Source organism: Rattus rattus, chromosome 2 (genome assembly GCF_011064425.1).
Source record: "Rattus rattus isolate New Zealand chromosome 2, Rrattus_CSIRO_v1, whole genome shotgun sequence".
NCBI classification, from domain to species: Eukaryota; Metazoa; Chordata; class Mammalia; order Rodentia; family Muridae; genus Rattus; species Rattus rattus.
The window spans coordinates 73,991,909-74,058,396 of record NC_046155.1 but is presented as its reverse complement, the minus strand read 5'-3'; the positions used below and the strand labels follow the sequence as shown (position 1 = coordinate 74,058,396).

General features: G+C 48.5%; 6 protein-coding genes across 16 annotated transcripts in view; 3 read left to right on the top strand and 3 right to left on the bottom strand.

The window, feature by feature from the left end:
• Stx4 (syntaxin 4) overlaps window positions 1-1,692 on the top strand; it is a 7,510-nt gene extending 5,818 nt beyond the window's left edge. Inside the window, exons 9-11 of one of the 4 annotated variants that reach the window (XM_032892530.1) lie at window positions 901-1,011; window positions 1,082-1,180; window positions 1,264-1,500. In XM_032892530.1, the coding sequence (XP_032748421.1) occupies window positions 901-1,011; window positions 1,082-1,165 (195 nt within the window). In that variant the 3' untranslated portion in view covers window positions 1,166-1,180; window positions 1,264-1,500. Of the gene's footprint in view, window positions 1-900 lie in introns of all 4 variants that reach the window. The other 3 variants (XM_032892529.1, XM_032892531.1, XM_032892528.1) reach the window with 3 other exon arrangements.
• A 17,213-nt stretch (window positions 1,693-18,905) lies between these two features.
• On the bottom strand, window positions 18,906-28,245 carry Znf668 (zinc finger protein 668). 4 transcript variants are annotated; one of them, XM_032892522.1, is made up of 4 exons: window positions 28,158-28,206; window positions 21,963-22,044; window positions 20,643-21,311; window positions 18,906-20,278 (listed from the first exon to the last, which is right to left on the bottom strand). In XM_032892522.1, exons 2-4 carry the CDS (start codon window positions 21,971-21,973, stop codon window positions 19,066-19,068), a joined length of 1,893 nt encoding a protein of 630 aa, XP_032748413.1. In that variant the 5' UTR covers window positions 21,974-22,044; window positions 28,158-28,206; the 3' UTR covers window positions 18,906-19,065. The 4 variants fall into 4 exon arrangements, with proteins under 4 accessions (XP_032748413.1, XP_032748416.1, XP_032748414.1 ...); XM_032892525.1 differs by lacking the exon at window positions 21,963-22,044 and having other exon boundaries at window positions 28,158-28,245; XM_032892523.1 differs by lacking the exons at window positions 21,963-22,044; window positions 28,158-28,206 and adding an exon at window positions 26,639-27,843.
• Window positions 28,246-28,249: 4 nt separating this feature from the next.
• On the top strand, window positions 28,250-38,210 carry Znf646 (zinc finger protein 646). 3 transcript variants are annotated; one of them, XM_032892520.1, is made up of 3 exons: window positions 28,250-28,471; window positions 30,688-36,026; window positions 37,657-38,210. In XM_032892520.1, the coding sequence occupies exons 2-3, from the start codon at window positions 30,770-30,772 to the stop codon at window positions 37,755-37,757; spliced, it is 5,358 nt and encodes a 1,785-aa protein (XP_032748411.1). In that variant the 5' UTR covers window positions 28,250-28,471; window positions 30,688-30,769; the 3' UTR covers window positions 37,758-38,210. The 3 variants fall into 3 exon arrangements, with proteins under 3 accessions (XP_032748411.1, XP_032748412.1, XP_032748410.1); XM_032892521.1 differs by having other exon boundaries at window positions 28,250-29,229; XM_032892519.1 differs by having other exon boundaries at window positions 28,250-29,318.
• An 8-nt stretch (window positions 38,211-38,218) lies between these two features.
• Prss53 (serine protease 53) lies at window positions 38,219-44,448 on the bottom strand. 2 transcript variants are annotated; one of them, XR_004386836.1, is made up of 11 exons: window positions 44,141-44,448; window positions 43,213-43,615; window positions 42,084-42,104; window positions 41,805-41,967; window positions 41,232-41,497; window positions 40,964-41,118; window positions 40,599-40,818; window positions 39,693-39,843; window positions 39,371-39,612; window positions 38,735-39,284; window positions 38,219-38,493 (listed from the first exon to the last, which is right to left on the bottom strand). XR_004386836.1 is itself a non-coding variant. In XM_032892526.1 (11 exons), exons 1-11 carry the CDS (start codon window positions 43,268-43,270, stop codon window positions 38,474-38,476), a joined length of 1,659 nt encoding a protein of 552 aa, XP_032748417.1. In that variant the 5' UTR covers window positions 43,271-43,276; the 3' UTR covers window positions 38,219-38,473. The 2 variants fall into 2 exon arrangements, 1 of the variants encoding a protein (XP_032748417.1); XM_032892526.1 differs by lacking the exon at window positions 44,141-44,448 and having other exon boundaries at window positions 38,735-38,951; window positions 39,139-39,284; window positions 43,213-43,276.
• A 985-nt stretch (window positions 44,449-45,433) lies between these two features.
• On the bottom strand, window positions 45,434-47,864 carry Vkorc1 (vitamin K epoxide reductase complex subunit 1). 2 transcript variants are annotated; one of them, XM_032892517.1, is made up of 3 exons: window positions 47,634-47,864; window positions 46,718-46,827; window positions 45,434-45,870 (listed from the first exon to the last, which is right to left on the bottom strand). In XM_032892517.1, the coding sequence occupies exons 1-3, from the start codon at window positions 47,804-47,806 to the stop codon at window positions 45,668-45,670; spliced, it is 486 nt and encodes a 161-aa protein (XP_032748408.1). In that variant the 5' UTR covers window positions 47,807-47,864; the 3' UTR covers window positions 45,434-45,667. The 2 variants fall into 2 exon arrangements, with proteins under 2 accessions (XP_032748408.1, XP_032748409.1); XM_032892518.1 differs by lacking the exon at window positions 46,718-46,827.
• Window positions 47,865-57,684: 9,820 nt separating this feature from the next.
• Bckdk (branched chain keto acid dehydrogenase kinase) lies at window positions 57,685-62,845 on the top strand. The gene is made up of 11 exons (XM_032892514.1): window positions 57,685-57,769; window positions 58,351-58,720; window positions 58,827-58,895; window positions 58,972-59,082; window positions 59,315-59,362; window positions 59,439-59,558; window positions 59,639-59,737; window positions 59,886-59,959; window positions 61,550-61,768; window positions 62,158-62,316; window positions 62,400-62,845. The coding sequence occupies exons 2-11, from the start codon at window positions 58,526-58,528 to the stop codon at window positions 62,542-62,544; spliced, it is 1,239 nt and encodes a 412-aa protein (XP_032748405.1). The 5' UTR covers window positions 57,685-57,769; window positions 58,351-58,525; the 3' UTR covers window positions 62,545-62,845.
• Window positions 62,846-66,488: the final 3,643 nt, after the last annotated feature.

Below are 66,488 nucleotides of genomic sequence, written 5' to 3'. Positions count from 1 at the left end.
CTTGGCCTGGAGCTGAGACGTTCTCCTGGGCTTTTATGCTCTTCCAAGCTTGGGCATGCTTCTAGGTGACCTCCACTTCCATCCTTAGCCAAGTTCTACTCACAGCTACCCTGATGGCATCCCACTGAGCTACCAGTGTGTACCTCACCTAGGCATGGCCTTAATCATGGCTTCTCTTTCTATGACGGAAGCCCCCTAATGCTGTTAGAGCTCTTGTGGAAGCTGCCCCTAAAGGGCCAACCCCTTGATCTCCTAGGTTAGAACGGCCCTGTCCTGACCTTCTGCGGTGAGCTGCACAGTTGTTGACCATTCTCCTCTGCATTCTCAGCTGGCAGTCATGGGATATCACTGTCATCCAGTGGCAGCACCAGGACCTAAGCTGGTAGTACCAGAAGCAGGCAGGGACAGGGATGGAGACTGGCCTGGAAAAATAGATGAATTCAGACAAAAGTTTACTAGCTATGGGAAAGGCACTAGTCCTATGAGCCCATGGCTGCAGGCCTCTGCTGCAAATGGAGGTTATGTAGGACAATGAAACAGAGAAAGGACAGCCTGACGGGGTGGGGGCCAGAAGCCTTACTCTCAACAGCTCTGGTCTGCCTTAGCTTTGTTAGTGTAGCTTTTTATCTGCCGATAATGTCTTGATTAGCCAGGCGGTAGTGGTGCATGCCTTTGATCCCAGCACACGATGCAGAGGCAGGTGAATCTCTTGAGTTCTAGGCTAACCTGGCCTACTAGTTCCAGGATGGCCAGAGCTACAAAGAGAAACCCTATCTTTAAGCCTCCCCTCCCCTAAAAGAAAGAGTGTCTTTGTTATTATGGACGAGGATGGACAAGTATCTGTTCTCACCTCCGTGGCTGGTTACCCAACCCCCCTGAACTATGTCATTCTCTGAGCAGGGAGAGATGATCAATCGTATCGAAAAGAACATTCTGAGCTCAGCAGACTATGTGGAACGTGGGCAAGAACACGTCAAGATAGCGTTAGAGAATCAGAAGAAGGCGAGGAAGGTAAGCCTGGCCTCTGACCCCAGCCTTGGGCACTCCAGGGTGACTTTCCATGACCCTACCTCTCCCACAGAAAAAGGTCATGATTGCCATCTGTGTTTCTGTCACTGTTCTCATCTTGGCTGTCATCATTGGCATCACCATAACCGTTGGATAATGTCACATGTTCTTGGTGAGATATGGCGGGCCTGCCCCATCCCTGGCAACAGCCTTCCCACCTCCTGTCAGACCCATTTCTTTCTCCTTCCCTTGCAGGCACTGGGAGAAACAGAGGCCCAGCATTTGTGGAGGCAGGGCAGGCCTCCAGCTGGACCCACCCTCACACTGGCCCTTGTGCAGAAGGGCATATGGCTCTTCTGGGTTGGCAGCTGCTCGTTCATGGAGTCCTTCCCTTCAGGCCACAATGCCTGGGAGAAAGTTTCCAATGTCCTGTTTGTCTGGGACATATGGTTTTATAAAAAATTAAAAAAACAAAAAAACAAAAGACCAGAAGCTTGGAGCCAGCTGTGCTTGTGTGTTCCAGGAAAGGCTGGCCCAGGCCTCCAAGTCTGCATTCTCCTTTCCCGTGGCCATTGCCGACACTGGCCCAGGCTAGCAGGCTCAGACCAGACTTCTCTAGAAGAGCATCCAAGGGTGGGTGAGGTAGGCAGGGAGAGGCAGCACTCATAGCTGGGACTACATATCTCTAAAGTGAGAGGCTGCCTAGCTCAGGGCTGGGACATGGGTAAGGTATATACGTGAGAGATACTGGGGCATTTCTGAGACCAAGAGGAAGAGACATCTTGAGAAACACTTACACAGACAGGAAGAGAAGTTCCTAGTGGGGACAATGTTTGTGTGGAATGTCAAAATGTAATGGAAACAGGCAGCATAAGAAATTGCCTAGCAGAGGAACCAGCCGGCCAGGTCCCATGAGCAGAGATGAGCACAGCCATTTGTAGGAGGAGTCCTTAAGAGACTCATCACCTCACAGTAGCTACCTGGTTTATGGGGATTAGCCCGTGGAAGCAGGCAGAGGAGTCTAGAACCTGGTTTCTTACAAGGCACATGAGTTACAGGCCCTGATTCTGTTTCAGGACCAGCCCGGTCTACATAGCATATTCCAGGCCATTCAGGGCTACATAGAAAGACTGTCTTGAGGGTGAGGGAGGGAGAAATAATTGTGTAGCCTGGCATGGTGGCACACCTTTAATACTAGCACTTGGGAGGCAGTGGGTGGATCTTTGTGAGTTCAAGGCCAGCCTGTTGTATATAGTGAGTTCCAGGACAACAGGACTACATTGAGAAACTGTGTGTGTGTGTGTGTGTGTGTGTGTGTGTGTGTGTACACGTGTACGTAGAAGCATACATGCATGCAGAGGTCAACTTTGGGGCATAGGGTTCTCTTCTACTCTGGGTTCCAGAGTCAAACTCAAGCTGAGAGGTTTGTGTGGCAAATGCTTATACCTGCTGAACCATCTTGCTCTCCTTTGATTCTGAATTTTGAAGGGCTTCTAGTCCAGGTACCTAGTTACTGGGAAAGGATATAGCTTTTTCCTGAAGCCACATGGTTCAGAAGTAAGCTGCCCCTGGCCCAGTCTTCGTTAGTCAGTCTTTGGCTTTAGTTTCCAAGGCTCTCTATCCTGCTTTCAGTCCCATGAGACTCCACGGTCCTGAAAGGGCTAGATGTGTGCACTTCAGACTATTTTAGGAGGGACTCCTGCCTGCCTTCATCTGGCCTGGGGAGACTGCATGCCTCTTGCTGTCTATGTGCTGGATATATGTTGATCTCAACTGGGAAACAGCTGGTCTGACAGCCTAGGACTTTTCCCTCCTTCAGTATAAAGTGGCTCATTTTAGGAAGTGGTATGTGCTGGGTACCACATGCAGTCCCCTGACACCCAAAAGTAGTAGAATCACCGTGTGTAAGAGACACAGTAACGGCGGGTGTGGGGCTCGCCTTTAATCCCAGGCGTCTGGAAGCAGCAGGTAGATCTCTGTAAGTTCAGGGCAGCCTAGTCTACAGAGTTAATTCTAGGACAGCCAGGACTTCACAGAAAAATCCTGGAGAGAGACAGACAGACAGACAGACAGACAAGGTAAAAGTTCCACAGAGGTGAATGGCTTTGGGCTTGTGGGGAATGGCAGTGGAAGTGAGTCAGAAGAGGCTCATCCCCTGGAGTGGGCAGATGCTGACTAATGACCGAGCTGGATGGGCAGCTGAGAACCAGGGGCATCTTGGCTGAACACCAAATGTAGTTTTTGCTCTGGGGACTTTGGGATTCCCTTTTTTCCATCTTTTTTCTCTCCAAGACCTCCATTTCCAGCAGACCCCTGGCCTGTCAGCCACCATTGTCCATATTCTTACACTGCCCTCAAGGTAAAACACAACCAAGGCACCAACTGACCTGATACAGATGTTGGACATTGACATCTGTACAGCTGATGTCTGTCTTTAAAGTTTATTAATAATTTTATTTATTTGTGTACACGTATGGGGGTCAGAGAATGACTCAAAGACTATAGTTCTCTCCTTCCATGGGATGGGACCCCATTAAGCTCAAGTCACTAGGCTTGGAAACAAGCATTGTTGTCCACTGAGCCATTATTTATAGTCACATATGATGGCATACACCTGTCATCGCAAAACTCAGGAGGCTAAATCAGAAGGATCACTATGACTTTTAGGCCAGTGTGAGTTACATAACAAAACCGGAGGGCAAGCCAGGGCTCTCCTTCAAGGCTATGTCAATTAACAAGAATGGGGGGGAGGTGACATATGGCAAAGCAGTCCTAGAGGCTGGAGGATTAGTTTAAGGTCATCCTTGGCTTGAGGCTAGCCTGAGAAACATGAAACATGATCTCAGGGGGTGTGTAGGGAGATACAGCTGAGAAGCGCTTTAAGCAAAAACTTCAGTGAATGGGCAGATAACTTTCTACTAACCTGAAGGGAAGATCAGTGCCTTAGAAGTCACATGAGGGCTGGAGAGATGGCTCAGTGGCTAAGAGCACTGACTGCTCTTCCAGAGGTCCTGAGTTCAAATTCCCGCACCCACATGGTGGCTCACAACCATCTGTAATAAGATCTGATGCCCTCTTCTGGTGTGTCTGAAGACAGCTACAGTGTACTCATATGTAATAAATAAATAAATCTTAAGAAAAAAAAGTCACATGAGGCAAATATGGTAGAGAACTCGTGTCATCCCTGGAGGCTTCTGGTAGAGACAGTAAAGTCCCCAAGAGCCTAAGGGCCAGCTAGCCTGGTAAACAAGAGACCTTCTCTCAAAGAAGGTAGAAAGAGGGCTGGAGAGATGGCTCAGCGGTTAAGAGCACCGACTGCTCTTCCAGAGGTCATGAGTTCACCATGGTGGCTCACAACCATCTGTAAAGAGATCCGATGCCCTCTTCTGGTGTATCTGAAGACAAAGACAGCTACAGTGTAATATATAATAAATAACTCTAAAAAAAAAAAAAAAAAAAAAAAAAAAAAAAAAGAAGGTAGAAAGAACTATCCTCTAACCTGTGTTCACTCGCACATATATGAACATGCACACGTGCACATATACACATTGTAACATTTAAACTATGAACAGTCATCTTTGTGATAAAGCCATATCAAGTGTACAATTCTTGCCTTTTATAAAAAACCTTCATAGTATCTCCTAACAAAGTTGAGGGGATGTGGAAAAAAGGATTAACAGTCTGTTCTCCCAAGACGTCAGTAGACAGGCTGCCCGAAATCACAGCTAGAGAGGAAGCATTTCTGTAATGAGTTATGGGTGTCACAGTTGTCCCACGAACCTAACAGAACCGAATAGGTAAATAGCTACCATTTTCTGGGTATGGTGCCATGCTTGAAATCTTAGCACTCAGGAAACTGAGGCAGAGGATTACCATGAGTTCACAGTGACTTCCAGAGTAAACCCTAAAAGTCCAAGTTAGTATAAAGTTGTCCAATGAAATCAAGAGATCCAAGGATGGGTTTTGTTGCTGTTTTTGTTTTTTATATTGTTCCTTCCCTTGGACACCACCCTTATCTAGAAAACTACCCTCAAGGTGGCCCTCTGCCATGTACATCCCCACCCTTGTAAGGGAACAGTTTGTCCTTCCTCGAAGTGGTAGCCCAAGTCATAGAGGTGATTTTTGTTCTAATCTTCTTAGAATATAAGTCACATCACCAGAAATAGCTACAAATGTTTCTGAGAAAGAACATCTTTATTGCTCAGGTAAGAGTTTCCTGGTTTTGTTGTTTTGGCTTTTCGAGGCAGGTCTCACTCCGTAACCCAGGGTTACTTTGAACTCTTGGCATCCCTTATCCCTTAGCCTCCCGTGGGAGCTGGGATTACAGTTGTAACTGCTTCTTGGCTTGAGACTGGCTGAATACCAGACTGGCCTTGAACTCCCAGTGCTCCTGAGTCAGCCTCTTGAGTTCACGGATTACCCAAAGTTACTACCATGGCCAGCTTGGGCTGATGATGTTTTTTGGCCTGTGGTGTAAACTCAGGGGAGAATTAATATTGGCGAACCAGTGGCAATTGTGGTTGCAGCCAATACAGATACTCCCCCTAACTCCCCTCCCCGCCTCTAAGTTGTATGTCATTCTGTGTGTGTGTGTGTGTGTGTGTGTGTGTGTGTGTGTGTGTGTGTGTGTCTGAGAGAGAGAGAGAGAGAGAGAGAGAGAGAGAGAGAGAGAGAGAGAGAGAGAGAGGAGAGACAGACAGACAGACAGAGTCTCACTATGTATAAAGCATAAAGCTCAGGCTAGTTTAGTTTTAGATTTTAAATTTTATTTTATGTCCATGAGTGCTTTACCTGCACGAATGGATGTAGACCATGTTGATGGGAGATCAGAAGTTGTGGATCCCTGAAATGAGTTACTGTGAGTCACCATGTGGGTGCTAGGAACCAAACCTAGGTCTTCTGCAAGTGCTCTTAACTGCCAGGCCTTCTCTCTAGCACTAGCCCAGGTTGACCTGAAACTTATGCTAGTTCTCTTGGTGTGGCCTCCTTGGTGCTGGAATTGCAAGCATGTATTTCATGCCCACCTGGTCTTCTGTACTGATAAGGTAGATTCTCACACTAAGAGGCTTACAGCCCACAGTTATCCTCTCACAATTCTGGAGATGACAAAACCAAAGCCACTGTCCCTCAGCAAGGCCAAGGTGTGCAAACCTGCTTCCCACTGGTGGCCCAGATACAGAAACTGTTCTCTTCTAGGTCTAATAGCTGCTATGTTCCTTGGCTGGTGGCCCACGCTCTACCCAAGCGCACAGCAGTCTGCACTGCTTTCTAGCAGTTACTTCTGTGTCCCTCCAGTAACCACCTTTGCAGGACCAGGCACTGGCGGTGCACACCTTTAGTCCCAGCACTTGGAGGCAGAGGCAGGCAGATCTCTGAATTCAAGGCCAGTCTGGTCTACAGAGTGAGTTCCAGAACAGCCAGGCCTACACAAGGAAACCCTGTCTCAAGCAAACAAACAAACAAACAAACAAAACTAAATCCTTTGTGATTGCCCAGGACCCACTCAGACATCAAGCTACATCTGCAGCCTGTCTTTAGCTGCACAGCTCCACAGATGACAGTTGTGCTGTAGGGCAGACTCTCCTCTACCGAGTCTAAATTGTCATGTCTTCCAAGGCTTTCGCCATATAAATAATGCTAGTGATTAAGGTATGAGCCTGGCCAGGTCTGCCATACTTCTCTTTTTCCCCCTTTTTTTCCGGAGCTGAGGACCGAACCCAGGGCCTTGCACTTTCTAGGCAAGCGCTCTACCACTGAGCTAAATCCCCAACCCCTCTGCCATACTTCTTATTCCACGGTTCACTCAACTTAGTAATTTATCCACAGAATGTTTATTGAGCAAGATTCATGTTCCAGACATCATTGTAGGTGTCTGGGGAGGAGAGATAGAAATAAAGGTGAGGACTCTGCTTTTACACACAGTATGTGTTAGTGGGGAAGCCAAGTGAATACACTGTGAAGATATTCTAAAAGGCAATAGGCATTATTAGGAAAAAGAGGATGGCAGAAAGTGCTTGCTTTTCGGGGGTGAGGGAGGCTAAGTCAGAAAGACTGAGAGTTCTGTTTCAGCCTGGGCTGCATATCAAGACTGCCTCAAGAAGAAAAAGGTCTGAGCTGTGATGCACAAGTCCCAGCTTGTGGGAGGCAGAGGTAGGCAGATCTCTCTGAGTCTGAGGCTAGCCTGATCTACATAGGTTCCAGGCTAGCCTGGATTACATATGATACCCTTGTTCAACTATTTAAAAAAAGGCAAATAAAGGGCTGGAGAGATGGCTCAGTGGTTAAGAGCACTGACTGCTCTTCCAGAGGTTCTGAGTTCAATTCCCAGCAACCACATGGTGGCTCACAACCATCTGTAAAGAGATCCGATTCCCTCTTCTGGTGTATCTGAAGACAGCTACAGTGTACTTATATATAATAAGTGAATAAATCTTTAAAAAAAAAAAAGGCAAATAAGGGGGTAGGGGATTTAGCTCAGTGGTAGAGCGCTTGCCTAGCAAGCGCAAGGCCCTGGGTTCGGTCCCCAGCTCTGAAAAAAAAAGAAAAAAGAAAAAGAAAGAAAAAAAAGAAAAAGGCAAATAAGCGGAATGGCGTCGGTGCCCTCCTTTCAGTCTCAGGCGGCAGAGGCAGGCCGCCGATCTTGGAGTTTGAGGTCTAGAGAGTGAGTTCCGGGACAGCCAGGGCTGCATAGAGAAACCCTGTCCAAAACCAAAGCCAAAACAAAATAAAAAGTAATACAATAAAACTGGCAGAATACTGGAGACGGCTGTCCAAGTGGAGTATCACAGGAACCATTTTCGAAACAACAACTAACACCATTTCTGGGAACTGAGACCTGGAAGACAACCAAAGCTACGAAGGGTTATTTCCAGTAAGGAAATTTCTCAAGGTGGATTGTTTTGGTTTTGTTTTGTTTTTAGATTTATTTATTTTATGTATATGAGTACACCATCTCTGTCTTCAGACACACCAGAAGAGGGCATCAGATCCCATTACAGATGGTTGTGAGCCACCATGTGGTTGCTGGGAATTGAACTCAGGACCTCTGGAAGAGCAGACAGTGCTCTTAACCGCTGAGCCATCTCCACAACCCCGAGGTTTTTGTTTGTTTGTTTTTTAATTTGTGTTTTAAGATAGTGTCTCACTTAGTAGCTCCAGCTAACCTAGAACTCACTGTGTAGACCAGGCTGGCCTGGAACTCACTGTGTAGACCAGGCTGGCCTGGAACTCACTGTGTAGACCAGGCTGGCCTGGAACTCAGGGATCCATGCTCACCTCTGCCTCCCCAGTGCTGGAATTAGTTAAGCGCCACCATGCCTAGCTCCTAGGTGGATGACTTTTATACATTTTAACTATTTTATACACTTTTTCCCCCCGGAGCTGAGGACCGAACCCAGGGCCTTGCGCTTGCTAGGCAAGCGCTCTACCACTGAGCTAAATCCCCAACCCTTTTAAACTATTTTAAATGTTTGTTTAATGTATATGTATGTGCGTTGAAACCAAGAAGGCCAGAGGATCCCCTGGACCTGGAGTTGCAGGCAGTTGCAAACCACCTGATGTGGGTGCTGGGACCCAAAACCAGATCCTCTTCAAGAACAGCGATCCCTCTTCAATAGTGAGTCATCTGTCCAGCCCTCCACACTGGTGTGTACACTGCTTTGAGGGTCCGTCCTGTGAACATTCATCTGTCAGGAGCCTGTAGTTGTTAGGCTGTGCTTGGCCCAGCCCAGCGTAGGTGGGACACAGTGCTGGAAATTACCCCAGGTCCTTAAGCCTGTGGAAAGCATGCCTCTGCTGAGTACACCTCAGCCCTTTAGTTTTGATGACTGGTAAGATTTGGGACTTTAGGATATGGGCCTTTTTGGACTCTGACACGGTTAGAATCTTGGGAAATGTCCTTTTGCATGTGGGACAGACATGAATCTTTGAGGGCCAGAAGGAGAGATAGTTAAGCAAAATAACTTCCCTGAATATTCCATGCCCTAATATCTATGAATACATTCCTTTACATGGTGAAAGGTGCTGGCTGGGTTTGTTTTCTTTTGTTTCAGTAGTGGGGATTGAACTCAGGGGCTTGTAAATGCCAGGCAAACACTGTGTCACTGAGGGGACTGTGTCACCACTGCATCACCAGAGACTGACTGACTGGTCTCACTGTGTGCTCCACACTGGTGCTCGGCGTGTGGGCTTCCTTCCTCCACATCCTTAGGTGACATGATTACTGCAGGTGTCTATCGTCACGTGTAGCTGGCAAAAGGAACTGTGCAGGTATCACTAGGACTGCTAATGAAGAGTAAGGGTTACATCGGATCACGCAGATGAGCCCCGTGAGTCACACAAGCAGCAGAAGACTGGGGCAGGATGAAGACTCAGGCTGGGATGGTCACTCATGGTTGTAATCCTAGCACTCAGCAGACTGGGGCAGAAGAATTTCTAGTTTTAAATCAACCTGGCTATGTGGCAAGACCCTGGCTCAAAGACAAAAACAAAAATACCAACCAACCAAGCAAACCCAAAGAGGGCCTAGGAAGATGGGTCAGCGGTAATGTTTGCTGCAGAAGCAGGAGGACCTGGTTTAATCTTGGCACGTATTTCAAAGGTGGGCACAGTAGCCTGTGAGGATAAAGGAGTATCTCTGTGGCTAGCTGGCCAACCAGTATGACCAATTATTTTTAAAGATTTATTTATTTATTATATTTATATGAGCTGTCTTCAGACACACCAGAAGAGGGCATCAGATCCCATTACAGATGGTTGTGGGCCACCATGTGGTTGCTGGGATTTGAACTCAGGACCTCTGGAAGAGCAGTCAGTGCTCTTAACTGCTGAGCCATCTCTCCAGCCCCAGTCTGACCAATTTTATGAGCTCCAGGATTAGTGAGAGTCTGTCTTTAAAAACAGGGTGGTAGTTCTGAGCATGGTGGTAGTGGACACCTTTAATCCCAGTACTTGGGACACAGGCAGATCTCTGTAAATTTGAGGCTCTCCTGGTCTACCTAGTGAACTCCTATTCAGCCAGGGCTGTATAGTGAGACTCTGTTCCTGACTCTCTTGCCTACCTGTGGATCCCATCCCCCTAACTGAGCCGCCTAGTCTGGCCTTAGTGGGAGAGGATACACCTAGAGCTGCAGAGCCCTGATGTGCCAAGGTCGGGGGCACACTCCCTGAGAAGGGGTTGGGGGAGGGACTGTGTGCGTTGGAGATCATCAAGGGGGCTGTGATCAGGATGCAAAGTGAATAAATAAATTAATGGAAAAAATCCACCCAGAAACAATAACAAAACAAAACAAAGTCCAAAAAGCAATAAGAAAGAAACTCAACTGAGGAAAACACCTGATACTGCCTTCTGGCTTGCACAACGTGTACACATGTGCACATGCACCTGATCAGGCTGTTGTGGCTGGAGTTGGCTTGGTGGGAGTAGGTAAAAAAGAAGGCTGACTCCAGGGCAGAGAGGCTTCTGGTACCAATGGGCTCTGTTGGCAGTCCAGACTGACTGGGTTGGCCCTGAAACTCCTGCCTCAGTCTTCTAAATGCTGAAGGCAGGCAGGGTGTGCACACACCCCATCCTTCTTGTTTCTTCCCTTCTCCCCTCTTTTTCCCTCCTCTCCCCCCTTTCCCCCTTTCCCTTTCCCCTCCTTCCTTTCCCCCTCCTTCCCTTTCCTTTCCTCCCTTCTTCCCTTTCCTCCTCCTTCCCTTTCCCCCCTTTTTCCTTTTCTCCCCTTTGTTTCCTGGCAGCTGAGCCCAGGATGAGCCAGTTTATGGTGTGGGGAGTTGAGGACCATGTTATGGGGTGGGGAGTTTAGGACCATGTTATGGGGTGGGGATTTGAGGACCATGTTATGGGGTGGGGAGTTGAGGACCATGTTATGGGGTGGGGAGTTGAGGACCATGTTATGGGGTGGGGAGTTGAGGACCATGTCCCACCGAAGGAAAGATGACACCCGCTATTGTCGTAGCACCAGCGCCTGTGAACCTACATTCACCAGCTAGAGGAGGCATGGCAGGAAACTAGGAGTTAAGGAAAATTAGAGACTACTAGTGAGGACAGACCCATGTTACATGCAGGCCCATGCCTTCAATCCCAGCACTGAGGAGGCAGAGGCATTTGAGATCAGCCTGGTCTACATAGTGGGTTCCAGGACAACTAGTGCTACATAGAGAGACACTATTTCAAAAAATTAAAACAATACTAAAAAGATTTATAGACACTACTCTGAAAATAAGCCTGGACAAAGACATCCCAGAGAAGTGCCAGCCCAATGTTCCTATGAAGGGGCTGGGAAGATAGCTGAGCTGTGGAGTGCTGTGGAGCATGCCCACCCCTGGGCTGGGTCCAGTGGACATAGTAAGGCGCATTGTAAGCACAGCATTCGGGAAGTGCAAACAGGAGGATGGGAAGTTGAAAGTCGCCCTTGGCTACATAGCTAGTTTGAGGCCTGCCTAGGACACACAAGATGCTGCCTCAAAAAAACAAAAATCTTAGGCTAGAAATATGGCTCAGAAGTTAATGACCCTTTGCTGCTTACAGAGGACATGGACTAAACACCCACATGGTGGCTCACAACACCTGTAACTCCAGTTCCTGGGTATCCAGTGCCCTCTTCTGACCCCTGCAGGCACCCAGTTCACATGTAGTACACAACACACGCAGGCAAAACACTTGCACATAAGATGAATAAATCTGGTTTGGTTGTTGTTTTCAGACAGGGTTTCTCTCTGTGGTCCTGGCAATCCTGGAACTCTCTCTGTAGACTAGGCTGGCTTTGGACAAAAATGAATAAATACTTAAAAAAAAACCTTAAGGAATACAGACACAGAAATCCAATAGAATATTAACAAAGCAGGGGGCTGGAGAGATGGCTCAGCGGTTAAGAGCACCGACTGCTCTTCCAGAGGTCCTGAGTTCAATTCCCAGCAACCACATGGTGGCTCACAACCATCTGTAAAGAGATCCGATGCCCTCTTCTGGTGTGTCTGAAGACAGCTACAGTGTACTTATATATAATAAATGAATAAGTCTTTAAAAAAAAGAAAGAATGCTTTAAAAAGAAAAGAATATTAACAAAGCAAATCCAATCCAATACCAGGTTAAAAAGGATTCTATGACACCACCAAGTGGGTTCATCCCAGGAATACAAGGTTGGTTTACTATCAGAGGCCAAATAATGCAGATTATTAGTAAAATAAAAAACAAAAGCCATAGAATAATCACAATAGACACAGAATGTGTGTTTGACAAAAGAAAATTTGCTTTCATATTAAAAACCTTAACATATTAGAAACTTGAGATGTGGCTTAGTTGGTAGAGTGCTTTAATAGCAAGCACACAGGCCAGTAATTCCAGTAGGGGGCGGGGGGGTGGAGGGGGTGGAAGGGTGGGGGGTGGAGGCATGAGGGTTAGAAGTTCAAGGTCATGCTTGGCTGTGTACTAAATTCCAAGCCAACTTGACCCCAGGAAACCTCTTTTTCTAAAAGAGCTTAGCACAGTGGGAATGAAAGGGAACTTCCCATTGTATCAGAAGACCATATTTCTTATCATTAACAAGGAACAATCAAAGCCAGGCACAGTGGCTTGGCTGTAATTCTGGCACTTGAGAAGCAGGATAAGAAGGTCCAAGGCTAGCTATGGCTACAGAGTGAGTTTGAGGCCAGCCAACAATACACTAGAGACCTGTCTCAAAACAAACTAAATCTAATGAAGCAAAAAAGAGAACAATTTATTTGTACTAATAAGCCAGGTGTGGTGGTGCACGCCTTTGATCTCAGCACTGGGAGGCAGAGGCAGGAGGCTCTGTGAGTTTGAGGCTAGCCTGGTCTACAGATAAGAGTTCCAGGACAGCCAGGGCTACACAGAGAAACCCTTTCTTGAAACAAACAAACAAACAAACAAACAAACAGATTGATAGGTAAGATGAAAAAAATACTGTTGAAAGGAATTAAAGATCTAGGTGGGACTGGAGCAATGGCTCAGAGGTTAAGAGCTGGCTGCTCTTCCTGAGGACTGGGCTTGACTCCCAGCATCCACATGGCAGCTCATGCCTGTCTATTAACTCCTCCAGCACCCGCCTTCCGGCATTGCATGCACATGATGCACAGACATACATCCCAGTAATAGACCCATTGACATTCAATAATTTTTTTTACAGACAGGGTCTCTCCATGTAGCCCTGGCTGTCCTGAAACTCACTCTTTAGACCAGAGTGAGGCCTTGAACAGATCCTCCTGTCTCTGCCTCCCAAGTGCTGGCACTAAAGGTGTGTCAGCACTGCCTGGCTTAAAAATAAATGTTTGAAATTAAATAGCAAATTAAAGCATCCCATGCTCACGAATCAAACAGTTTAATACTGTTAAGTTGGCAATTTCCCACACACTGATTCAGTACAATTACCAAAACCTAAACTAGCTTTTTACATTTCTTGGGAGCAAAATCTGGCAACCTGATGCAAAAATTCAAATGGGGGTTAAGGTGTGATGCCCTATATCTGTAATTCCAGCACTCAGAAGGCTGAGGCAGGAGGATGGAGGGTTCGAGGACAGCAAGGACTATATACTGAATTCAGGGCCAACATGCGGCTCTCAAATCCAGTCTCAAAAACTAAAACTAAACTAAAATAGAATTATTAAGACCAGGGAGAAAATGTTTTTGAAATAAAACAAGTTGGAAGAAAAACAAAAACAGAAACCAAGCTGGGAGCCTCATAGGCCATGATTTGAAGTTCATACAAAACCATACTAACGGGGGACCGGAGAATGGCTCGGTGGCTAAGAGCACTTGTTGCTCCTGCAGAGGTTCAGGGTTCAGTTCCCAGCCCCCACAGTTATTCATAACCAACCAACCACAGCTCCAGTTCTAGGGGTTCCAATACCCTTTTCTGAGTACACAGACATACATGCAGTCAAAATAGGTAGAAATATATAAAAAATTTAATCCTACACTAATCACAATAACGTGGTATTGGCATGACGACAGACAAGAAGCTGAAAGTGTGGGTTACACGTAGAGCACTGCCTAGCACTGCCTAGCACGTTAGGTCTTGGGTTGGTCCCCAGCTAGAAACCAAACAGAACCTCTCAGTTACAGTTAAGTTTATTTTTCTTAAGAAGGCCAAGACAATGAAATGGACAGAGAATGGTCCTTTCAACAGATGCATCAGGAGTAGAAAATCCATATGTGAAGACATGAAGCTGAGCCTCCTGCCTCAAACCATACACAGAAATCAACTCAGCCTGGGCTGAATGTCTTCTGTCTCGGGGTTCTAGCTATAAAAGCATACAGAGCTCAAAACAGACATCAACGACGGCGGGAAGCGGTTCAGCTCTTAAGATCACTTGGTGCCACGTCAGGCTTGTAATTCCAGTTCCAGGGGATCCGACTCCCTCTGTGAACACTGCACTGACACGCACATAACCCACATGCAAATATATAATTATAAACTTGATGACTTTTAATTGTGTATATTCATATGCATGTGTGCATCTGGGCCAGAGTGCATGGAAGGCCAAGAGGATGACTTTCTGTAGTCAATCGTCCCCTTCTACTATGTAGGTTCCAGTGATCAAACTCAGGTCCTCAGCCTCCGTGGCAAGAGTCACTTCATTGTCCAACCTGCTTCTGCCTCCCAAGTGCTGGTATTAAAGACCCATGCCCCCCAACCCCCGCCCCATGTAGCTTTTACTCTTTTATGATACCAAAGTCCTCATTAAGAGCTAGGCAAATGGTCTAGCACCAAACTTTACACTGCCACCTCTAAAGACCCATTTTAGACACTTAGGATGTGTGTGTGTGTGTGTGTGTGTGTGTGTGTGTGTGTGAGACATCACTTGTTGGCAGTCAGAGAACAACTTTAGGAATCAGTTCTCCCTCCTATCACGCAGGTCTTGGCCATCAAACTTGGGTTGCTGAGCTTGGTGGCAAATATACTTTACCAGATGAGCCATCTCACCAACCCAAAAGACTTCCTCTACTCTTCTGTGAGAACCTGGACACGACTGCTATCTCTGCACTGAGATATCTGCTATTTTTCCTGGTGCTGAGTACCTGGTTTGCCATTCCTGAACCATGGCTGCTTGCAACAATGTCCCCATGACTAGCACATAGGCCTGGAGACGAACACCCTGGTAACTTCCCGACACTGCCAAGGTGGTGGTCCTCGAGTCTTTCAACAAGAACTCAGCATCCCAGTGCGATGGTGCATGATTGTAATCTCAGCACTCAAGGGGCTGAGGATCACAAGTTCAAGGCCAGTGTAGGGCGGGCCTTTTGGCTTGCTTTGGCTCTTAGCTTTGCTTTAGCTATGAATGGAAAGGGAGGCCTTAATGGCCTCACTGTAAGACCTAAAACTCCAGCAGCCTGTCAGGCAGGCAAGGTAGTTCAGCAGACACGGGTGCTTGCTGACAGCCTGGGTTCCCCTTGGTCCCAAATGGCAGCATAAACTGACTCTCCCAACTTGTTCTTTGACCTCCATACATGTACCATGGCACACAAGTGCCCACAAACAAAGTAAGTATAAACATAATTTTCTAGAAATACGTATTCCATGAAAATTTGAGGCTACATAACTGGGCCCTAAAGGACACACTGGTGACTGCTGCCCCACCATACCCAATTCCATGTTTGTAAATCTTATCCTCACCCTGTAGTTTTTTTTTCTTTTTTGTTTTCTAAGACAGGGTTTCTCTGTGTAACAGGTATCCCCACCCCACCCCTTTTATTTACTGTTCTGTTTACTGAGACAGCCTCTCATTTCACTATAGAGTCTTTCAAATCTGCCATGTAGCCAAGGCTAGCCTCTAACTCTCCATCTCTTCTTCTACCTCCCAAGTTTTTGGGTTATGGGCATGTGTGCCACATCTGGCTAACACACTTTCTGGCCGATGAAGATGTCATAGCTTCATCTAGACATTTTTCAAAGAAAACTATGTATCAGTGAGGTTTCCCAGTGAGGTAAACAATCATAGCTGTCACTAAAAATGTTCACAAAAATTGGTAGCAATCTAGCACTTCAGATGCTGAATGACAACACTGTAAGATTTCAAAGGCCGGGGCTGGGGATTTAGCTCAGTGGTAGAGCGCTTACCTAGGAAGTGCAAGGCCCTGGGTTCGGTCCCCAGCTCCGAAAAAAAGAACAAAAAAAAAGATTTCAAAGGCCACTCTGGGCTACAAAGCAAAACTGTCTCCAAAAAAAAAAAAAAAAAAAAAAAAAAAAGAAAAGAAAAAAAAAAAAAAGAAAAAAAAAAAAACCACCTCACAAAAAACTTGATAAGAAAATAATAAAATGTGTTGGGCTTGGTGGTATACACGTCTCAGAAGGCTGACACCCGAGGACCAAAATTTCCAAGTCTCCAGGTGATGGCTCACACCTTTGATCCAGGCAGGCAGACCTGAGTCTGAGGCCAGCCAGCTCTACAGATTTGAGTTCCAGGGCAGCCAGAGCTACAGAGATGCCCTGTCTTGAAAAACTAAAAGGAAGGAAGGAAGGAAGAAAGGAAGGAAAGGAGGGAGGGAGGGAGGGGAAAGGGAAGGGAAGGGAGGAAGAAAAATGTTCCAAGTCTATCTGGCTTAGAGAGGGAGTTTGAGGTCAGTCCAGTCACTTTTATGAGTTGCTGTTTCAAAATAAAATAAAAGCTGAGGATATAGTTCATGCTAGAGTGTGTGCCCACTGAGCCTGTGGCTCCTGGCTCAATCCTCACCACTACAAACCTTGAAATAACCGTGAGTTCACAGATCTAGGCACGGATGTTTCTGGATCCCCTCTCTCATGCTACTGGCTGACTTTAATTTTTATGCCAATCATGTATGTTTTATTCTAGTGCTTTGGTTTTTAGCATGTCAAACACATCACCTGCTTTATAAAAAAATGTATCTGGAGGTGTAGCTCAGTGGTAGAACATTTAATACATGTGAGACCCTAGCTTCAACTCTAACACCAAAATCAAACCAAGTTAAAAGAGAAAGATGGGGGTTGGGGATTTAGCTCAGTGGTAGAGCGCTTGCCTAGGAAGCGCAAGGCCTGGGTTCGGTCCCCAGCTCGAAGGGAAAAAAAAAAAAAAAAAAAAAAAGGTGGCTGTTCCAAATTAGCTTCGGATTTTCAGACTGGGTTAAAAAATTGGGCTCTTTCTATATACCAAAATGGTGCACAGTAAAGTTCTTGTGGATGTTTTCAAACGCATTCATAATGCCAATACACATGCAGACATCAGGCCAGGGACAAGCCACGTGCCAAAGTCACCTGTTTTCTAGTTGAGACGGTGACTTTCGGCCATACTAATAAACTTGAGAACATTGGGAGGTCCATGTGAACCTCACAGGCCAGTTACATAGTGCGTGCAGTGACCTGCTCCGGGGGCTGACACAAGCCTCAGAAATCTGGGGAAATGGCAAAATAATCTACTCCCACTCCAAGTCTGGTTTCACTGCACTGACAACCACTTACATGAAAGACAAAGAAATGGTGGCAAACACACAGGACAGGAAAACCCTGGTAGTTTTCCCAACAAATGTAAGAAACAGATCGTCAGGTGGGCTGCCTATGCTTGGGAAACTACAGCAGAAGTACCAATCTGAGGTCAGCCTGGGCGACACTGCGACTAATGCAAAAGCAGTGAATCTGAGGATTAAACGCAGAAAGTCAACTTTTCCCTCCTGATTCTGTATTTGAGCCCAGGATTTCACAGAGGTAGTTAAGTGCCCTCCACCTATATAAATCCCAGTTGTTAACTCTTGTGTCTCACCGTGTGGCCCAGGCTACCTGGGACTCCTGTTGTTGACTCAGCTGGCCTCGAACTCAGACCCTCTGCCTCTTGAGTGGTGCAGCCTATCAACATCTTTAGGAACAACTCTGTCCGTTGAGGCCCTCTGCTTAGGCCATACATGTGATTTCATGTAGTTTTAGCTTTTTCTTTTCTTTTCTTTCTTTCTTTCTTTTTTTTTTTTTTTTTTTTTGAGTCAAGGTTTCTATGTGTATCCCTGGCTATCTGGAACTCATTCTGTAGATTAGGCTGGCCTCAAACTCTGAGATCCAACTGCCTTTGCCTCCTGAGTACTGGGATTAAAGGCATGAACCATCAAACCCAGTAAGGAGTTTTCTAGTAAGGTTAATTCTTTATAGTTCATGGGTTTTAATGCGAAGAGAAATCTGGTTTCCTCTAAATATGCTTCCTAATTTGTTACTGTGATAAACATTAAAGACAGGTTTGATTTTTTTTTTTTTTTTTAGCTGCCTCACATGGGGGGGGGCTTTTTTTTTTTTTAAGTAATTAGAGAGACAAGTATGGGTGCTAGGAACCAAACCTTTTTTTTTCTTTTTTTTTCGGAGCTGGGGATCGAACCCAGGGCCTTGCGCTTGCTAGGCAAGCGCTCTACCACTGAGCTAAATTCCCAACCCCCAAACCTTTTTTATTGTGAGCCTTAGTCTTAAATAGTGAAGCCATCTTTCCAGCCCCAAGAAAAAGGAATTGTTTAGCCCCAGCTTACTCCCTGTGAGAGGACTTAATCAGTAAAGGTTTCACGATCCTGAATATAGGCCAGACAAAGGCACATGGGTCTGTTCATTGCAGGACTAATACTTGGAATACACCTTTCAGTCACCAATTATTCTCAGAGGTACAGACGCATCCATGGCCATGAAATCTCTTTCACAGGACAACCCAAAACACACTTTGGCAATCAGTGCATTTCAAGAACCTCTGAGGGGCCAGGTGTGGTGGTAAATCCTTGTAATCCTAGCACTTGGAGGGCTGAGATAGGAACATGGTTGAGTTCACGGTGAGCCTGGGCTACATAGCAAGTTCTGGATCAGTTCTAAGTTGTGAGAGGCTGTCACCAAGACCCTTCTAATGTATGTTAATCCCAGATTTCCACTCCAGTTAAACTGAACCAAGATACAGAAGACAGCTTGGTATCAAAGCCAATGCTTTAATGAGTACCTCTCACAAATGCTACCCCGCTTCCACTGTCCACAGCTCTTAGTGGACGAGAACTGAGCTAGCTGCCCAGAGGCAGGGGTTTGGAGACTAGGGATGGCCTTCTGGGAGTGTAGTGGAGATCTATAAACTTCAGGCTGACCCTTCTTCTGGCATTCCTAGCAGAGCCACAAGGGGTTCCAGGGGTATGGGGGTCCTGATGGGCACAGGGTGGGTGCGTTCATGTTTGCGCAGATCACTGGCACTCAGGAAAGCTTTAGGACATTGGGAACAGGAGTAGGGGCGTACAGAGCTGTGGGTGCGGCTATGCTTACGAAGCCCAGCCCTGTCTGAGAAGCTCTTACCACACTGGGTGCAGGGAAAGGGCCGGAGCTCTGGGTGTGAGCGTTCATGCCTGCGTAGCAATGTCAGTGTGGAGAAAGTTTCTTTGCATTCGCGACACACAAACTGTGGGGGCTTCTCATCAGTCTCCTCCCCACCCACCTCTCCTGCATCTCCCAGGGTACTAGGAGCTTCACCAACACCAGCATCCTGGCACTCCACATGCTCTACAGTCATGCCCACCACTTGCCACTGTGTGGCCACTACACTACCAGACTCAGGCGGTAACCCTAGCAGCCCTGCTGGAGCATCCCCTATCCCTGCACCTGCCACAGGGGCAGCTGAGCCCTCACCTACGACGCCTACAGGCAGTGCTAGTCCCAGTACCAACTCCTGCTGGGGGGCAGCTCCCGTAGTCTCGTTGCTTCTATGGGTGCGCTCATGCTTCCTGAGGCTGGATAACACCACAAAGGATTTCCCGCAGGCATTACAGTGGAAAGGACGCTCGCCAGAGTGCATGCGGCTGTGCTTTGTGAGGCTAGCTCGCTCAGCAAATGCTCGCCCACACTCCTCACAGCGGAACGGCCGCTGTCCTGAGTGTACCAATGCATGCCGCTTGAGGTCCCAGGAAGCCACAAAAGTCTTGTCACACTGCAGGCACTTGAAGGGTCGGTCGCCGGTGTGTACTCGACGGTGCATGGCCAGGTCAGCTGGCTGCCGGAAGTCCTTGCCACATTTCTCGCAGCGGTAAGGCTTTACACCCTCATGTGCCCGCTGGTGGCGGCGGAAGCTCGAGGGATCAGAGAACATGCGGCCACACCGAGGGCACAGGAAGGGCTTTTCGCCTGAATGCGTGCGCTCATGGCTTTGGTAAGAGCTGAGCTGTGTGAAGCCCTTACCACAAGCCGGGCAGCGATAGGGTTTCTGGGCTGCATGGATACGCTGATGGCATGTGAGGGAAGAGGATCGAGAGAAGCTTTTACCACACTCTGAGCAGAGGAAGGGGCGCTCACCCGTGTGGGACCTGTGGAGCAACGGAGGACCTGGTTAGATGGCAACAGACTCACTGTTCAGCCCTATAGCCTGTCTAGGCGCTAATTCCCAAAGAGCTGCAGAGCTGTACCCTAGCGTAAGAAATCCATAGATCTTCTTTGCTATGACCGACACACATGCGCCCCTCCCCTAAGACCCTGTGCATGACTGACCGCAAATTCTGCCTACTTTCCAGCTGTATTGGAACACAGACCAATAAAGCCTTGCCCGCTCTCAGGGCTCCATCTCTAGTCACTTCACCGTGCCACCCGGCCTGACCCCTGTTCAACCAGGCACCCCAATCTTTAGACAAGTGTCTGGCCGCTAATTCCCACTTTTGCATCTAGGGATTGTACCTTTCGTGGTTGCGTAAGTCCTTCAGCTCAGCATAGGCCTTGCCGCAGCGCTCGCAGCTGTAGGGGCGCAGGCCTGCATGCGTGCGCCGATGCTTGCGGAACACTGAAGGATCAGCAAAGCTCTTGCCGCAGTCAGTACAGGCATAGGGCCGCTCGCCTGTGTGCCCACGCTGGTGGATCTTTAGTTTAGAGAGTGTACCATAAGCCTTGGGGCAGTGTGTGCATCGGAAAGGCAGCTCACCAGCGTGTGAGGCCAGGTGCACACGCAGGCACACGGGCTGCATGAAACGGCGGCCGCACTCTGGGCACGGGAAGGGCTTCTCACCAGTGTGGCTGCGTCCATGGCTGCGTAGCTCAGGAGCTGTCTTGTAGGCCTTGGGGCACAGAGGGCAAGCATAGGGCCGGGGCTTGGCTACTGACGCAGATACCTTGTCTCCACTGGCTTCCTCAGCCTTGGGCTCTGCATCCACCTTCGGCTGGACCTCATTCACCTCCTCTGTGCAGTCTGTAGTTGTATGTGTAGCAGCGTGGCGGGCTGCCCTGGGAGCATTTGGAAATGTCTTTGTACAAAACAGGCACTTATAACGGCGGCCAGAGCGCTTGTAGCAGGGGCCTGGGGACTTGGCCTCTGCAGCCTCCACTTCCATGGCCTCGGTGAGTAGACCTTCTCTGTAAAAGAAGCAAAATTAGGCCAAAACCATCCCTCTACATTCTTCAAGGGCCCCTTCTTCACCAAAGCCCTCTCAAGATCTCAGAGGTGACCCTATCTTTAAGAAAACTATTACTGTCATTTTACATGTGAGTGTTTACTGGCTCATGCCCATCCATGCCTGGTGCCCAAGAAGACTGTTCAATCCCCTGGAACTGGAGTTAAGATGGCCGTGAGCTTCCATGTGGGTGCTAGGAATCAAATCTGAATGGTCTGCAAGAACAGCAAGTGCTCTTTTTTTTTTTTTTTTTTTTTAAATGGTTCTTTTTTTCGGAGCTGGGGACCAAACCCAGGGCCTTGCGCTTCCTAGGCAAGCGCTCTACCACTGAGCTAAATCCCCAACCCAGCAAGTGCTCTTAACCACGGAGCCATCTCTCCAGTCCCAAAGGTAATTGGTTATACCCATACTTCCCACCTGACGCTCCTCAGCCCAAACCACAGGACCGACCTCCTCCCTGCTAATGGTCCCCAGCTTTAATACCGCATTCAAGTCTTCCCTGTGATCTGCTCACTGGGGGTAGAAATCAGTAAGTGAGGGGCCAGCATCACAAAAAGACTGGCTATATCCACTCCTCAGCCTGTTTTCTAAACCCTTGGCATTCCTAGAATGCCTAGGTTCCATTACTCTCACAATATTCCTTTCTTAGGTCCACCCACGGCCTTAAGATCTCCAAATGCTCAGGAAAGGCAGACCTAGGTCCAGAGAAAGGAGGAGCCAATGTTGACAGGGTGGTTGGCTGTGTTTGCAGGTAATGGGTCTTCAGTGTATGTTGGTCAGTTCTTGGAAGAGCAACTTGCTCAGAGAATTCTGACCATGCATAGCTATAAGGCACACCACCCCAGAGAGGAATTCTGGTCCATCCTCTGCACTGGAATCCCTTTAGTCCCAGCTCTAAAGTAGCTCACTCACTCTCAAAGCAGCCTGACCTACTGCTGACAGTCGAGCCTCTTCGTCAGTCACAACTGATGTGTCTGAGCTAGCGAGGCCTCCTGGGGTACTGGCTCTTGTCGAGGCTCTACTTTCTGGCCAAGAGCCCAGACAACATCCACACAGCTGCTCCTAGGATCATAGTTGGGAAAAAATAGGATTAACAGCTGCATCAGTCTTAACACCTGCTCATCCTCCCAGAGGGATGAAGGGAAGAGGATTAGGGTAGATCCTCTTAAGAGAAGCTTAGATATGGTGCTAGGGCAGGGGAGAGTGGGTGAGGAGAGGCAGGTGTGCCCAGATGGTGTCAGGCCAAGGTTCTGAGTTCAGACTTGTACATCACTTACTAGATCTGTTTACAGACCTGTGTCCTCATCCGTACATCACAGGAGCTGGGGTGGAGGGGGATGGAGCCAGCCTATCCAAGAGGATGGGGGTGGGGTGCTGGGGCCTTCCAGAAAAGGTAATACAGAAGCAGTTTACCTGGAGCCCCTGAAAGGCTCTGTAGAGTCAGCACCATACCAGGAACCATTTGGGGGATGGGGTGGAAGAGTGAGATTTGAACCCAGGGCCTGGTACAGGCCAGATAAGTGTTCTACCACTGAGTCACATCTCTAACCTCCTAAATTTCCCCCAAAGAAAAAAACAAACAAAAGCTATGCTGGGGAATGTAGCCCAGCAACGAAGTTTTTGACGGGCATGCATCCCTGGAAGGACAGCTCACAGCTGCTAAGTACTTGCCAAATCCCACAGTACCCTACCCTTTTTACATATATCAACACACCCTTACATCAACACCACAAGAAAGCAAGGTTCCGAGAAGCAGAGTTGTGTGCAACCAAGTATATTCTGAAGGCAAACCATCCAGCTTCAAATCTAGCTGCCACCCCTTCCCGCCACGCCTTCCTGCTGATGTAACTTTTTGCTCAATTTATTGTGTATCTTAGAGCCTCAGTTTTCTTGCCTACAGCACATGGGACTGCGTGAGGACGGAATGGGTTCAGACTGCTCCTCTCAACTGTGGAGTCTTGTCAGAGCTGACCAGCTGGGTGTGGCACCATCTTGCATAATTCTCATACAGCCCGAAACGGGGAGACTGACTCCGTTTTATAGATGAGAATGAGTCGGACTCTGAGAGTAAAGAGACTTGTCAGGTCACACAGCTAGAAACTTAACATGGCTGAGATGCTGGTGTTTTTGAGTCTTTGCTCAGAAGTCTGGGACCAGACTGGAGAGATGACTCTGGAGTGTCTGAAGAGAGCTACAGTGTGCTCCTAGGAAGCACACCTATAACCCTAATACTGGTGGAGTCTCAGGAAGGATGATCATTAGTTCAAAGCCAGCCCAGACTACACAGCAAGGTCCTAACATAAATAACAAAAACGAATGGCTGGAGAGATGGCTCTGTAGTTAAGAGCCTTGCTGCTCTTCCAGAGGACCCGAGTCCAGTTCCCAGCAACCACACTGTGTGGCTCACAACCACTTGTAACTTCAGCTCATAGGGATCTGATACCCTCTTTTGGCTCCTTGGGCATCTATGGAGTCCAAACACAAACGAAAAATTAAAAGAAAAAAAAATCCTTTTTAAAAAAGCAAACAAAAAGAACCATCATCTAATGAAGTCGATGTAGGACAGTGCTGTATTCTTACTTTTTTAAAATTTTTTTTGTATTTTTATTCTTAAAAAAAAAAAAAAAGTCATAGGCCAGAGAGATTGCCAGGCAGAGCACTCGCTGGTCTGGAACAATGGTTCTCAACCAGTGGGTCTCCAACAGCTCTTTCTCAAGAGTTACCTAAGGCCCTCTAAGACATAGATATTGACATCATAATTCACAACAAGTAGCAAACTACTGTTATGACGTAGCCACAAACATAATCTTATGGTTGGGGGTCACCACAACATGAAGAGCTGTATTAAGTGACCGCAACATTAGGAAGCTGAGAACCACTAGTGTAGAGGCTATGAATTCAGTTCCTCCCACCCATGTTAGACAGCTCACAATGGCCAGGCTCCAGTGGATCAGTCAGCCCCCAACCCCATTTCTTCCCCCCCCCCTTTTTTTTTTTGGTTTTCTAAGACAGGGTTTTTCTGTAGCCCTGGCTGTCCTTGAACTCAGAGGTCCACCTGCCTTAGCCTCCCCAGTGCTAGGACTTAGGTGTGTAGCACCAAGCATATTTATTTGTGTGTGTAGGTATGCAGGAGACAACTAGGAGTCAAGTCTTGTTTTTCAACTTGAGGTAAGGTCTCTCTCACTTTTTCCTGTTGCTACACTATGTACCCCAGCCTAGTCTGTTGACAAGCTCCCAGGTCATTCTCCTGTCTCTGCACTCCATCTCCCTATAGCAGTGCTGGATTACAGACCTGCGCCACCAAATCTAGCTTTTTGCCTGGGTTCTGGGGCTTAAACTCAGCTTGTCAGGTTTACATGGTGAGTGTTTTAACTCTGCAAACCATCTCTGCAACCCTGAAATCTGTACTTTAAACAAACTCTGACCATTCTAACCAACACCAGAACCAGCTATGTGAGCCAGGATACAGAGGGAAAGCACCTGCCTGACAAGAGTGATTCTACTCTCAGTACCATAAACAAAAGAAACAAAGAAACAAAGAGGAGGGCAGGAAGACACACACACACACACACACACACACACCCACACACACACACACACTCTCTCTCCTTGGTCTTCAAGTACTTCTAGGAGGGAAACATTTTTACTACAACTCTATTTTCAAATATGTTTTTACTACAACTCTAGTTAAAAATCCTCACAAACGCATACACAGCTAATTAAGATGCCCAGAGTCAAACTCAAATCTTAAACCCTGGAGCTGGACTCTTAAGTTCACTCTTTGTTCACTTAAAATTCTTCAGCAAAATCAGGACACTTCCCAGGACAAACACTAGTGCTTTTCTATGAATAACAAACCTCTAACCCATCTCACTCCTGCCGCTCTGTCTAACTCCTCACTTCCATCTCTAGGCTTCGCCTGCCCCGGCCTCCTGTCTTCATTCTAGACCTCAGTTCTTTCCAACTTCAGGTCACTTATACTAGCATTTCTAGCCTCAGAACTGCCACCTTCAGTCTCCTGAGGATCTTTGTCTGTTTGTCTGTCTGTATGATTCCTTGGTTACTTTGGGTCTTGCTCCCACACACTCCTCTATTAGGGCTGTCTTTCTTTTTTTTTTTCTTTAAAAATTTTATTTCCTCTCTTTGTGTTTGTGTATAATACTCACTAGGGGTTGTGTGGAGGGCTGAGGATAGCATGCAGGAGTCAATTCTCTTATTACTATATGGCTCTAGAAGGCTAAACTCAGATCATCGAGCTTGGCCCTCTCCCTCTCTCTTAAGGCCTTTCTGGGTACTGGAGAGATGGCACAGCAGTTGAGAGCAATTGCTCTTGTTCCAGAGGACACAGATTTGGTTCCTATTACCCACATGGTGGCTCACAGACACCTACAACTCCAGTTACAGACAACAGGCATACACTTGGTGCACACACATATATGTAAGCATAACGCTCATACACAAAAAATAACAATAGTCTTCTTGTTTACCTTTTTGGGGAGTGGGGTGTGCGGGATCTGACTATGCAGCTCAGGCTGGCCCTGATTCTTCCTGCCTTAGCCTCCTCAGTTTTGGGCTTACAGGTGTGAATCCTGTACTTTGGCTCTGATCTACATTCCTTCCTTTGTGGCCCTGCTTAGAATTTCTAGCTTTGAGAGAAAGTTTCACTATAACCTTAGCTGGCCTGGAACTGCAGAAGTCTGCCTGTCTCCTGAGTGCTAGGATTTTACCTGTGCACCACCACACCTCATAGACTCCTTTTAGATAATGATATGTTTATCCTAACTACCTTTAACTTCAGAGAACTTTTTTTTACGGTGCCATCTGGAGCAAATCCTACGTGCAGGCTTACTGCTGTGGACTGCTGGGAACAGATAACATTTGTATTTATGCACACTGATCTGACTTTTCAAGTTCATCTCTGGATGCTTAAAAGTCTGAATATTTGTCTTCTTCTAAAATTCTTATGTTGAAGCTCTAACCTCCCCTGTGACTATGTTTGGAAACAAGGTCTTTTCAGAAGTAATTAAGGTTAAATAAAGCCGTAAGAGTAGAGCTTTGGGCTGTAAGGTTAGATTAGTGTTCTTGAGACTAGCATGATACCCCAGTGGGTAAAGGTGTTTTCTATCAAGCCTGACAACCTGAACTGGATCCTCAGGAACCACATGGTGGAAAGACAGAACCAATCCCACTAAGTTGTTCTCTCATCTCCACACATGTGCTACAAGAACACACAAGATAAAATACTAAACATGGTCTTAAAATAAGAGATAACACAAGTAAGGCAATTACCTCAGCTGGTATTTGAAGCCAAGTAGTCAGATACCAAAGTTTCTGCCATCTGTCCCCTTGACGACTGCTTTATTAGCACTAGCACATTTTAATATTTGGGCCTTAATTTTTCACCTCCAGCACTAGGGTCCTGAGAACTTTGTTCTATACCCTTGTTATTCCAAAACTGTTTGGTGACCGAAAGCAAACTGGTGGAATTCACGCCGAGGTCTATAGCCTCTGCCTCTTCCACCATAGGAGTCTGTGAAAGTCAGTCACCAACTATTTAACTGAAATGCCCCGTTCTTACACGGTCACAGGGTTCAAGTATCACACTAGTACTCCAATTTGTTTACTGTGTGATAAAACCCAATGAGGAGAATGACATCTTTCTTTAAGTTAATGAGACTTGGTGCCCCCTAAATCGGGGTGGTTCAGGGAGCAGCACAGGTGTGGTTAAAACAATAAGAAAGGCACCTACATACAAGCTTCAAATAAGCCAACATACAAGCCTCACAAACCTTGAGCCTTTCCGTGAATTGATGAAATTGTGTTGTGGTGAACGTTTAATGATGTCCTAGGCCTAACAACCAGTCAGCTCACAACATGATCCCATTTTTCCACCCTCAGTTTCTACGGCAGTGTCCTCTCTGGTCAGGAGTCTAAGTTCCATCAACAATTCACAAACTTTGCCACCTCCATATGCAATTTCCTTTGCCCAGGAGCCAACCCTCGTTTTCCTTCTCCCACGGGAGGATACTTGCATGCTTCCAATACTCCATTCCCCACAAGAATATTTAACGAGCAGTAAAAATGAGGGATGCGTAGAGCTAGGGGCCTCAATTTCTTCAGTGGAATAGGGTCCCTGAAGCATATGGGATTTTGCAGGGTGTAGGGCCTACCAGACTCTCTGAGGAGGGACAAGACCTGCAGAAACCCAGCGTTCCTCGCTCTCTGCAACCGTGTTTGTGCGGGTGTCCTCGCCAGACAGGCAGCTCCCGCAGAGCGGGGCTGTATGCTGACTAATTTGGGACTAAACCCTAGGATAACGTGGCTTCGGCGAGCGGAACAGGACAGAATGAATGAAGAAGGAAAGAATGAAGAAATGAATGGACAGAGGATCCAGAACAGGACAAAGGCCTGCAAAATGGCGTTCTTTAGGACCGCGGGAGGGGCGGACAGAACCTCGGACTGGGAGGGGGACGCGCAGCCGCGAAGGACTTGGCTGGGAGGCCCTCGCCACACAGACAAAAGCCCGTAACATGGCGGACTCTAGGATCCCCGGGTCGGCGCGGAGCAAGACCGGCAGTCGCGTCCGCTGAGCCTAGGCATCCACAGCGCTGACCGGCGGGCACCGGGCGGGTTCTAGGACCTGCTGGGCTCGAAGCCTACCCGAGGCCGCTCACGGCTCGCCCCGCCCGTGATGCTCGCGGCTGGTCAACTCCGTCCGCTCGGCAGCAGACGGGAAACTGAGGGCACCTCAAACCTCATCGGTGCCCGCTGCCTGAGCCCCTTGCGACCTCCCGCAGACGTGTCCTACCTGGTTCGATTTTCGCAGGCTCCGCAGCTTCGGCGGTGGTGCCTAGCGCTGACAGAGCTCAGGACACTCGGAGAGAGGCAGGCGCTAGGACCCAGCAGGGGGGAGGGTAGAGGCGGGGCCGGCGGCCAGACAGCGGAAGTGGAAGGCCGCTTTCCTTGCTCAGGAGGAAGGAAAAACTTACGGAAGCAGCCCCGAATCTACAGAAGCAGAGAAGTATCTTGCGAAGGGTTTCTGGGTGCTAAGGGGATGGGACGCCAGGCCGATTGACGGTGTACACCCGCCAAGTCGCCGGAAGTGTCTCCAAGAGCTAGGAGGTGGGAAGATACGAGAGGGCACTCAGGCTTTGTAGTCCCTGAATCCGTTTATATTTTACATTTCCTCTAACAGCGAACAGTGAACTTAGGATCCCTCCATGCCTGTCTTGGGAAGAGTCTTTTATGGAACCTCGTGAAAACGGTCACCAAAGTACTGTAGCCAGGGCTGCAGAATATTTATTATTACTGTGTTGACTGAATAAGCACTTGAATGGTTTTAGCAGCTTTGGACGGAAGTGTGGCTTAAATTCATCCGAACGCCGCACTGACCTGCGTGGGCGGAGCCAGAGTTGCTCCCACAGCCGAGCGTGCTAGCTCACGCCGCCTGTGAGCGCCAACCTTCTGGAGGTTGAGGCAGGACGATTGCTCCGAGCTCGAGGCTAGCCTGGGCTGCATAGTTAGATCCAATCTCAAAACAAAAAAACAAGCAGAATTGGGCCCACCCGGAACCTAGCGCCGGAAGCGTGTCCGCGTGGAAATACGGCTCGGAGGAGGGACAGGAAGTGTTCCTAGGCGGAAGTTTCGGGGGGAAGCATTAGCATCTAGGACACTTCCTGGTTCCTGGTAACAATAGGAAGTGTCCGCGGAACTGGGCTAGACTCTTGGCTCATACCAGCTGTGCCCTATTCCCCCTGCCTCCTCCTTTCTCCCGCTCTTTCCCTCATCTACCACTCCCGGGAACCCTGCCTGAGTGTGCGTGTGTATGAGCTCGAGAACCCTCGCACCAGCTCCACTTAGGGCTCGCGGCTGCAGTTAGGGTAAGGGTCCCAGTGCGCAGGCGCGCTCCCGTTCACGACCTCCAACGGACGCGCCAGCGGCGGGAACCAGAAGGCACTCCTGGTGCGAGGTAGGGATCTAGAGAAGAAATTGGCAGAAAAGACTAATGACTCCAGAGAAATATGATGGTGGTTGAGTAACAAAAGGGGACTCGAGTGAAGAAGTTTTGAGAAGTGAAAATTTCGGAAATAGGCTCAACTGGTGAGATTAGAAATAGTTGTGTTAGGGTCCCAGGAGACTGTAGTCAGCCTCGGAGAAAGGCAAGATGATGTGGCAGAAATGAGTAGCTGCTACTGGGGAAGCAAGGGTTTTGGAATGAAAGTTGCCTGTTGAAGTGAGTTTATGTAAAACGCGAGGTAACACGGCCTTGAATTTAGTGGCATAAATATACTAACAAATTTATCCGTGGTGTCGCATGACTAATCCTAGCACCGGGGAAGCTAGGGCTACATAGTGAGACCCTGTCTCAAATGCCACCTCCTGCCCCCCCCAAATACACTTGTGTAGCAGCAGTGCTTGGCACATGGTACTACTGTTCAGCATGAGTCGTTATCATAGTTTAGAGAGGAAGTAGAGGAGAAAATGGAAAGTGTTGGGAGACAGCAAATTATGGTAGGCAGGGGATAGAAAAGGCAGAGGATAGAATGAAATTTCAACCTGAAATGGGATGGGATTAAATGTATTTAAAGGAAGTAAACCATACGCCTAACGGTTAGGAAAACAGTGCGATGCTGAAAAGAGTGAAGCAAGGTCCGTCCCTAAAAGGGCCTCTACCTTCTACGAAGGGTAGGTGACCACTGAAGAAAGCAGCAGGTCTGCCAGTGTTTTCAGACTGAAGACTGAGGAAAGAAGGGTTGCACTTCTGTTATTGTAAGGCCTGGCCAACTGTGGCTCTGCCTTCAGTCTCAACTCTCAAGAGTCTGAGGTAGGAAAATCCATGAGTTTGAAGCCAACTTGGGCTACTCAGGGAATTTCAGAGCAGCTTGAGCTTCACAGTGAGCTCAGGCCGTATCTAAAAAACAAAACAACAAAACCAGAAATAGTTCTGGTTCATTGTTTTTTTTTTTTTTTTTTAAAAAAAGAAAAGAAAAGAAAAACCCGCACAGATTTTTGTTAGGTTGTTCCAGAATGATAGAGTGCAGAAGTTGAAGAACAGTAAGATCAACTGTGTATCATATAAAAGGCAAAATCAGGTCTGTCTAGAATCTAGACTCTAGATTTTAGTTTTCTTATTTCTCTCTGGCTCTAGAGATGACTGAAGCCTAGGGGAATGTTTCTAGAAGTTTGTGCATAGTGAAGCCTTCTGAATGTACCTCCAAGCGTAATAGAGAGCAGGTTCCTTGGCGTGGATGGTTGGGGACCCTCTTTGTGACATGCTCATATAGCCAAGAACAAAACTGATTCAATCCTTCCTTTTGACCACTGCCCCCTCTTTCTAGGCCTTGGCCCTTCTGCAGAGAGAATGCTGCTGCCACCTGTCTGTCCCTCCTGAGCCTCCAGGGTTTTCTACCACTTTGCCCCATGGAGGACATGCCTCTCTCATTCAGTTGCTCTGACTGTCAGCGCCATTTTCCTAACCTCCCAGAACTGTCACGGCATCGGGAACTGCTCCATTCATCTGCTAACCAGGACAGGGAGGAAACTGATGGCATTCCTCACCCCTATCGTAGTCACTCAAGGAGCTTGGCCAACCACCAGCGGAACCATGAGACTGGTCTTTTCCCCTGTACCACCTGTGGCAAGGATTTTTCTAATCCCTTGGCCCTCCAGAGCCATATGAGGACACATGCTCCTGAGAGCCACCAAAGGCATGGGCCCCCACATGCCAAGAAAACCACTCCACGCCTTCAGAGTGAGACCATGTCTACTGACTCCTGGGGTCAGAGGCTTGGTTCTGGGGAAGGCTGGGAAAATCAGACGAAGCACGCACAAGAGACATGTGAGTGGGAATCTGGAGCTGATCCCAGGGCAGCATCAGGGACTTGGGAAGATCCACCTACCAAACAAAGAGAAGGCTTAGAAATTCAGCCAGATTCTAAAGGAAGTACAGGGGACTGGGTAGCCACCACCACTTCTGATGGCGCACCACCGCTCCCCACTGCAGCGAGCAGCCTCCTTAGCAATTTGGAACAGTATTTGGCTGAATCAGTAGTGGACTTCACAGAGGCCCAGGAGTCCAATGAGCCTCTGCCTGCTGAGGGGGAGCGAAGGTACAAATGTGACCAGTGTGGAAAGACCTATAAACATGCTGGGAGCCTCACCAACCACCGCCAGAGCCACACTCTGGGTATCTACCCTTGTGCCATCTGTTTCAAGGAGTTCTCTAACCTCATGGCCCTGAAGAATCACTCGAGACTGCATGCCCAGTACCGGCCTTACCACTGTCCTCACTGCCCGCGTGCCTTTCGGCTCCCTCGGGATCTGCTGGAACATCAACAGTCCCATGAGGGGGTAAAGGAGGAACAACCATGGGAAGACAAAGAGATGCCTACCACAAATGGACATGCAGATGAGAGGAACTGGGGTCAGCCATCTAAAACAGAGATGATGAATGGTTCTGGGGAGCTCAGCTCTTCTGGACAGCTAGAAGATGGTAGCTCAGAGGAGTATCGACCTTTCTGTTGTGGGGACTGTGGCCGTACCTACCGTCATGCAGGTAGTCTCATCAACCATCGAAAGAGCCACCAAACAGGTATCTACCCCTGTTCCATTTGTTCCAAGCAGCTATTCAATGCAGCTGCTCTGAAAAACCATATTCGTGCTCATCATAGACCCCGGCAAGGAACTGGGGAAGATGGTCAGTCATCAGTGTCCTCAACTGCTCTTGTATCAGGTGAGAATGCTCCAAAAGAGGAAGAGGTCCCCTCTGCCAGCCTGGACCATCGTCCCTATAAGTGTGACGAGTGTGGTCGGGCTTACCGCCACAGGGGGAGCCTGGTGAACCACCGCCACAGTCACCGGACAGGGGAGTACCAGTGCTCACTCTGTCCTCGAAAATACCCCAACCTTATGGCTCTGCGTAACCATGTGCGGGTTCATTGCAAGGCAACACGCCGAAGTACAGATCCAGGGACTGATGGTTCACCCAGCCCTGTCAAGAAAGAACAACCTGATCCAATGGGAATAGAAGCACCATTCCACACAGATGAGGAACATATATGCAAACGTGAAGAAGAGCCTGTCAGTAACCTCCCAACAGCAGATAGGACAGTGCCCCTGGTGTGTAGTATTTGTGGGATGTTGTTTGAAGATCTCAAGAGTCTTGAACATCATGGCATGACCCACAGGGAAGGAGAAAAAAGCAGGACAGACAGCACATTGTCACCAACTAGAACATTTGCTTGCCAAGATTGTGGCAAGAGCTATCGCCATTCAGGCAGCCTTATCAACCACAGGCAGACCCACCAGACAGGAGACTTCAGTTGTGGGACCTGTACCAAGCATTTCCATACCATGGCTGCTATGAAAAGCCATTTACGACGTCATAATCGACAGTGGAATAGAAGGCATCAGAAACAAGATAGTAGTACAGGTGAAGAAGAAGCCAAACTCCCACCTGTGGGTACTTGGACCCTGAAGGTGGAAAAGGATGAGGACCCAGATTCTTCCCAAGATCCTTTGGGAGAAAGTCCTTGTAAGACTGAAGACAACCTGGAAGGGGATGGGGACTGTTTGCAGGTTGGATCTAAAGGCAATGAATGTGTGCTTAAAAAGGAGGAAGCCCATTTTCTGGGTGATAAAGAGGGCATAGGCACCGAGGAAGGACTAGAAAAGAAAGAGGCCTGTTTCCTTGACGACTTAGACATCCCAGGTGATGAGAGCAGTGAAACTGGCTTCTGTGGTAGCCTTTCTGGGGTTGAAAGTGACCAAAAGAAGAGCATTTGCCAGTCTGACGCCTACTCTGCTGACACTAACACTGTCTGGAAGTCCGAAGCCACTCACACATGTTCTGACTGTGGGGATTCTTTCCCCCATGCTACTGACCTGTCGAGCCATAGGTCCTGCCACCCTCCAGGCATCTATCAGTGCTCTCTCTGTCCAAAGGAATTTGATTCTCTGCCTGCCCTTCGCAGTCACTTCCAGAACCATAGGCCAGGGGAGGTAGCCTCAGCACAGCCCTTCCTCTGCTGCCTGTGCGGTATGATCTTTCCTGGGAGGACTGGCTACAGGCGTCACCTGCGCCAGGCTCATGGCGCCTCTGGCGTAAGTGAGGGCTCGGAAGAAGAGGAGGAAGGCACAGCAGAAACAGCCTCTACCCACAGTCCTCCCCTGCAGCTCTCAGAAGCAGAGCTGCTGAATCAGCTGCAGCGTGAGGTGGAAGCTCTAGATGGAGCAGGCTATGGACATATTTGTGGCTGCTGTGGTCAGACCTATGATGACCTGGGGAGCCTGGAGCGTCACCACCGAAGTCAAAGTTCCAGCAATAGGGCAGAGACTGTGCCTAGCCATTTGGAAGGATCAGGTGATGCAACAGAAATGGTTGCAGATCATGGCTTTGAGGGCACAGTGACCTCTGTCTTGGAAGAAGGTGGGGACATAAAGTCCGAAGAGGGAGTAGGTGGCACAGTTGCAGACAGCCTTTGCATGAAGGCCGGTGAAAGCTTTCTAGAGTCCCACCCCCGCCCTTTCCAATGTAACCAGTGTGGCAAGACCTATCGCCATGGAGGCAGCCTGGTGAACCACCGAAAAATCCACCAGACAGGTGATTTCATCTGTCCTGTCTGTTCCCGCTGCTACCCCAACCTGGCTGCCTACCGGAATCATCTGCGGAACCACCCTCGCTGCAAAGGCTCAGAGCCCCAAATGGGGCCCATCTCAGAGGCAGGAGGCCGCAGTGAACCCCAGAATGCTGCAGAGGCAGGGCAGGAGCAGGCTGTCGTAGGGCAGCTCCAGGAAGAACTTAAAGTGGAGCCCTTGGAGGAGTTGGCAGGTGTCAAAGAAGAAGTGTGGGAGGAGACCACTGTAAAGGAGGAGGAACTGGAGCAGGGGTTAGAGACAGGCGGTCAGACTGAGGTTACCTCTGAGCGGCCCTTTAGCTGTGAAGTATGTGGCCGCACCTACAAGCATGCTGGCAGCCTTATCAATCACCGGCAGAGCCACCAGACTGGCCACTTTGGCTGCCAGGCCTGCTCCAAGGGCTTCTCAAACCTCATGTCACTCAAGAACCACCGGCGCATCCATGCAGACCCTCGACATTTCTGCTGCAGTGAATGTGGGAAAGCCTTTCGCCTGCGGAAGCAGCTGGCCAACCACCAGCGGGTCCATGCTGAGCGACGTAAAAGTAGGGGCACCCAGAAACTGATTCGTGAGGATCGGCCTTTCAGGTGTGGGGAGTGTGGCCGGACTTACCGACATGCTGGCAGCCTCCTGAACCACCAATGCAACCATGAGACAGGCCGTTACAGCTGCCCTTTCTGTTTTAAGACCTATTCCAACCGCAAAGCCCTGAAAGACCATCAGAGGCTGCATTCTGATAGTCAACGGCGGCGACAGTCAGGATGGCCCCAGAAGGCAGCAGCTATACATTGTGCTCTTTGTGGCTGTGGCTTTTCTGGCCAGGGATCTCTAGAGCAACATCTACGGGAACATGAGGAGAGCAAACTAGAGCTGACCAGTAGCCAGGGAGGCCAACATGGTACAGAAGACAGTAAGGAGGACCTTGATGACTGGGGGCTGGAGGGCAGGTCAGATGATATTGAGTCAGTACTAGAGCATGAAGTCAAGCCTGGGGAGCACAGTCCCGGTAGACCAGAATGTTCAGAAGTCACAGAATCTACACAGGAGATAGGGAAGGTAGATGGCTGTCAAGGAGACAGGGGACAAATGAATCACAATGGTGCCTGGGTTCTTCAGGATCAGTTAACCAAGCCAGAAGGCAAGTTGGAAGACACTGTTTCCAGGAATCCTTGTCACCTCTCTGAGAGCCAGTCCAATGGTCCTACTCTAAGAGATACAGATAGCTGGAATGGTGCAGACAGCAGCTCACAACTCCAGCCAGAGAGCCACTGCTGCAGCCAGTGTGGCAAGACCTACTGCCAACCTGATGGCCTCTTGAACGCCAGCATTAACAGAAAAGACTGTCACAGTTGTTTACTCTGTTCCAAAGAGTTCTTAAATCCTGTGACCACTAAGAACCACAACCACGTTGCTGCCCAAAGCTTTGCCTGTTGTACCTGTAGCAGAGTGTTTGAGGCCCACAGTGAACTAGCCACACACATGAAGACTCATGCTGTTGAGCACAGTCAGGGGGCAAGTCAGATGGAGGAAACCAGAGACCCACAAGCGGGGATGCTAGAGGTGGATCTTCCTGGTCCAGGGAAAAATCAGGAGGCCCCATCAGGACTTCCTAGAGACCCAGGAGAGAATGGGGAGCCAGCTAATAGAGGACAAGGAATAAATTTCACAGCAGCTGAAGACAAGGAACGTCCCTTTTGCTGTGCTCAGTGTGGGCGTTCTTACCGCCATGCTGGTAGCCTGCTGAATCACCAGAAGGCCCATACCATTGGACTCTACCCCTGTTCCCTGTGTCCCAAACTTCTGCCCAACCTGCTGTCTCTGAAGAACCACAGCAGGACCCACACGGACCCCAAGCGCTACAGCTGCAACATCTGTGGGAAGGCTTTCCGAACCGCTGCCCGGCTTCAGGGCCATGGACGGGTCCACGCACCCCAGGAGGGACCATTCACCTGTTCTCATTGTCCTCGCCACTTCCGCCACCGAATCAGCTTCCTGCGACACCAGCAGCAGCACCAGGAAGAGTGGACAGTGTCTAGCTCAGGTATGTGGGGTGAGCTGGGCAAAAGATTAAGGATCCAGAAAGAGGGGCACAGAGGAGAGAAAGCATGACCCAGAGGTGAGGGGAGCAAGCAGAGAAGAGGATCAAGTGGAGTCTAAGTGGTAGGAGGCATGGACAGGGACTAATCTAATTTGAAAAGGCTGGCTGCCTTTGAGCCACTGAGGTATGAATCCTGCCTGAGTCAGGAAGATGGACGCTGTGGTTGGTTGGGCAGTGGTGTGGACTCTTATATAGCCAAAGAGGAATGGCTTTTTCCTTTCAGTAAGCAGAGTTATCTGGGTCCTACTGCTTCTGAGAATCCTGATTTAGTCAGTAATGATGTCCCGGGCAAAAGGATGAAACCATGGGCTTTGTTTAGGCTCTGGTCTTTCCTAGAGTTCTTGGCAAGAAGCCAGGGGATAAGAAAGAGAAGGATGGGGGTTGGGGATTTAGCTCAGTGGTAGAGCGCTTGCCTAGGAAGCGCAAGGCCCTGGGTTCGGTTCCCAGCTCCGAAAAAAAGAACCAAAAAAAAAAAAAAGAAAGAGAAGGGTGGAAGATTACAGACTCCTGGGTTGCCATGCAGATAGTTCATGGTCTGCAGGTCTAAGGCGAGGTGGGCTTTCCTGCTCAGTTGGTGACTTCTAACTTGCTATTTTATGGCTTTACTGCTGAAAGTGAGGCTTCTGGTCCTTCCTGTGAGTGTTGCACTACATCTTTGTGTTTGTTCTTTTAATCTTTTTTTTTTTAAAGCCTTATTTATTTATTGTATGTGAGTACACTGTAGCTGTCTTCATGCATGCACACAGGAAGAGGGCATCAGATCTCATTACAGATGGTTGTGAGCCACCATGTGGTTGCTGGGAATTGAACTCAGGACCTCTATAAGAACAGTCAGTCCTCTTAACCACTGAGCCATCATCTCCAGCCCTGTTCTTTTAATCTTAACCTTCTTCTGCTGTAGATCTTACAAGAAGCCAACCAGACTACCCTTTCTGCAGTACCTTCCCCCAACACGCCCCTTTAACTGAAGAACTGACTCATAGATAATTGTTTCTTTGAAGCCAGGCCCAGTTGAGCGGCAGCAGTCATTAGTCCCTATCTCTCATCCTCTATCACAGTGAATCTCCGGGTAAATTATCCACCCAGCCCACTGAAGGGTATGGCGTGGAGGAAGGGGCAGTCTACGTATTCAGCAAGCTGTAAGCTCATATTCCACATCTAGAGAAGAAAATCCATTCCGTCTACAGCCACCAAGGGTGGTGTCCCTGAAGTGGTATGCCTTCGCCCAGAGCTTGACTGGGAGGATAGAATAGTGATGGTTCCTGAGAACTGAAAAAATAGCTTTCTTGTAACTTCAAGTACAATGAGCAAGGGGGCCTGTTAGCCAAAGCGCAATACTAATTGGGAAATTGGGAGTTGTAGGATTTGTGGACTTGGTTTGTTTGGTGAGGGGGACTGGGGATTGCTGGGCATGGTACCTGGGGCCTCACACACAGTAGGGAAACACTTGACTACCTAGCTATTTATTCCCGTCTCTTGAGTGTCTTTGTGCTTGTGTTATGTCGAGAAATAACCTGCAGGGCTGGAGAGGTGGTGTAAGGCCTCCCTCAGTGTCCTCTCCTTCTCTCTGTAGGAGCTTCAGTGGCACCAGCAGCAAGCAGAGGGGACTGCTCTACAGCCTCGCTTCAGGACCCCTCACCCCAGTGGCCTGCAGACCTCAATCTGTCCCTCTGAACTTCAGGTCTCCAGAGAAGAGTTCACTGAAGTTAGGGGTGCAGGCAGGGAGAGGCTTGCTCTCCTCATTTGCTCAGGAGTTGCTTGGGCATCCCCATCTCCTTTTCCCACGAAGAGGACCCTGATCTGGTTTTTTTCTCGAGAAGGGCATGAGGTAGTCTTCATGTCTGTGCCCATGAAAGATGAAGGATCTCCTTCCCAACCCTTTGTCACCATGTTCTTCCGGGGCCAGGCTCTGCCAAAATGCTAGGATAGCCAGATTCTCACCCAGGGAGGTGGATTCAGAGAGTACCACAGGTGGGAAAGTTGCCTGTGGAAGGGGAGCCTTTTACTATAGTTTGTAACTTATTTTCTAAAATCTATTTTGTAACAATTTAAGTTTTAAAAAAGGAAAATTGCTCTCCAACACCCCCCCAAAGGAAAAAAAAAAACAACTTTTTTTTTTTCACAAGAGCTACTGGTGTGATTGTATCTGAGGATTGTATGGGGAATACTGGAGACATCTCTGTTGGAAAGCAGAGCTTGGGGGCGGGGTCGTCGTGTCACACGTGGACAGCATCTCTGGGCAGGCTCATTCCCAGCCAGCCAGCTGTTGGACCTGCCTCAGGGCTGGGAACCATAAGACAGGGAGGGGAAGGGCAGGAGTGTAGAATTGGGTGTTGACGTGGGAGTTGCCTGGCTTTTCTGGCGTCCTGTGAGTAAACTAGAGTCACCAGTCAACAACTGGCTGGTTGGCCTGTGAAGGAGAGGAAGAAAATTAGTTTGGCCCCGTCCCTATACCTTTATTACTTCCTTTGAAGAAGCAGGAACCATCTTGGCCCCTATTGTGCAAGGGAGACCTAAAAACCAAGAAGCTGAGACTCCGGCTTCATAAGTCCATATGGGTCTGACTGTTGCTGTCCTCTACCCAGGCAGCCTAGATGGGTGCATAGGGTCTCCCCTAGATGGGAACCAAGGCTAAAGAAGAGGGAACGTACTTGAGTTGACCAGGCAGCTTCCAGGCTCAGGCTCAGGCTCAGGCTCCTCAGCGAAGTAGACCTGCCAGTCTAGATTGCTGACCCAATCCTCATAGGCAGAAAGTGCTGCAAAAACTGCAGGCTTTGCAGAGCCTTGGCAGGTGTCTCCAAAGCTGTGCAGTCCAACCAGGAACCATGTCCCCCTGATCTCATGTACAAGTGGTGCCCCAGAGAGGCCCTGTTAGAGAGGAGCAGGTTATACTTGGTAACTTCCTGCCACAGATAGAAGGGGTTTGGGGGCCAGCTGACACAGAAGGGTTTAGTTTCAGGTGAGAAGCAGGGCTAGCAGCTAAGCCTGGCAGAGTCTGTTCAGGGTGAGAGGATGCCAGGGGTCTGCTGAGTAAAGATTGGGAACTGGAACTCACCTCACAGTGAGGTGGCTCACCCACAACAGTGGTGCATATCATCCCTGGCAGAATGGGAACACCTGTGCTACCAGAAGCTGCATGTTGTCTGCTACAGGCCATTGGCCCCAGGACTGTCACAGGCACTGTATGGGGGTGGTTGATGCCTGTAGAGAAAAAGAGGAGCCTGGATGCCTCCTCCGTGGCCTCCCACGTTCAATGGACAGCTGCCAGGATCCCCGTCCCTATGTACCTGCTTCTCGGGTCAGCCCGAGAACCCAGCCATGTTCCCCGTCAGGCAGGCGGTGGTCAGCATAGGGCAAGCAGAGGGGCCTGAGGCCAGGGCCCAACGTCACAGGCTGAGCCAGCAGCAGGAAAGCCACATCATGGCCACCTTCTGGGTGGATGTAAGCCCCATGCAGAATGAGTTGCTTCAGGCCCCATTCCTCTGGTCCAGCCCCCAGTCCTACACTCCATTCCTCTAGGGTTTGTCGCCTGTGTTGAGAGGCAGGGTTGACAGCACTGAGTGACAGAGCTAAGACAAGGGACACAAAGGAAAGAGACCTAAGGCTTACCCGATAAAGCAGTGAGCAGCAGTCAGCACCACCACCTCCGATACCAGGGCTCCGCCACAAGCCAGCTTCCCATGGTGCTTCAGCCTGGCATCCCAGGGCCACTGGGAGAGGGCTCCTGCCTGGGGTCCTCCACTACTCAAGGAGCCACATGCTGAAACAGGTGAAGTACATCCTCCAGTTTATTCAGTGGTCACTTACTGCTAGGGCCTGTGCTGAGTGCTTCCGTAAGTTAGCAAATCTTCCTATATCCTTTTTTTTTTTTTTTTTTTTTTTTTTCCGGAGCTGGGGACCCCTATATCCTTTCTAAGTTGACTTTTAGCCTCATTACCAAAGGTAACCAAACTATCGTAGTTTAGCATAGAGCTCTGTAACCCAGACCAGGTAGGCCACTTGGAATTCAAAGCCAATGTACATGCTTTTAATCCTAATGTCTGACAGTATCCATGCTAGTCTTACCTGAAGGGCTCTGCCCACCCCCACCCCCCCTCCACACACACCCCTCACCTGCACTTCTTCAAGCCTGTACCAGCCCTAAAACCCTAGCTTAGTAATGCTGTTCTGAATATCAGAATCCGGCTTCCTTCCCAGGAATGACTTTGCATGCAATTTGCATTGCAGTCATTGCCCTGTCTCACCTCCCTGGATCTCTGCCCTGGAAACTTGGAGTTTCCCCCCTGAAACCAGCCAGATTTCAGGAACATCTGTATACCCAAACCTGTTAAACTCCCTGGCCCCAATGGGGCTGTTTCTTTCCCAGGAGCTAAAAGAGTTGTCTGTTGGCCACGTCTAGGCTCCAAGTCTGAGCTGAAGTTTGTTTCCTTGTCGCTTCCACCTACTGCCCAGGAAGTCTTCCTGGGCTTGGGTATCCCCACACATCCCAGTCCTGATACCCATGCTCATACCTACCTACACAGCTGTTCTCGTCACTCATCTTCACGACTCCTGGGTCCTGCACCAAGAAAGCTGCTCTGTCAACATGGGCCTGCAGCCATGAACTGTGTGCCGCCATGTCTGTCAGCAGCACAGGGGTGTCCTCTTGGGCACAATTTGATGTGAAACTAATGATCCCAACTTGGACCCAGTGTCCATCAGGTTCACGGCACATCACAGGTCCCCCAGAATCTCCCTGGAGCCAGGAAAAAAAGCCAAAAGTAGAGACACCTGAGCCCAATACTGGCCAGATGCCCGCTGGCTGTACCTCTATTAAACTTTGAGGATTGGGCCCTCAGCCCTAGACCAGACCCTCCCTTCCCCTGTATTCCTTATCAAACCTGGCAGGGTCCCTGTACCCCAGGCTGTGCACCCCCACACAACATCCCAGATCTTGCTGGGTTGGCCAGCAGCCTCTGGTGCAACCGATTGTAGAGACAGTTACAGGTGGGGCGGCTGATGAGGCGAAGGCGCAGATTCCGTAGGGTCCTGGAAACTGGCAAAGGAGATAATGTTGAGTCTAGCTCTGACACAGTGGGAGCAGAGGGCTAGCACAGTTAGAACTGATCCTGTTTGTGACTCTAGACTTATGTCTAGGACAGTACTTACCATCACTGGTGTTCTGGTCCCAGCCAGTGGCCCAGCAAGAAGCTCCAAAGGGGAAGTGGTGGGTGGGTTGGGGCAAGCAGAGGGTTGTGTGAACTATGGGGTGGGTAAGCTGGAGCAGAGCCAGGTCTGATCCCTGGCTATAGTGGTTATAGGCCTTGGGCAACTGTAGGGCAGCAACTCCCACCTCCTCAGCCCCCGGGCTCAGCCCCTCCTGCTTGAGAGAACCCAGGACCACGGACCAGGAGCTCAGTTCTGCTGTGCCCATCCTGAAAGGAGAAAGGGCAAGGCCCAAATAGCTGAGTGCCAAGGGAGACAACCTGGAGAAGAGCATAGCTGGGGAAGATGTGCAGAGCACATGGCTTTCCACACAGTTCCCTCCCCTCAGTCTCTACTTACTCCTCTGTAAAGCATCTACCATGCTAAGGTTAAGGTTTAAGGTTAAACTGGTAATGTGTCTGCTACAGGGCATGTTTTCCATAAATGATACTTATTATCTTAGAGGCAAAAAAGTCTTGTGAGGTACAGGGACAAATCTACCCTCAAATTGAGAGACCGAACCAAAGTGTGACTCACTTTTCAAAGCAGTGAGCAGCTGTAAGGACCCAGGTATCTGCCACCAAGGAGCCACTGCAGATGTGTACACCCTGTCGTCTCACACTGGCCTGCCAGGGCCATTCGCCAGGTAACGTGTTGCCTTCCTGAGGCTCTGGAGGGCCAGGGCCACGCTGCCCACATGCTGTAGAGAAGGGCGAGTCACAACTGCAGACACTGTCCTGACCTCAGGACCACACAATACCCTTTCCCCACACGCATACGGGAGTACAGCTCGGGTCCCAAGTCCCCATCACTTACCACGCTGAGCTGCTTGAAGACCTAGGAAGAAAAAACACAAGATGTAGGGGTGCCTAGCCCAGGTTGGGTGGAGGGGATGAGCTGAAGGACAGGTCTTGGGTCCTTATCTATGACTGGCTACCTCACCAGCCCCTCCCAGAATGAAGACATTTATATGAGGCGGAAAAGCAGCTTTTATTGGAGCTCATTCAGAGTACACAGCCATTAATTCTCTCAGCTGTGCTCAGCACTCCTGGGCCCAAGGAGCAAGGCCTGAGGTTTACCTTGGGAGTAGGCCAACCCTCCTCCAGGCTTCTGAACCCCTAACTCCTGCCCTTTCCACTGAGTCAGAGAGGTGGCCTGTGTATGTGAAAAGCATTAGCTTAATTGTCCCTTCAGCTGTGGAAGCCTGAGAAGGTAGATTAGAGGTCTGTGTCATGTCCTAAGTGGGGGAGGCCCCAAGTGAGTCTCACTCCACCCCATCCTAATGAATCAAACTGTCTACCTTTCCAATGGGTCCTGGTCATGCCTACAGCCCATCAGAGCCTCACTCAAACAGGCCTACTGTGTACATCGGAGGCAGGGTTGGTGTGGACAGCCTCTAGGCAGTGAGGCCAGAACATGCCTAAGGTCATTTTGGAAGTAGAGGATAAGAGAGGGGGCAACACACACACACACACACACACACACACACACACACACACACACGGGGGCGGGAGAGCACGCACACGCAACATACACGTTCAGACAGTGATCTCAGATCCTTCCCTTTCTAACCTTGGCATTAGACTGTGGCCTCAAGAACATTAGCTTTTCTGTACTACAGTTTCCTCACCAAGATAGAACAACAGCAGTACTTAAACTCAGAGAGCTACCGTAAAGAATTAAGTGGATTAACAAGTTCTTCCAAAGTGCTGTAATTTGGCCTAGGAAAATCACAGCCATTTTGACAACAGGCTGTGTTACCTCCCCTTAGCACCTCACCCCCAAGAACAACCCCCTCCCCAAAAGACACACACCAAGGGCATCCACAGAGAGACTGTAGCCCCCTCAGGATCCCTTACATACCAAAATACAGGCTACTGGGGCAGATGAAGGCTTAGGAGCCCCCACAGTGCCACTCCCCCTCCCTCACACATGAGTGACTTACCCTCTATCACGATCACAGCTCCCACAATAAGCAGCTCTGGTCCCCAGCTCTGCCTCATGCTGCTCCAGGCCACTCAGTGCTCGGGCTCCCAGGAAGGCCACCTGGGTCTCCCTGGCTCCACCCCTGCTCCGCCCCCAGTTGGTTAAGAGTCAGGTGTTACTTTTCCTAGGCTGGAAGGGAGCCAACATCTCTTAGCTCGGGGGCTGTGGTTGTGTGGCCCTTACCCCTCTCTGGCTCCTGTAACCGGCCAGTTCAAATCTTAAATTCCTCCATTCACTGTACCAGTGACTTTGAACCATGAAGTTGTTTGTGCCTTACCTGAAAAACTTAAATGCTTACGGGCAGCAGGTTCTGGAGAGATGGATCAACAGTTAACTGCATGACCTGGTTTAATTCCCAACACCTATAGGGCAGTTCACACCGTGGCTGTAACTCCAGTTCCAGAGGATCTGACACTGTCTTCTGCCCTCCCAAGGCACCAGTCACATAGAATACATAGACACACATGTAGACAAAACACTCAAACACATAGAGTAATAGCAAAAAATAGAAATTGGCCCCTTTAACTGGACTGGAAGGAATACTGTTTCTTATTACTGTTCTTCTAATTATTTATTCCAGAGAGAGGGCAATTTGTGAGCATTTTCTCCCTCTGCTATGTGGGTTCCAGGGTTAGGAAGCACATGGCCAGGTGCCTTTACCTGGTGAGCCATCTCACCAGGACTATACATAGACACTTGCCACCAAGCCCAACTACCTGGATTTAATTCCTTAGACTGACATGGTAGAGAAAGAATTCTTGCAAACTGAACTCTACACACGCCATGATATCCAGTACATGTGCATGCACATGCTCACACATACCCACACTAACTTTTTAAAAACATGCTTAGGGCCCTGGAGAGATTGCTTACGGTTTCTTCACTACCTGTTCTTTCCAGAGGACCCAGGTCGAGTTCCAAATCCACACAGAAGCTGACAAACATCAGTAACTCCAGTTCCAGAGGATGCAACACTTTTCCATCTTCTGCAGGCACTAGACATATATGTGGTGCAGATACACATGCAGACAAATGCTCATACACTGTAAATCATTTTCTAAATACAGCGGTATACACCTGTAATCCCAGCACCTCGAGGCTGAAGCAGACTTTTTAGTTTAGATTGAGTTACCTAACAAGTTCTAGGCCAGCCTGGACTAAAGCAAGACCCTGTCTCAAAAAAACAAATCAACTAATCTGAAAGCGTCTAGCCAGGCCTGACTTGTAGGTCAGCTACTTCCTGCATGAAAACACCATCTGTGAAGCATTGGCAGACTCCTGTACTCTTCTCCGCTTTCCTGCCTCCTACAGGCCAAGACCAGGAGGGTTTCATAAACTTCTCTCGGTTTGCTTAAGGGGGTGGCTCTCATCCAAACCTCTCCAGCAGGCCATTGCACTCCTTTCTTGAAAACATGTGGATGGAGGTTAGAACACTAAGAGGACATCCTTTTTCACCTTCTAACTCCCAATTTAGGCTAGCTCCACCTTTACCTGACCCTGACACAAAGGCAACTGTGAGCAGAGTTTGGAGAAGACATGATCCAATAGCCCAGATGGACGCAGATTATGACATAGGGGCTAGGGTAATAGTTCGATGGTAGAACACTTTTACCTTGTGGAAAGTCCTGCAATGTGAATTATGGGATGTGTGTTAATCTGAGATCTCCCTGCCGCAACCGTTTCCCAGTACTAAAGGTAGTCTCAGAGCACGTTAGTTTCTCTGTTCCTAAGCTCCCTCACCAATATAGGACAATGGTGGTAATTACCTCATAAATGAACACAGGTTCTTAGATAGTGCTTGGGATGTCAAGTCCTTAGTACACATTAGGAAAGGAAGAAACAGAATCCTGGCCCTGCACAGGGTTAAGACTGGCTAGGATGGAGGGTGAGGCAGTTGCAAGGGTTTGAGCTCTACCATAGTAAGAAGTTCCAACCAAGTTTGCCCTCCAGGTGTGTAGCAGGCCCTCCTACGACAGGGTCTGATCTGTAGGCAGCAGGCGCAAGCTTGTTTCCTGGACGTGGGGGCTGATGTGTCAGGTTTTGCTGACTACACATGCTAGAGATGATGCAGCTCCCCTTCCGGGCAGGCCCTCCATTCTGACTCATCCCAGTTCCAGAGAAGGCAGTAACACGGAAAGACCAACACCCCGAAGGGTCCCTGGCAGACATATGCTTCAGACTTGACCAACATAGAAAAATTTATTGTTCAAAATCCTTCTCTTTGACCAATAGCAGAAAGTAGCCCAATGGGGACAGAACCTAGAGGCACATTTGGTCATTTTTCTGTGTGTGGTTATAGAGGGGTGTTTGAATGAGGGGGATAGGGCCTTTTAGGGACCCACACACGATACACTTGGGCAAGGCTCATGTGCTAAGGCAAAGCAAGTCATATCAGCCTGGCATGAGGTGGGACCTCAGGGCTTTTTGACCTTGTGTTCTGGCACCTTCTGGAAGCTAAGCAACATCAGGCCTGCATTGATGGCATAGGTAGTGATGCAAACAATGCAGAAATCATACAGGACAAAGAACAGGATCCAGGCCAGGTACAGAGAACCAGCGACAGACACCAGGGAACTCAGTATCAGTAGGATAGAGGCCCAACGTCCCCTCAAGCAACCTGTAAAACAAGAGAGGGTCAGTAATGGTATATCTGGAACTCTGTAACGCCTCCCCAATGACAGGCAGCAGGTGCTTCTGGTGAAAGTGCTCTAAGACAGGATCTGATGGGCCTCATCTGTTCAATAATTCTTGGGACCCAGAGTGAATTCTCTTGCTAAACTACGTAAGATGAAACACGAGTTCCTATTGGAGTCCTCTCAAAAGGAAGTTCAAGGTCAACCTGGAATGTCTCCAAAACCAAAACAAAACCCACCAACTGAGTACGGTTGTGTACAGTCCCAGCACTCAAGAAGCAAAGGCAGAAGGATCTCTGCAAGTTCCAGGCCAGACTGATTTTATGTAATGAGTTCTAGGACAACCAGGGTTATGTAGAGAGACCATGTCTCAAAAAGAACAAAACTCACTAGGTGTGGCCCAAAGCTTTAATTCTAGCACTTGGATGGTAGAGGCAGGCAAATTTCTGAGTTCAAGGCCAGCCTGGCTTACACAGTAACTTCCAGAACAGTCACGGTTACACAGAGAAACCCTGTCTTGGGGGAGAGAAAAAAAGGAGAAAGAGAGAGAAGAAAAACCAAAACACAACAATAACAAAACCAAAAACTAAACAAAAAGAAAAAAGAATTGAGTCTTTGCCATAAAACTCAGATTGTGGGAAATTTTGAGGGCCCTTCAAGCCTCTGGCTACCTAAACCTAAAGCAACTTGGATACTCCTGCTAAGTGTTCTCCTTGTGAGGAAATTGCTCAGTAATTAGCAGCTGGCTGTCAACTGTCTGGGTCACCAAGACATGAGGTGGGGCTGGTCTGGATTTCAGAAGACAGGTCATGAGGGGGCAAAGCCACTCACCTAGCAACAGCTGTAAGGTGTAGAACATGCAACCAAATATGCTGTTGGATTGGTTGAGGATGCTGTCAGCTCCTAACACATGCTCCACCAGCCCAAAGCCCCGGCCCCACCTGGTGGAAGTGAAAGAACCAGGTAAGTGCAGTCAGCCTGGTGCCTCCGGAGCTTTTTTTTCTAGAAAAAGTGATTAGCAAGAAGCGCCACCCACCAAGAATCCAAAGGTCAGCGACCTTGTCCCCTACTCTTACTGGCCTGTCATCACAGGCCATCAATAACTTTTCAGGAGTTGGTGCGAGGGCTCAGCAAATAAGTGCCTGCTGCCAAACCTGTCGACTGGATTAAATCTCTGCGACCCATATAGTAGAAGAGAATCAGCTCCCGAAAGTTATTTTGACTTCCACATGTATGTAGTGGCATGAATGTGCCACCTCACAAACAAATAAATATAAGGTTAAATTTTTTTTCCAGCTTGATTTCACTTTACGGTGACCACAACTGGGAAATCTATTTGCTTTGGGCCCACAAAGCTACAGTTCCCTCGCCACCCACTGACATTCGGTTCTCCTACAAAACCAGAGTGAGCACTTTGTCTCTCAGCACGGTCAGCGCTCCACCACCTCTTCCCGCTTTGTGCCATCCCAATCACCCTCAGTCTCTATTCGCTATACTGCCCTGCCTCCGCCAATCTTCCAATCACAGTTATTCACTGGCGTCCTCAGAAAGCGTTCAAATACCATTATCTCTGAGTGGTCCAGCCCGTGTGCACGTCCGATTACCCATCAAAACTCGTGGGGGCAGTCCGCTCTTAAAGTGTCTATTCTGCGGACACTGCGACCCCAGACTCCAAAATCATCTGGCAACCTGGCCGTCAGGTACACTGTTTTTCAAGAGACCCAATGCTTTTCATTTCTGCACGCACCGAGAGGAGAAGACGCGGGAACAGCTGATGGCCGTGCCCACGTCGCAGAGTGCGCGGTAATCCTCATTGCGGGCGCGCGCCGCCTTCACGTGCAGTGCGTACAGTGAGAGGGCTAGGCCAGCGAGGCATAGTGCAAGTCGCAAACGTCCAGGGCTCCTCCAGGTGGTGCCCATGTCGACAGTACAGCCCAGACACAGGAGGGAAGAACCCGCCACGGGGCAGGGCGTGGTCTGCTGTGACCACGCCCCTAGGACCGGAAGGTTGACAAGCCTCCGCTGGCATTCTCCAATTCAATTGGTTATTCTTAGGCGTGACAGCTAGGAATGCTGGGCTGGTAAACAGGATTAAGGAATGTGGGTAATCATTGATACAACAACTGCCGGGCATGATGGGAATTGTAGTTGGAGAGGCTGCAAGACATTAAGGGAAATTTGAGTATGTAGTGTTGTAAAGATAGTATTAACACGACGGTGCACAGCTTAGTGCATTAATTTTTTTTTTATTTTACACACACGCATGCACGCACAGATACAAACAGTAGCTATCTTCAGACATACCAGAAGAGGGCACTGGGTCCCGTTACAAATGGTTTTGAGCCATCGTGTGAAGTTGCTGGAATTGAACTCAGGCCTTCTGGAAGCGCAGTCAGTGCTCTTTGCTGCTAAACTACCTCCCCAGACCAGCTTTGCACATTTTTTATGCCAAGTCCTGTTCTATGCATTCGGCATGTCTAGAATCTACAGACCAATGGACTAGTGGAATTCAGCGAAAGCTGGGATGCTACTCAGGAAGCATTTCCCTTGAAATTACTTCAGATGCTATTTGGCTATAACCTGTTTCCAGGTCACCGCCAGCTATCCCTCGTGTCTCACTAGCGCCCCTTGTGGGCGGAGGCACCCTCACTCTCAGAATGAATTCTGTTATCTAGGCCACATTTTGTGATTTCCCAGACCTCGGTACCGTGTGGTGCCCTCTTGGCAAAACCTGAGCCTGGATCAACCCAACAATCCCTCTTATATTATCTCCCATTACAAATATCCTACCTACTGAGGACCTGTCAGTTCTGTGTTCTCTGACTCTCCATTCTTCCATTTGCATGGAGTTCCTTCACCAACTCCCTCCCCTACTGACCTTAAATCTTAACCCTTCACAGGCAAGTTTTGGAAAGATTTTACATTTTTCAGTCTTCTTTACTTCTGTCTTGATACTTACATAATAAACTAGCTGCCCTTGAACATCTCCTTGACACCTAGTTGCAAGTGTGACCTGGACATCAGGTCCAATGTTTATTTTTAGAGTCATACAGTGGTTTGACCTCCAAGTGATATCAGTTGCTGCTTTAAGGAACTCTTTCTTTTTTTCTTTTTTTTTTTTTCCTTCGGAGCTGGGGACCGAACCCAGGGCCTTTTGCTAGGCAAAGCGCTCTACCACTGAGCTAAATCCCCAACCCCAGAACTCTTTCTTTATGGATGGCTGCCCTCCCTCCATGGCTGCTCTTTCTCAGGTCTTCTACTTCTACTTCAGAGAGTGTGGTGGATGCTGTGTTCCTGCTCAGATGAGACTCAGAAGCCCAGGAACCACACAGCTCTGGGAGGAATCCTCCTCAGCACAGCACTGCAGCTCCTCGGAGAGGACATCCCCAGCTGAGCTGAGCAACCTCAGCCCCACTGTCTCTTTGCTTCCTCCCTTCTTCCCTTTATTGCTTCTTTTGATGAGCGTCACGAACTGGAAACTTAAGGTTTCTTTGGAGAATCAGTTGTGTTTGGTGGTGTTTCGCTGGCACAGACATGTGAAAGAACATTTCACTGAAGAAGGCAAAGGAGAAAGGATGTTCTGCTAAAGCAAGCACGTGAAAGGACACGTGGTGAAGGGTTCTTTGCTAATGACACGCATGTATTAGTCTGTCTTACATTGCTTAGTGGGCTTTATTTGTCGGGACTCCATAGAGAGAAATGCACCAAAAAACCTCTGGTGGTGTGCTGTGACTCCTTGTCGCTTCCACTGACTCAGGCAGATTGGCAGAGTGATGTTAACTGAGGAGATTCACGTGCTGAGGGATGCCCTGAGGAGGACATGTGGAGGGAGGGAGTATAAAAAGGACTTGACGACAGTGACGGGAGCCAGGAGCTTAGCTTGCTTGCATGGCTAAGCACTCGCTGGTCTCAAGTCTTTGCTAATCTTCATTTCTTTGAGAGAAGCACAGCTGAGAACTTCCCCTGGCATCCTTTCATTTATTTATTTTTTTTTAGATTTATTTATTTAATGTATGTGAGTACACTGTAGCTGTCTTCAGACACACCAGAAGAGGGCATCAGATCTCATTACAGATGGTTGTGAGCCACCATGTGGTTGCTGGGAGTTGAACTCAGGACCTCTGGAAGAGCAGTCAGTGCTGTTAACCGCTGAGCCAGCTCTCCAGCCCCTTCTCCTGGCTTTCTTGCTGGTCCTTCCTGCTGACTGGTGCAGAGGCTGAGGCCTGGCTGTCTCTGCTAGGTCATGCTACCACTGCTGACTTGTGTTTGCTGCCCTGACTCTATCAACCTGGACTGCTGGTGCATCTGTAAAGCGTTTGCAAGTGGATGAAGCTGCCCTGCTGACCTGGGAGCTGAACTGCTGATTTCCTAACAATGCAGATAGGACAGGTCCACTCCCCCAGATTCTTTTTTTTTCTACTACCTCTGGTGGGAAGTGGGTAAGAAGGAAGGTTAAAGTGTTTTAAAAAACTTCATTAAATGTAGGTTTTGAAAAAAATTAAAGTTACAGAGTCACACCAGGCAGTAAATCTTATAAAAGAGATTTACTGGAGGGTCCAGGGTGTGGAGGGACAAACCCAGGGTTGGTTACTCCCAGGAAAGGACATCAGGGGATTGGACAGAGGGCAGAGCTTATATGGGAGTTCTTTGGAGGTGGAGCTTTTCAGAACAGAGATTTCCAGAATAAGGATTGTTGGGATTTCAAGTCCTGAGCTTGGGAAACTCAGGGACTGTTTTTTTGGTTTTGTTTTGTTTTGTTTGTGGGAAACTCAGGGATTGGTGGGTTTCCCTGCTCATGGATTGGTGTTTTTCCCCCCCCTTCTCTCTGTATCTGGCACATGTGTTAGGGAGTTTGGCAAAGCTCCTTCAGGCTCTGAGGGATGGCAAAGTCTTCCTCTGGTCTAAGTGGAAGTGTAGACAGTGTTTGGGAGCAACTGACCAAAGTGGTAAAAACCAGCAACTGTAGCTTCCTCCTGCCAGATGTTTAAAGCCTCAGGCTGCTCCCCTGTAGACACCTCTTGCTGACACTAGCTAACTCCTCCCCCTCGAAGTACATAATGTATGCTCTCCTGGGTATTTGCATAGTAGGTGCACCCCATCAGAGCAAACACAGTAGGTGTGTCTGTGTGTCTATTCTCTCTTCCTTCCCTCACTGCCTCAGTCAGGTTTCTGGGACCAATGCATGCAGGATTCAGTAATGTGGTATTGCGCAGACCGGCCTCAGTTCTTTTGACCCCTCAGTTTTCATGACTCCAGTTTCTTTCTTTTCTTTTCTTTTCTTTTCTTTTCTTTTTTTTTTTAAGACTTACTCATCTATTTTATGGATGAGTGCAGTCACTGTCTTCAGACACACAAGAAGAAGAAGAAGGTGTCGGATCCCATTACAGATGGTTGTGAGCCACCATGTGGTTGCTGGGAATTGAACTCAGGACCTCTGGAAGAACAGTCAGTGCTCTTAACCGCTGAGTACTGAGATCAAAGACCTGAGTCACCATAGTCAACAAGGTATTGATAGTTTTATTTTAGTCTAGTGACACCTATACCAGACTTATGAACTAATCAAAAAAAAAAAAAAAAAAGCAGTTAGAAAAAATTAGCCAGGTGAGGCTGCTCAGCAAATAAAGGCACCAGCTGCACAAACCCTGCCGGAGTTTAATCCCCAGAAACCATGTCGGGGGAGGGAGGAGGGGCCAGAGTAAACCTTAAACAAACTCTGCCAGACCCTGACCAATGAACTGTCCATTCCCCTGGCTTGTTGAAGAACTCCCCTCCCCTTGAGTTGAAACCCCAGCCCCTCCCCCTCACTGCCGTTGACTAATTCAGTCACCCCATTGTCACCTGCTACCTGATAGCTGGGGCAAGGAAGTTTCTAAAGATAAAATGCCTTTGCGTGGGCAAACAACTCCAGGAAGGAGACTCTGACTTTGCACGATGCCCCCTCAAGCTGCATTAATTTCCTCTTTTCAAGCTTCTTGCCTGCGTAGGAGGCCCCGCTAGCCTTCTCCTTCTGCAGGCCTTCTTCCCCATGTTAAGATCAAGCCCTGGTCCTTTTCTACCTTCTGTCTCTTTACTCTGTACCCCAAAATATAACAGGTGGAATAAAAGAACCCTCTCCACATGTGTGTGCATGCGCACCTTTTAAAAGAAAAAGAAAATTAGTTTGTGAAGTGTGTTGTAAACTGCCAAACCTGTGGTGATCAGTACACCAGCGAGTGGGAATGGATGCAGACAGAAAGGATTTAGGCCTGTTGCTCAGCTCCTGTTATCTACGGCGGGCTCCCCTAGATTAAAAAGGGCGACATGAGTGGGCGTGATGGTGCGTGCTTGTAATTCCAGCACCTGGGAAACACAGTCGACTCATCCCTGAAAACTTGAGTCCAGCCTTGGCCAGGGCATTTCAGACTAGCTGTATACTGAGACCCTGTCTCAGAAGAACAACAGCAAAAAGATGGAGGGCAGTTTCTGTATGCTTCAGCCTCATGTCACACCACTTTTCCTGTCTTATCCCATTGGGTCAGTCCTGTCCTATTCAACGTGGGAAGAGATTACACAGTGGGTAGGATTGAGGACCTACCGATACCAAGCAAATCATCACAAAACAGTAATAGCAATTTAAGCCATAGTAAGTTAAAACACTAAGATGTCACACTGGTCAGGGCAGTGGTAGCATAAGCCTTTAATCTGGACACACATGAAGGCTGCAGATCAATTTGCAGGAGTCGGTTCCTTCCCTCTACCATGTGGGTTCTGGGTGATCAGATAAACACCTTTGCCCCCACTGAATCACCTCTCGTGTGTGTGTGTGTGTGTGTGTGTGTGTGTGTGTGTGTGGTTATGGAGACAGGGTTTTCTTTGTATAGTCCTGGCTGTCCTGGAATTGGCTTTGTAGACCAGGTTGGCCTTAAACTCATAGAAACCTGCCTGCCTCTGCCTGCCAAGTGCGGGCATTAAAGGTGTGCCACACCACTGCCTGACTCCTCTCAAGTTTTTATGTCAGGAATCTAGGAAGAGAATTTGTACTGGTGCTGGCCCAGGCTGTGACAGTCAGATAATGACGACAGATGACCTGGTTTGAAGGCTGAAGCAGCAGAGAGAACCTAAGATTGATCTCTCTCTCTCTGTCTCTCTCTGTGTGTGTGTGTGTGTGTGTGTGTTCATCTAGCCATGTCTTCTGTCTGTATAGATAGTTTGGGTGTTAGCACTTCTCTGTTCCTCTGCTTTGTGTTTTTCGAGACAGGGTTTCTCTGTATAGCCTTGGCCATTTTGGAACTCTCTGTAGATGAGGTTGGCCTCAAACCTGGAAATCCACCTCTGCCGCCCACATACTGGGATTAAAAGGGGTGCACCGGGGTTGGGGATTTAGCTCAGTGGTAGAGCGCTTGCCTAGCAAGCGCAAGGCCCTGGGTTCAGTTCCCAGCTCCGAAAAAAATAAAAAAGAAAAAAAAAAAAAAAAACAAAATAAAAGGGGTGCACCACCGCCCGGCTTGATTTTCATTTTTAATCAGTTCCAAGTTATCATTTTCCACCTAGATTACAGCAGTCGCTTTCTTTCTTTTCTTTTTTTTCTTTTTAAAGATTTATTCATTTATTATATATAAGTACACTGTAGCTGTCTTCAGATACACCAGAAGAGGGCATCGGATCTCTTTACAGATGGTTGTGAGCCACCATGTGGTTGCTGGAATTGAACTCAGGACCTCTGGAAGAGCAGTCGGTGCTCTTAACCTGAGCCATCTCTTCAGCCCCCAGCAGTCGCTTTCTAACTTGTCCTTCAGAAGTAGTTGTCCCCACTTCAATATCTGTACTCCACACAGCAATCAGAGTGATCATTTAAAAAAGAAAGGTGAAGGGGTTGGGGATTTAGCTCAGTGGTAGAGCACTTGCCTAGCAGTCCCAAGGCCCTGGGTTCAGTCCTCAGCTCCGGGGGAAAAAAAAAAGAAAGAAAGAAATGTGTACAGGCTGGAGCTTTGGCCGTCCCTTTGGCAGCATGCGAGATGCCCTCGCTTCCTCCCTAGGACTGTAAAAGCAAACATGGTTTGTCCCTCTCTGCTATTGCATGCTGTTTCAATGGCTCCTAGAAAAAAAATCAACACTCTTTACCTAACACATGTCTGTTAGGGGGAGGAGCAGCAGTGCAGGGCTGTAATGCCAGCTACTCTGGAAGCAGAAGTGAGAAAAGAAGTTCAAGGTCAGCCTCAGCTACGTAGCAAATTTGAAGTCAGCCTGGGTGATTTAGCAAGATTCTGCTTCCAATTAAACTGGAAAAAGACTGGGAGTGTATCTCAGTGGTAGAGGTCAGGGTAAGGCTCTGGGTTCAATCGAGAACCACAAAGAAACAAAGAAAATAAAAACATTTAAAAGGGGGAGACAGGGCTGGAGAGATGGCTCAGTGGTTAAGAGGACTGGCTGCTCTTCCAGACGTCCTGAGTTCAATTCCCAGCAACCACATGGTGGCTCACAACTATGTGTAATGGGATCTGGTGCCCTCTTCTGGCCTGGGTATACATATAGATAGAGCACATTACTCATTTATATTAAATAAGTAACTTGTTTTAAAAAAGGAGGATTTGGGGGATATAGCTATTCTAGAGTGCTTATATAGCAAGCAGAAAACTCTAGGTTTCAAGTGTGTGTGTGTGTGTGTGTGTGTGTGTGCTCTGAGAGAGAGAAAGAGAGAGACAAACAGAGACAAGCAGAAACAGAAGGAATTGAGACAGAGACAGAGAGACACCCAGAGAGAAGGACCTGGATTGTTAGATTAGGGGTATGCAATAAAACAAGGTGCACACACATATTTTTGTTCTTTTGCTCTTACATTATGTGCATGGGTGTTTGTTTGCATGCACGTCTGTGTACCATGTATATACAGTGTCCTCAGAGGCCAAAAACATGTGTCATATATCCTGGAGAGCCATCTCTCCAACCAAGCAAACAAATATTCAAATGCTATATTCTTGTACTGTTGAAAGGAGGGAATGCAGCTGGAGAGATGGCTCAGTGGTTAAGAGCACTGAGTTCCAGAGGCCCTGAGTTCAAATCCCAGCAACCACATGGTGGCTCACAACCATCTGTAATGAGATCTGATGCCCTCTTCTGGTTTGTCTGAAGACAGCTACACTGTACTTACATGTGATAAATAAATAAATAAATCTTTAAAAAAAAGAAAGAAAGTAGGGAATGAACTATTGATATAATAAAATTAGGGGCTGGAGGTGGAGATCAATGGTAGAATTCTTGCCTAGTATGAGGGCCTGGGTTTGCTTCCCTATACTTCCCAGATGTGCACGCACGTGCTATCTACCTATCTATCTATTTATCTACCTCCCTCCAGTATAATCTCCACAGTTTATGTTATTGGTAGAACAGAACGGTACAGACAAATAATGGATGATAATGGTATAGGCAAGAAAAAAAGCAGAATTTGGTGGGTGGATGAGACTGCAGTTTTAACTAGGTGGACAGTGTGGGCTTCATCCAGGAGTTGAGGAAAAACATTATGTGGTTATCTAGGGTAAAGGTAAAAGAGAGAACAGTCAGTGAGAGGCCCTTGGTGGAATGAGCCCTGTGTTTTCTGTGAACCACCAAGAGGCTACCAATGAGTGGAACAGAACGAATGCAAAGATGTGAGGACAAAGAGAGGGAGAGAGAGAAATCCTTGAATCTTTGTGTGTCCCAGTTCTTACATCTGCTATAGGAAGATGATAACAATACCTACCTTAGAGAATAGTTACAGAGATTTAAAAAAACAAAACAAAACAAAAAAACCCAAAAACAAACAAACAAACAAAAAAACACATGTAAAGCGCCTGGAAGAGTGACTACAAACCGCTAAGCTACCTACACGCCAGCAGCTTTGCGAACAGGAGCTAAGTGCGCATGTGTGCCCAATCTAGGTAACCGGCAGCTGCAGCCAATTCAGACACTAGACATTTGTCCAGAGCCAGGTTAAATGGGGTGAAGTGGTTGCCAGACACCTCCGCCTACTGGCTGCTGCAGTCGCCGCCAGGGGTGGCTCCTGTCCATGCCGCAGCCACGTGAGCAGCAAGTCCAGGAACCCAAAAGGAACTCGGAGTCCTTTGCTAGTAATGAAGACTGTCTCCTCCTCTGTTCCATTTTCCACGTGCTAAAGTTATGCCTGGTAGACAAACCTGAAAGGACTCCTGGCTTTACACAACGCTGTGGCCAGGAAGTTGTAAAAAAAAAAAAAAAAGGGAGGGGATGGGGGGAGGGGAGTGTGGAAGTGGGTAGGATCGGAGTTGGGGAGGAATCAAGCAGGAGATGGAGAGTCTGGAAGTCTGGGAAGGTGTCTGTGCAGGTCTTCCCCACTCCCTCAGGCAGGTCAGCTACAGTGAGGAATTCCACCCCCAAGACAAGACATTTTCAAAGGAAATATTTAACACTTTATTTTTAAATATTAAGAAATCACTACACAGGGGTTGAAGACATAACTTGGCGGTTAAGAGCACTGACTGCTCTTCCAGAAGTCCTGAGTTCAACTCCCAGCAACCACCTGGTGGTTCACAACCATCTGTAATGGGGTCTGATGCCCCCTTCTGGTGTGTCTGAAGAGAGCTACAGTGCACTCACATAAAATAAATAAATCTTTAAAAAAAGATTAAAAAAAGAAAATAAATCACTACACACACTGAAAAATCTCCTCTGATCATCTTTCTGTTTAATCGTCTTCTCCGTTCTTTTTGCTATCTGGTTTATCTTCCCAATCACTACAGCAGAGGTGTCTAAGGCGAAGAGGATAATTAAAACCTATAATGAACTCACATGTGGTGGCACTTGCCAGTAAACTGAGACTGAAGTAGATTGCTAGGATGAGGCAGGAGAGTTCTAGGGTTGGTCTGTTTACAATAGTGAAACGCTTTTATTTGAAATTGGTCTCAAAACACCAATCCAAACCAAACCAAACCAAACCAAAATGGTGGCTCCTAACTCTGCAGCACAAATAACTGACTACATTCAGGAGCTGGTGGCCACTCCTTGAATGCCCTCCCTGCTGCATTCCATACTGCTCTGGCTGTGCTGGCAGAGCATCCGGGCTGTTCTGCATTCTTGTCAGGCCTCGATTCACTCTTCCTGCACCGGTACACGCCCGGCACCTGGATCTCCCACAACCTTCTGTAAGGACCCTAGCACAGCAAGCAGACCCAAACCGTCTTCTTCCTCAGAGTAGATGCAGATTTATTTGAAACACCTCCCACCCCCACCCGGGGCACAGGAAAGTCACCTAGTCATATTAAGTTGCAGGCAGGTAGAAATAGTAACTCTCGTGTCAATTCCACACGCAACACTGTTCTAGACAGTTTACATAGATAAATTTGCATAATCTACAGAATTCGAAGATTAATACTTTTTTATTTTGCCAATAGCTAATTACAGCATCGAGAAATTGGTTGACTTCCCTTGGGTGTTAAGGGAGCTGAGCTAGAGTTTGAAACCAGGCAGACCTTGAATGGGCTAGAAACTTGAAATGATTGGACCTTAAGAAGAAGGCTGGGGCCTAGCAAGCGCAAGAAGGCTGGGTCTATTTTGTACACATTTGAGGATTTTTGGTGCTCTTTAGCATTTTTCTCACAGGGACCTTATTTTGTACAGTGGAAGACAGAGTCGATATAGACTACTGATAACTTCGGGGCGGGGTGGTAGGGGTGTTGGCGGAGTCAAACTACTCATCTGAAGGGGTCCCAGGGGGTACCCTAAAGGGCAGGAACGTACTCGAGTTGTGGTCAAACTACAACTCCCAGGAGGCACTGGGCACACACAGCCCGCGCGATGTTACAGCGGGGGAGGGCGAAGGCGGGCTCGGCCAGCCGGGCGGGTCGACTGCTCCCGCGGTTCCGCTCGGACCCGGGCCCAGCGTCTGGCCTCGCGGTAAGTGGACTAATTCGTAGTAACTCACACAGACCCCCTCCGGCGGACACTCGGCAGCACAGGTCTTCAGCCTCCACCTCTGACGGCAGTGCGCATGGGCCGGGGCTGGCACCTACCATATGGGGGGGACCCTGGCCAGACTAAGTGACCCAGCAGAGGGGGCGCTCCGGTGGGGAACTCTGGGACCGCAGTTCGCTGCACGAACTCAGTTCTCCCGTTCGCTATTCTTGTAGCAGGGACGCAGGCCAGTCTTCAAAGGCTCAGGTCCCCTAACGCCAAGTAGGGGTCAGATCCGGCCCCTGAAAAGGGGTGTTCAGAACCTGAGGAGGCTGGGGAGAGGTTTTATGGGTAGAATGAACTGGAGATTACTCCACCCGCTTCCTCGAGTGTGCACACAAGCCTTTAGGTTGTTCTACATAGAAGAGTAGAACACCTGGAGTGTGTTGTCCAGCTTCGGCCTGATTGTATCTCGGGAGATGGTGTTTGTAAGGGCTGGACAAGGTCTACTGGTGTGCACTTGGAGAAATAGTGCAAACCATTTGGATTTGGATCCTTAAAACCTCCTTCCACCACTCCAATAGATGGAAGCTGCTGTGGCGGCGCCGAGCATGTCAGCATCCTCGAGGGAGCCACATCCCTGAAATCCGGAGAAAACCCTGTCCACTCACACTCTGTCTACTCCTGCTTTGGGGTCACCGTTGCCTGTCGAGCCCTTAGTCCCATAGTATCACCCTAGTTCAACAAAGAAGCGGGACAATGATACTGACTTCAGTGCTGGGCAGCGGCCCTCGGAGCGGGTCTTCACTTTGGCCCCTCTTGGGGTCCTCACTGTCACTCCGGGTTCGCTCAACGTCAGCCACCGATACACACCATGTAGAGCTGGCCAGGGAACGCTCCAAGACTGTTACCTCCTTTTACAACCAGTCAGCTATTGACGTGGTAGCAGAGAAGGTATGCTGTTTGAGCGACTTGTAAGAAGTCTTATGGGAAAGGGCTGAGCTAATGTGGTGTGGCCAGGTCTTGATATCTGGTGCTCAAAGTGCATCTTCCCTTTTAGCCCTCAGTCCGCCTCACTCCCACCATGATGCTCTATTCTGGTCGCTCACAGGATGGCAGCCACCTTCTGGTAAGGCTCTCTCTTTCCTTCTCTGCTCCATGGATTCTAGCCAGCTGCTTAGGCCCTTCCCTCTTTTTTCTTACAGAAAAGTGGTCGCTACTTGCAGCAAGAGTTACCGGTGAGGATCGCTCACCGCATCAAGGGCTTCCGTAGTCTTCCTTTCATCATTGGTTGCAACCCTACCATACTGCATGTGGTAAGGCTGAGGGGACCTTCAGTCAGTGTGCACACTGTCCATGAGGCAAATGGGGGAGGGAGCCCAGGTCTGCTGAAAGGTGTGAGGTCTGGATGGCACTAAGCCTCAGAACATCAGAGGCCAGTACGGGCTGGGACCTTATTAATTGAGTTGGTTATTGTTTCTATGGGTACTGTTTTCTACTCAAGTGTTTGTGGCAGCCCTGTGAATTCCCATACTTTACTCCATACAGCACGAGCTATACATCCGGGCCTTCCAGAAGTTGACAGACTTCCCTCCGGTGAGGCCGGGCTGAGTAAGGTAAGGGGCCAAGGTCAGGGTTGGACCGCCTGTGCTCATAACTCTGTGACCTGCAGATCAAGGACCAGGCAGACGAAGCCCAGTATTGCCAGCTGGTGCGACAGCTGCTAGATGACCACAAGGATGTGGTGACCCTGTTAGCTGAGGGTCTGCGTGAGAGCCGGAAACACATAGAGGTCAGAGGCAACAGAGAATGGGCCTGGCGGAGGAGGAGGGTTGGGAAGGGGCACAGGTTTCTGAGGCTCACCCTTTATAGGATGAAAAGCTGGTCCGGTACTTCCTGGATAAAACACTAACGTCCAGACTTGGGATTCGAATGCTGGCTACTCACCACTTGGCGCTACATGAAGACAAGGTGGAGCTGAGACCCGAGAATGTTAAATGGGGAAGGCACCTGAGTCACGGGCCCCTTGGGGCTGGGGACGGGCTCTGGGACTAGGGTTTGGCAGCTGAAGTTGGGTGGGTGGAAGTGTTGCTAGTTCTGACCTTCTCTTTCCTGCCAGCCTGATTTTGTTGGCATCATCTGCACTCGTCTGTCACCCAAGAAGATTATTGAGAAGTGGGTGGATTTTGCCAGGTGAGACTAGAATGGTGGGGGGTAGATGGCTCGGGCAGTGAAGGCTTCTGTCTGAGTCCTTGCATGGTCTGGGGCAAGGTTTTGTCTTTGTTTTGATTTTCTTTTAAGATTAAATTATTTTTATGTGTGTGGGTATTTTGCCTGTATGTGTGTCTGTGCGCTGTGTGTGCAGAGGCATTGAGGAAAGAAGAGGATGTCAACAGTCACCACGTGGGTGCTGGGAAACAAACCCAGGTCCTCTACAAGAGCAAGTGCTCCTCACTGCTGAGCCATCTCTCCAGCCAGTTTTGCTGTGTTTTCTTTTAAAGGATTTATTTACTTATATGAGTACAGTGTCACTGTCCTCAGACACACCAGAAGAGGGCATCAGATCCCATTACAGATGGTTGTGAGCCACCATGCAGTTGCTGGGATTTGAACTCAGGACCTCTGGAAGAGCAGTCAGTGCTCTTAGCCACTGAGCCATCTCTCCAGCCCTGCTGTATTGTTTTTTAAAACTATATTTAACTATTTGTGTAGGGGTGTGTGCATGTGTGTAGGTAAGTGTGTCACAGCTTGATGGGTGTCACTTTTCTCTTTTCACTATGTGGGGTCAAGGGATGTCAGGCGTGGCAGCAAGTGCCTTTACTCATTAAACCATTTCTCTATTTTTCTTTTTTGAGATCAGTCTCATAGTAGACCAGGCTGGCTTCAAACTCATAGGTTCACTTGCTTTTACCTCCCCAAGTGCTGGGATTAAAAATGTGTGCTACCATGCCTGGCCACTGAGCCATTTCAATGGACCCTGATTTGCCTACTTACGTATTTATTAAATTATTCTTTTTAAGGTAAGATTTTTTTTTTTCTGGAGCTGAGGACCGAACCTAGGGCCTTGTGCTTGCTAGGCAAGCGCTCTACCACTGAGCTAAATCCCCAACCCCTTAAGGCAAGATTTAACTCTATAGGCAAGGCTGTTCTGGGACTTGGAAGTCTCCTTAGTCTTCTTAGTGCTGGGATTACAGATTTACTTGTTTTCTGTGCACACGAGAGTTTGTCTGCATGTGTGTATGTGTACATGTTTGTGCTTGGTGCCACAGAAGTGCCCCTAGAACTGGAGTTAGAGGCAGTTGTGAGCTGCCCAGCATGGAAGCTGAGGTCTGAATTTGAGTCCCTTACAAGAACAAGTACTCTTAACAACCATGAACCTTCTCTCCAGCCCCACTAGGGACATTTTTTTCTAAAGAATTATTTTATATATGTGAGTACACTGTTGCTGTCTTCAGACACACCAGGATGTGTCATCCCATTACAGATGGTTGTGAGCCACTATGTGGATATTGGGAACTGAACTCAGGACCTCTGGGAGAGCAGTCTGTGTTTTTAAACACTGATCCAGCCCTCCACTATTGACATCTTAAACTAGTGGAGGGCTTTTTTGTATTTTAGGCTGTTTAGTACAACCCCTGGCTTCTATTCATTTGACACCAGAAATGCTCTCCAGTGCGAAGAGCAAAAGTGTATCCATGTGTTGCCCAGTGCTCCCGGAAGAGGAGTTGTCTCAAGTTGAGAACTGTAACTCTAGGAACACCTACCGAGCCCTTCTATCCACAGACGCCTGTGCGAGCACAAGTATGGCAATGCCCCTAGAGTCCGCATCAATGGGCACGTGGCTGCCCGTTTCCCCTTCATTCCTATGCCGCTGGACTATATCCTGCCTGAGCTGCTCAAGAACGCCATGAGAGCCACAATGGAGAGTCACCTAGACACGCCCTACAATGTTCCTGATGTGGTCATCACCATTGCCAATAACGATGTCGATCTCATCATCAGGTTTGCTCAAATAGAACAGGGCTGGCTTGGATGAAGATTCTGGGCACTATTTCTAACTTGCTGTAGGACCTCGAGCCAGAACCTACCCTGATCTGGGACTTGGATCTGGTCAGAAAAGATATTTGAACCTAAGATTGCCAGGAGCTGTGCATTATGGGTTTGGGGCCAGCTGAGGGACCTGCAGTTGGGAGGTGGTGTTTGCTGAGAGTAGAAGTAAATGTCAAGTTGTATGGGAATAGGAGCAGTCTGTGGCCCGGCAGAGGCTGAGTGTAGAAGATGATAAATGAAGCCACTTTTAGATAGAATTGGAGCAGACTCAGCACTGTCTGCTTAGGGGCTGGTGAGACCTATTAGACCTGACCAAGTCTGTGTTCTCAACATCCTGCCAGGATCTCAGACCGGGGTGGAGGAATCGCTCATAAGGACCTGGATCGGGTCATGGACTACCACTTCACCACAGCTGAGGCCAGCACCCAGGACCCCCGAATCAGCCCCCTCTTCGGCCACCTGGATATGCACAGTGGTGGCCAATCAGGACCTATGCATGGGTAAGATCCCACCTGCCCAATATGGGGGGAGGGGTAGACCAGGGCACTCAAGCCTGACGCCCTATCCTGTCCACTGCTCCCAGCTTTGGCTTCGGGTTGCCCACGTCCAGGGCCTATGCGGAGTATCTCGGTGGCTCCCTGCAGCTGCAGTCCCTGCAGGGCATTGGCACAGATGTCTACCTACGGCTCCGCCACATTGATGGCCGGGAGGAAAGCTTCAGGATCTGATGGTGGATTTTGGCCAGCTAGCCTGCCACACTCCTCGTAGGACCTACTGGGCCTGGCAGGGGGCTGCTGTGCTCCACACACTGCTGCTTCGTGGAGCTTAGGGCCTCAGACAGGTGGACTTAGATGGAGCTGGGCACCACTCCTCCTCAACAGGGCTCATTGCTTTCTGCCTCCTGGTCTCAGAGGGGAGGAAGCAGGAGCCTCTGAGGCCTCCAATACCAGCTGTGCTGTGCTTACTCTTGAGGAGTACTTATTTGACCTGCTGTTATTAAAGTTTGCATTTTGAATGCCCTCTTGGGCCCCAAATGTCGGGAGGGCAGGTGAGCTTTTGTTTCTGCCCCCCTTTGGGTTCCCTAGGCCTTGGGAGTTAGCCAGGTCACGTCCAGTCTCTGGCTGTCTTGGCACTGTAGCAGAAGTGACTCCAAGGCTCTCGCCTATTTGACTTGGCAAGAGTGGGAGTGACTTCGGTGACTTCTGCTCATTGAACAAATCTTTCTGGGCCCCAGACGATATTAGAGGCCCCCAAAGACTTAGCTTCTGGCCTGACTCTCCCCTTCCTGGCAATCATGGGTTTTAGAGGTAAAGGTCACTATCGGGCAGGCTTTAAGCCACCTGATTCCTGAGCTTGGATGAGGTTAAAAATACTGCCTGCCCTCTGTGGCTGCGAAAAGAAATGCTTGAGGTTATGCAGGGACCTAAGTATCTCAGACAGATAATGGAAAAGTTTTCTTAGGGAGGATCAGGGACTTGGGCAGAAAGCACTGGAGCAGAACTGTGGAACAGAACTTGAGATGAACTTTCAACTGAGAGTAACCCTCCCTGCTGTTTAGGACCTAAGGGCTTGCTTGGTGGGATTGGATAGAGGAATCAGATCTTTCTCTTTGCTTTTATTATTTTTTTTTTGTTTATGTATTTTTTGAGTTGGGGTCTTGTGCAGCCCAGGCCTGCTTTACACTATCAGTCAAGGATGACCTTGAAATTCTGACCTTCATCTTGTCCACTCGAGTGCTGGAATTGGTCATCCAGTGCCATGCCTGTTTTTATACTGTGCTGAGGATAGACTCCAGACCTTGCATGCTACACAAGCACTCTTCAAGTCAGCTACAGCCCAGCCTTTTCTTGAGATGCTTTCTCTGTATAGCCTTAGCTGGCTTGAAACGACTTCTAGACCAGGCTTGCCTTGAACTTGCTGCGCTCCCTCTGCCTCCGCCTCCTGAGTGCTGAGACAGACCTGTCCTTGATTTCATGTCTCATCCCTGTCACTTCTCTTCTTGAGGCAGGTGTGGTCAATACCATCTCCTGCCTCTCCTGGATAGAGCTGTGGGTTTGAGGAAAACAGGAAATTGTATCTGGGGGCCAAATGGAAGGGGGTGGGAAACTACAATGCCTTAAGACACTGAAAATCCTGCTGTCTGCCAGAGCGGTGGGGAGCAGCCACAGTGCAGTGCTTGGAGCATGGGCTTCTTCCTGGAAGCTGATCCTGGGAAGGACTTGTGTCCAAATAATTTGTTAAACTGGGCCCGGGACTTGGGGTACTGTAATGCTCTCAGTTTGTGTGTGTGTGTGTGTGTGTACACATGTACACATATGTACATGTACTTTCAAAAGGGAGTAGGAGATGCAGGAAAGGAAAGGGGAGAGGTCATAGAAGTGGCTGTAATAAGAAGTCCAGACCAGAGCTGGTATATTATCCCTCAGGTACACATAAGAGAATCAAACTCCACTTGACATTCTCTCATTTGACATTCCTTGTTCTGGGATGTGGGGATGGGAGAGTATTTACATTCCTACACTGAAAACTTTAGCCTTTCCAGGTAGAATCAAATTAATACACACTTGTCCTAGTACTAGGGGTGCTTACACAGGACTATCATGAGCTCAAGGCCAACCTAGCCTGCTTGGCAGAACCCTGTCTGAAAAGGCAGTTGTCAAGGAAGAGCCTTATGCTCTAGTTTTTGAAAGTATACACAGGTGATCAATACCGAGAAACAACACAGATAGAGCATCAGAAGCAACAAAAAAGATCGGGGTCCGGTGAGATGGCTAGCAAGTAAAAGCACTTGCCACTAAGTTGTGCCCTTAAGAGTTTATTGAAGGTGGGGTTGGGGATTTAGCTCACTGGTAGAGCGCTTGCTAGGCCCTGGGTTCGGTCCCCAGCTCCGAGAGAGGGAAAAAAAAAAAAAAAAAAAAGAGTTCAACGCAGGAGAGAACTGAGTGAATCCTGCCAAGTCCTCTGGCCTGTACACATGTAGGTCCATACTCACACAATAATAGTAAGTGTGTATTTACTGTGCCTAGACTAGTCCTTAACCTAGGAAGGACATCTGTAACTGAAGATGTCAGGTGAAGTGTCAAGTGAGGTAGGAGAAGCCTGGGCAAAAGCAGTCAATCCTGAAAAGGGGCTGGAGTGGGAGGTGTCCTTTGGTTGTGTCTTCTCATCCATGGGATGCCAGGCACCTAGTATCATCCTGCTCTGAACTAATTTACTGCCCAACAGCAAGTAACCAGTTTTTCCTAGTGCCTTCTTTTATTTCTGTATGTGTGTCTACCTGTGGGTTAGTGCTCATTGCTGCAGGTGCCTGTGGAGTCCAGAGGGGTCTAGAGTCCCTCTGGAGCTGGAGTTACAGGCTATAGTGAACTGGTTGGTGTGGGAACAGAGCTAGATCCTCTACAAGAGCACTGCATGCTGAGTCATCTATCCAGCTTTCCCCCCAGTGCTACAACACTCAAAAAAGAGTTTATTCTATTCCCAATGCCGTCTCACATAGATACACAATGGTCAGATAGTTCTTGGGCCATAGTTTCTGAGTTCCAACCTCAAGCTGCCTCTCTCTTGAGAACTGTTTTGAAGACTGGTAACCAAATTATGAATCAAAGAACTTTCAGAGGCTGTCTAAATGACATGTTTACCCAATTCCCACTCCAACTCATACTATGTCATATGCTACTGTAAACGTTTTCAGTACATGCTGGGTATGCAAACCATGTGGCCGGAGCCAGTCAGTCTAAACAATAGGGGGTGAGAAAAGGAACTTTATTCCAATAATCCAGCTAATGAGAAACTGGCTTGCAGGCATTATCAGCCCTAAAAAAGCCATCTTGCTGAGAAGTTCAATTGATGGCAACTTGTATAAGGTGATCAATGATTGGTGGCCATTGTCTCGGGTGCACACTGATTCTTAATCACTGCTATTTTTCAATACGAGTATAAAGTTCTTCCAGCAAATGCTTATTCTTTTCATCGATTAGTTTGCCTGTGATGCAGTTCCTAAAAGTAATATGCACTGGGCAGGCTTCTAATGGTGTTAGTGCCCCAGTACAATAATTTACCTGATTATTGGTGGTGGTGGTGGGGTTGGTAGAAAGGTGAAGTTAAACAGCAAATTGGGGGGGTTGGAGATTTAGCTCAGTGGTAGAGCGCTTGCCTAGGAAGCACAAGGCCCTGGGTTCGCTCCTCAGCTCCGGAAAAAAAAACAAAAACAAACAAAAAACGCCCAACAAATTGGAGTGTGTCACTCTAATTAATCTACCAATAAGTTTACCTTGGATGTTATATAGTTTATATAAATCTATGGCTTAACCATGTGTATATATTGTTTAACCTTTACTGAATCTCAGGGAATCGGTCTACTGTACTCAAGAGAAGGGTCACTAAAGATTCTCCAGGCACTGCCAAGATAGCTCTTCGTTGTATCCATGTTCAATCCCTTCCTGGCTGGAGATGTTCAGCGGTAGTGTTTGCCTAGCTTAATGAAGCTTCGGGTGCAATCCATAGCAGTGTGAACATGGTATGGTGACATCCTAACCTCAACATTTGGAAGGTGGAGGTTAGATGAGCACTCAAGGTTCTCCCTGGCCACACTCGGGTTTGAGTTCTTTAGGGGCTACATGAAATTCTTGAGAAAAAAGTTTATTTTGAAGGTAGTTTATTTGGCACACCTGTT

Bases quoted from the DNA above. Each gene is read 5' to 3' on its own strand.
- Vkorc1 (XM_032892517.1), bottom strand. From the start codon at position 47,806: ATGGGCACCACCTGGAGGAGCCCTGGACGTTTGCGACTTGCACTATGC. The intron at 46,828-47,633 runs GTGCGTGCAGAA...CACTTCCACCAG, and splicing joins TCCCGCGTCTTCTCCTCTCG to GTGGGGCCGGGGCTTTGGGC. The intron at 45,871-46,717 runs GTGAGTGGCTTT...CTTGTTTTACAG, and splicing joins CACCTTACAGCTGTTGCTAG to GTTGCTTGAGGGGACGTTGG.
- Bckdk (XM_032892514.1), top strand. From the start codon at position 58,526: ATGATACTGACTTCAGTGCTGGGCAGCGGCCCTCGGAGCGGGTCTTCA. The intron at 59,083-59,314 runs GTAAGGCTGAGG...TACTCCATACAG, and splicing joins ACCCTACCATACTGCATGTG to CACGAGCTATACATCCGGGC. The intron at 59,559-59,638 runs GTCAGAGGCAAC...CACCCTTTATAG, and splicing joins AGAGCCGGAAACACATAGAG to GATGAAAAGCTGGTCCGGTA.
- Znf646 (XM_032892520.1), top strand. From the start codon at position 30,770: ATGGAGGACATGCCTCTCTCATTCAGTTGCTCTGACTGTCAGCGCCAT. The intron at 36,027-37,656 runs GTATGTGGGGTG...TTCTCTCTGTAG, and splicing joins GTGGACAGTGTCTAGCTCAG to GAGCTTCAGTGGCACCAGCA.
- Znf668 (XM_032892522.1), bottom strand. The intron at 20,279-20,642 runs GTACAATCCCTA...GTTGCTCCACAG, and splicing joins GACTTACGCAACCACGAAAG to GTCCCACACGGGTGAGCGCC.
- Prss53 (XM_032892526.1), bottom strand. From the start codon at position 43,270: ATGAGGCAGAGCTGGGGACCAGAGCTGCTTATTGTGGGAGCTGTGATC. The intron at 42,105-43,212 runs GTAAGTCACTCA...TTTTCTTCCTAG, and splicing joins AGCTGTGATCGTGATAGAGG to GTCTTCAAGCAGCTCAGCGT. The intron at 41,119-41,231 runs GTAAGTACTGTC...CTCCTTTGCCAG, and splicing joins GGACCAGAACACCAGTGATG to TTTCCAGGACCCTACGGAAT.